Source organism: Vulpes vulpes, chromosome 4, assembly GCF_048418805.1.
Source record: "Vulpes vulpes isolate BD-2025 chromosome 4, VulVul3, whole genome shotgun sequence".
Classification (NCBI taxonomy): Eukaryota; Metazoa; Chordata; class Mammalia; order Carnivora; family Canidae; genus Vulpes; species Vulpes vulpes.
Window position 1 is genome coordinate 46,782,408 of NC_132783.1, and position 72,089 is coordinate 46,854,496.

The following is a 72,089-nucleotide window of genomic DNA, read 5'->3' on the forward strand; positions in this document are numbered from 1 at the left end:
CTACAGGCTTCTCACTGGAAGACTACATTCTGCAACATTACCAAACATATTCTTTTGCTAATAAGCATCCAAAAATTCATTGAATTTCCTCCTCCCTGTTAATGATCCTTACATTGTCTCTGGATTATTATGGGCTTATATCATTAAAATTATATTCTATAATATTAATTATCTCAGGAAATACATGTCCATCTTTTACTCAGTGTGTCACTTTGAATCAAAAAGCCTTTTATCCACTATTAAAATCACTCCAATTTTGTTTCTGTCCATACTTCTCCGTCGTCATTTATTTAGATTCTCAAAAATATTTTACACAGTTGTCTTCTCCTTCCTTATTACTTTTCTCAGAGCATATGGGCCAGGTTTCAGTATTCTCCAATTGCTACATATTTCTGAACTCCGGGCTTTTGTCTTCTCTCTTTCCACCCCCTCCATGGCTGACCCATCCAAGGCTATGGCTTTAAATATATGACCCATGTCCTCAAGACAGGAATTTCTATACATCCTCTAAAGCTCTTCTAAACCCCATTTTATTTGACTACAGGATTTGAGCAGCCCTGGTGGTTCAGCGGCTTGGTGCTGCTTTCAGCTTAGGGTGTGATCCTGGAGACCCGGGCTCAAGTCCCACGTCAGGCTCTCTGCATGGAGCCTGTTTCTCCCTGTGTCTGTGCTTCTCTCTCTCTCTGTATCTCTCGTGAATAAAATCTTAAAAAAAAAAAAAAGAATTTATGTCTTCACACTGATATTCTACTAGTCTTCTGAAACAGAATGTATCTGGAAATAAGGTCTTGATTCCTCCCTCCATTCTCAAACTATCTCTTCATTAGTCTTCTCAAGTTCAAAGAATGTCAGATCACATCCTCAATTATTCAAATAAAATCCCCAAAGTCTTTCTTGACTTCTTCCTTTTATGTACTCCAAACATTTCAGGTTATCAGCAAGTCCTTTTTTTAAGTTTTTAAGTTTTATTTTAAATTCCAATTAGTTAACATATAATGTTATATTAGTTTAGGTATATGAGATAGTGATTCAACACTTCCGTACATTACCAGGTGCTCATCACAAGTGCAGTCTGTAATCTCTTGCACCTATTTCACCCGTTCCTCCACTCGTAACCATGTTTTGCCCTCTGTAGTTACAAATCTGTTTCTTGATTTGTCTCATTATCTTTTTTGCCCTTTGCTCATTTATTTTGTTTCTTAAATTTCACTTGAGTGAAATCATATGATATTTGTCTTTTGCTGATTGACTTACTTTGCTTAGTATTACACTCTAGCTCCATCTATGTCATTGCAAATGACAAGATTTCTTTCTTTTTTATAGCTGAATAATATTCCATAATAAAGATATATATCACATCTTCTTTATCCATTCATCAGTAAATGAACACTTGGGCAGTTTCCATAATTTGGCTGTTGTAGATAATGTTGCTATAAACATCAGGGCTCCTATATTCCTCTGAATTGGTATTTTTGTATTCTTTGGATATATACTTAATAGTGTGATTGCTGTATCATAGAGTAGTTCTATTTTTAACTTTTTTGAGGAACATCCATGCTATTTTCTACAGTGGCTGCACCAATTTGCATTCCTACCAACAGTGCAGGTTTCCCCTTTCTCTACATCCTCTCCAACATGTGTTTCTTACATTGTTGAATTTATCAGCAAGTCCTTAGATAAATATTTTTTATGTGTTCATTTCCTTTTCTCTACATTATAACTCTAATTCAAGACACCATCACCTTGTTTTAAGACTATTTTCATGACTTCTTAATTGGTCTCCCTGCTTCTACCCTAACATCCTAAAACCTAGTCTTCACACAGTTACCATTATAAAACTTATTTCCATTTATGCTCTTTCCCTGCATAAAATGGCCCAGTGGTTTTGCAAATTCATTACAAGCATCAATGGTACAATCTTACATATTTCTTGGACTGCTCCTTCCATGCTTACTATACTCCAGAAACATTTGCTTCCTTCCTTTTCATTTAGTTGCCAAGCTCTCTTCTGCCTCATGGTCTTAGAATTCTCAGGTTTTTCACTGTGGCTTTTTGTATGGCAGGCTCCTCTCCCCATTCAGTTCTCAATCTTAATGTCCCTTCCTCACTTTCCCTTGCTACCCAAATAAATTACTTCATTAGCCCAAGCTTCCTTATTTATACAACGCTCTTATTCCAGAAATGTTTGGTCTAAAATTAACTTACTGGGTGCATAAAACAAGAACAGTGAGCTTTTCAATCCCATTCAGCATTTCCATCGATCTCTTAGAAATGCATGTAACAACATTAGATGTTAAATTTGTATTTGATGCATAAATAAAAAGATGAAAAGACAGATAATATGTTCATATAGAGCTTATTTTTCAGTAGACTAAGAACAAAGGGAAGGTCCAGATAAAGTGCTATGTTAGCCCAGAAACAAGTAATTACATCCAGTATTTGAAGAACATTCATTCATTTAGAAGCACCGCTTCTAAAAATGTGATCCTCAGATGTTACACTATTTATGTTAATAAGGTTCAAGACTGGAAACAGAGCAATATGGTACAATGGCAAGCATTGTGCCTCCTCCTGAAAAGGAGTCTGAGAAACTGGAATTTTCCCTATTTTCCCACTTTCCAATTGTGGCAACTTGGGTTAGTCTTATTATTTACCTGATCTCTGTATTCTTTGTTATAAATTGGGAGAATAATCTCTGTTTAACCAAGTAAGGTTATTATGAAGGTTTACCTGAGCTAATGTATGTATGTATGTATATACCAAAGGATCACAGGTGGATGGGCACCAGAGGGAGAGGCTGGGATTTGCACATCCCTTGGTAGATGATAATGACTTTTTGTATTTAATTTATTTATCAATTTATTTCTGATCATAAGAACAGTGCATCTTTCTTACAAAGAGGAAAGATAAAGTATAGACAAATATGAAGTAAAATGTCATCCATAATATTTAAACAAATTATACAACTAGGAAATTTCTAGTCTTTTTCTGTATGTTTTTATTGTATTTGAGATTATATAATATAAGCAGTTCTGTATCATTTTTCTTCCCTTCACATATATTGATATAGATATTTCAATGGCTGCTTTTTGGCAATAATATTAATGGTCAGTATTATTGGTTTATTGGTTTTTATGTAGTTATGTAATAGCTATGTCACTAGCTAAATGACAAAGACACACTAAATTTATATTTATAGCTCAAGAAATGAAGACTCAATTAATTTCCCGAATAGTAACATATCATATCAGCAAATCATCAACATTTAAAGATAGAAATACCTCTCCCAGAACTGCATATACACCAAAAACAAGGTGAGGTGATCTGAGTGTGAAAGCATTCAGTAGGCCATACTATTTATTATATGGCCTTATTGGACCAGGACTGAAAAGCAAACACCTCTAGATTTTAGTGAATAATTTTAAATGTTACCTATTCAAGTAGTTTAGTCTGCTCTCAGCTTTGCATTAAAGGTATTAACCTGGGTCTCTATCAAGATTTAAGGGGAAAAGGTAGCAAAAAAGTTACATTACCCATATATTGTTGAAGTTTCAACAAATTTAAAAGTATGAAAAAAATCAAGATAAAAATTGACTTATTTTTCTTGAATGTTGTGATAGTATTTAAGCTGACAAAAGATCTTTAGCAAGTGCTATGAAAACACATTTTGAAATAATGAACATGGTAAATGAAAGATATCTGCTCCTACAGAGATGCAAATATTTTCAAAATTGCCTAGAGGGTGGATCCAACACTTATTTCTAAAACATAACAATCATTTCATAATTACAGTGCACCATCTCCTTTTCCTTGCTGTCTTTTCTAATTTTTTCTTTTCTTACTGCCAAAAACCCCAATAGTGCCAGTATATATTAGATGCTATGTCATCTTATTACAAATTTATACTATTGGTTCTTTTGAATTAAAACATTAGAACACATAAACTTTATATATAAATAAAATTTTATATATTTATAGATAAATAAATATGGCTATTTAAAATATGTGTATATTTTATATAGATATAATTTTCTTACATTGAATTGTGGAGAATTTCTGGGATATAGTTAAAATTTAAAAAAATGGAAACCTTAACAATAACTGTTATAATTTTGAAGTTGAGATGATACCAGATAAGAGAAACAGAAGCTAAACTTGTTCATAGATATACAGTCTCATATTCTATGCCTACATCAGCTTTCTCTTCATTGGAAAAACACTAATAGTACATAGGAAAAGAAAAATTCTTAGTGAGCTGAGTTTAAGAGCAGGACTCCTTTATAATAGAGTGGGGTGATTGATACTGAGAAGTGTACCAATTAAATTAACTTATGAGACACTAAATTAAGTTAAATTAATTATGAGTTGTGTCATTATTAAATTATGAATTTAAGCTATTAGAGAATAAACTAATATAGAAACCCCATTACATGAACAGAGTCAATATTAGAGGTTTGAGGAAGGACAGAAATGTGACTTGGGTTCCACAAGAACTCAGTGTTAAACCCTCAAGGTATTGGGTCCAGGATAATGACTTAACTCTAAATCTTGGGAAGAGGGATAAGGCATTGACACACTTTGTGATTTAGGTGGGGTAAACCCCAAAACTGAAATGCACCTGAGACTTTAGGTGGGAAACATAGACACAAATTTAAGAAGCTAGTTCAGATAAAGGCAGAGAGTAATGCAACAATGACAACCACATTGATCATTCTTTCCTTATACTTCAAAGTCCATTCCTGGGACCTACCACTACTGAGATAAACTCAACCAGGCTATCAAAAATGTTGTAATTGGTCACTATATTTTTCTACTGCTAGTAAGTATCTTGAGTCATATAATGAGGTCACAAGATTCCTAAGTTTATTCCTAATAAGAAGGAAACAAAGAATTTATTTCTAATTTCTTTTATTAGGAATCAAACCTTTTTCCTTAATCTCATTGATGGAAATTGAAGGAGACATTTGGTTGACTAACATGGAGTAGAATAATTGTCTGGTTTATAGTCTTGTAGAGTCACAAACATTATAACTCTTTAACAAAGAGTTAAAAATAGGGCTACAATATGATCCAACAATTTCATTTCTTGGTATTTATAAACAAAACAAAACAACAAGGACACCTGTGTGGGTTAAACTAAACTGTTTGACTCTTTAGTTCAGCTCAGGTAATGATGTCAGGGTTGTGAGATCCATCCTTGCATTGGGATCCCTGCTGGGTTTGAAGCCGGATTAGGATTCTCTCTCTCCTTCTCTCTCTTCCCCTCCCCCCTACCTCCCAAAAAGAAAATGAAAACACTAATTCAAAAAGATATATGAATCCCCATTTCATACTTGCATTATTTACAATAACTGAAAATTCCAAGATATGGAAATAACTTTAGTGTCCATCAGTGAATGCATGGATAAAGAAAATGTATTTTATATATAAATATAAATAAACACTCATACACACACAATGAAATATCATTCATCCATAAATTGAAGGAACTCTTGCTCTTTACAACAATATGGATTAATCTAGACTGTACAATCTAACTTATATGTGGAATCTAAAAACAAAACCAGTAAACAAAGAAACAAAATGAACTCACACAGTGAACAGATTGGTGGTTGCCAGAAGTGGGGGGTGCAAGTAGGAAAAACGGGTGAAAGTGATTAAAAGATACATATTTACAAATGTAAAATAAATAAGTCATGGAATGTAATGGACAGTGTAGTGACTATAGTTAATAAAACTGTATTGTATATTTGGGTTTTTTTTTAAAAGATTTTATTTATTTATTTGAGAGAGAAAGATAGAGATAGTGACAGAGATAGAGAGGTAGTAGGAGTGGAAGGAGAAGGAAAAGCAGGCTCCCCACTGAGCAGGGAGCCAGATGCAGGGCTTGATTCCAGGACACTGGGATCATGACCTAAGCTGAAGGCAGACAGTCAACCGACCAAGCCACCCAGATGCCCCAAAAATGTATCATATATTTAAAAATCACAAAGAAAGTACACCTTCAAAGTTCTTATCACAGGAAAAAATTTTAATTATGTATGATGATAGATGTTAACTAGAATTACTGTGGTGATCATTTCACAATATATAAAGATATGGAGTGAATCGTTGTGTTGTATACCTGAGACAAATATAATATATATTAATTATATCTCAATAGAAATGAGTTGTGTGATGTGTAAACATGTATTTCTATCATTTATGCTTTTAAATAAGCTTTTTATTTTAGAACAATTTTAAGTTTACAGAATCATTGTGAAGTAGTCCAACAGTTCCCATATACCCCATATCCAGTTTTCTCTTATTATTAACGTCTTACTTAATATGATGCATTTGTTACATTAACAATCAATTATTGATCCGTTATTTTTTAAAAGATTGTATTTATTTATTCATGAGAGACACACAGAGAGAGGCAGAGACATAGGCAGAGGGAGAAGCAGGCTTCTCACAGGGAGCCGAAAGCGGGACTCGATACCCAGACCCAGCATCATGCCCTGAGCCAAAGAGAGATGCTCAACTGCTGAGCCACCCAGGTGTCCCTGATCCATTATTTTTAATTGAAGTTTTAATTATATTCAGATATTCTTAGTTTTTACCTAATAGCCTTTTTCTATCCCATCCAGGACAGTATCCCATTCAGATACCACATACACTAGTCCTCCGTGTAGATGTGTTCTCTTCTCTCCATGCTGCCAATAAGCCAAATTAAAAGCTGTGAAAAAAAAATTAAAATGTGCTCAAGAATGTGTGTAGACAAAAAAAGGGATTTATTCCCAGGTCAAAGTATCTGTTTCATGAAGCTACCAAACTTTAAAAAAAAGAATGTCACTTTTTATTTTTCTTTGTTACAGAACCCAGAGATTGTAAAAAGAAAAAAAAAAGTTTTTGTTGCATTTTTGATGCTGGCACAAGGTTTTTGTCCACTTTTTTTTTCGTATATCTGTGTACTAAAGAATTCTGTCCATTGTTTACTATGATATTAGTATTACATTTTGAGGTAAACAAAAGAATTTGTATTGCTTGACAAACTGTTAGCTTGTAGATTTAAAAGATTTCTTTTTCTCAATTAACTTAAAGTAATGGACCAATAAACCTATGAAAGATGTTTTCTTTAAAAAAAAAAAAGTCATGTCTCCTTAGGTTCCTCTTGTTTGTGACAATTTCTCAAACATTACTTGAAAATTTTGAAAAACACTGGTCATATTTTTGTAGAACATCCTTACTTTGGGATTTGTTCATTTTTATTATGTTTGGATTGGGGTTACTATTTTTTTTTTTTTTTTTTTTTTTTTTTGGAGAAAGGCCCTCTAGATCACATGCCATTTTCACGATAATACATCCAGGTTAATGCTATCAACATGATATATCACTGTAGATGCTGACTTCGATCACTTGATTGAGGTGATATGTGTCAGATTTATCCACTCTCAAGTTCTTTTTCTTCCATTCCACATTATACTTTTTGGAAGGAAGTTAGTATTTGAAATCTATACTTGAGAAGTAGGGAGTTAAGCTTTACTTAATTGAGGGATGAGTATCTGCATAAATTATTTGGAATTCTTCCACACAGAAAATTTGTCTATTCTCTCCTATCTATTCATTTAATCATTTATTTATTTAGTCATTTATTTATATCACTGTGAACTTATGAATATTTCTTTTATACATTGATTTATAATCCAATATTCATTTATTTTGTTACATTTTTCCAGCTCTGACCATTGAGAGCTCTTTCAGTTGGCTCCTGTATCTCTTTGACACACCACCATTATCCTATCTTTTTTTCCTTAGTGCTTCCTTTCTGGAACTGCAAGATTCATTTTGCAGTTCATCTTGTGTATTTTCTGTATGCCTATCTCTAAGCCATTACCACATGGATAATTCTGTCCTCCTACCCTTGAATATCTGTAACCTCCCACTCCAATGATGAGAAACCTGTTTTATTTATCCACAATTCATTTATTTAATTTTTAATTCTGGTATACATGAGCATCAGTATCAGAATTGTTATCCCTTACCCTGTGGGAAACTAGGAAACAACGTTTACATACGGTTTCTTTTGCCTTTAGTCTTAGAGATATCAACCATTCCCGAACTTACAGAGGTCAGCACTTTCCTTCTTCCGTTCACTTCAGTGAGGTTGGATCAGACATTTATAATATAGTTAGGTTGTTTTGTCACCTTCTATAATCCATCCTAGGATCCAGTGACCTCCTAAATGATTTTATTTTAAAATTGCATATATAAAAATACACTCATTGTGCTGCCAATTTCTATGAGCTTTGACAAATGCATAGTGTCCTGTATCTACCATTACAAAAGCATAACAGTTTCATGCCCTAAAAGGTCTTTTGTGCTTCACCTATTCAACCTCTCTCCATCCCACCCACAAGCTCCTGACAACTACTGATCTTTTTACTATCTCTATAGTTATTTCTTTGACAGAATTTCACATAATTGGTATAAGTCTGTGTCATATTTTTATATTGACTTTTTTCTCTTACAAGTTTGTTTTTAAGGGATGCCTGGGTGGCTCAGGAGTTGAGCGCCTGTCTTTGGCCTGCAGTGTGATCCTGGAGTCCTAGGATCAAGTCCCACATCAGGCTCCCTGCATGGAGCCTGCTTCTCCTTCTGCCTATGTCTTTGCTTCTCTGTGTGTGGCTCTCAAGAATAAATGCATAAAATCTTTAAAGAAAAACAAGTTTGTTCTTAAGACTCATCCATGACTATTTATGGCTTGACAGTCATTGCTTTTTATCACTGCAAAATATTCCATTGTGGACGCACAGTTTATCCATTCACCTTTCGAAGGACACTTTGGTTGCTTCCAGTCTTTGGAGATTATGAATGAAGCTTCTCTAAATATTCACATGTAGAACATAATATTTCATTTCAGTTGGACAAATATAATATGAATAAGGCTGATGGTAAGAGAGACGGCGCTTTAAGGAACTGTTTAGCTTTGCAGAACACAGTCAGATTGTCTGCAAAGTGACTGCCTATGTTTTGCATTCTGAAAAACAAAGATTCAAGAATTCCTGTTGCTCTGCATCCTTGCCAGCAAATGGCATTGATAGGTTTTTGGAATTTAGCCATTCTAATAGATGCGAAGTATTACTCTGTTTTTGTTTTGTTTTCTAATTCCCTGATGAAATATAACATTAAGCATCTTTGTGTATGGTTGCCATTTGCATCTTCCTTGTTGAGGTGTCTATTCAGATTTTTTGTCCATTATTTAATTATTGTTGAGTTTGAGAGTTCTTGTATATTCTGGATACAAATTATTTATCATGTATGTGCGGTTTTTTTCCCAATATTTTCACCCAGTCTGTTACAGTGCCTTTCTTAGAGAAGAATTTAAAAATTTTAATGAGGTCCAACTTATTTGGAATAATGAAGTCCTTACTTTTTTTATTGATTGTGCTTTTGATATTGTATCTAAAAACTCATCGCTAGTTGAAAACAAATCACATCAACTTTCTTCTAGAAGTTTTATAGTTTTGCACATTACATTTAAATCTATAATCCATTTGGAATAATTTTTGTGAAAGACAATGCCTCTGTCTAGGTTCTTCTGATTCCAATGTCTGGGTCCTATCTAGTTCTGATTCCAATGCTTGCTTTGTCTCTTCAGACTTTCATCCTGTCTTTCAACATGCCTTGTAATTTTTTTGTTGTTGTTGAAAGCTGGATGTGTATTAGCTAATAGGTAATGAGATAAATAAGGCTTTATTGTGAGGATTTGTGTTAATCTGGCTAGGAGTTGGGCTGTGATTAATGTTTGCTGTAACCACAGGTGCCAGAAACTTTGTATTCCTCTAGTGGGTTTGTTTGTTTGTTTGTTTGTTTGTTTGTTTGTTTGTTGCCTCCCTGCTTCACTTTGGGCTTCTCTAAGTACTTCTTCCCAGAGAGTCTGATTCCTTTAGCTCTTTCAGCTATAATCCACTGCTATTTTGCTGGAGCCCTGTTGCTATGGTAGTAAAGTTTAGGTGATTAGGAAGCATTCTAATATCTTAAGGTTATGTCTCAGTCTGTAAGTAATGGGTCTGTGTCTCTGGTCTTTAATTTCCACAAGTTTTTCTCTAGTGACATAGTCTCTCCTCCACACACACCCTTTAGGTGAGATAGGAAAGCTAGAGGGGTCTGGGAGAGAAGAATGTCTTTAGTTCCTCTAGGACAAGGATCTGTACTTGTTTTCCTGGAGAATAGAGATGTGTTATAGAGAACTCTGTGGGGATATTTCTGCAATGAGTACTCTTCACTTCTTGCTGCCAGAAACATGAGAGGGTCTCTCCTGAGTGTTCTTCATGAAGACCTGGTGGGATTTCTGGAGGTAAAACCCATGATAATTTTGAGGTTCTATGAGATTGCTGCCCCCAGGAATTCCACAATCTTGTACTACTCTGCATTCAGCAAATTTAAGACAATAGCCTAATATTAGAGTCAGTATATGTATTGATAATTTTCACTTTCTTCTATTTATCAGAAATTTTTGGTCTTCTTTTCTTGGTTTAGATTTATAAATAAACATCCAAACTTGGATAAAGATACTACTATATTTAAACTTGATTCTTTCTCTTATAAAGTAAAAGCATATAGGATATTCTGCTTTGTTTTTTTTTATTTTTTTAAGATTTTATTTATTGATTCATGAGAGACTCAGAGAGAGAGAGGCAAAGATGTAGGCAGAGGGAGAAGCAGGCTCCCCTCAGTAGCCAGATGTGGGACTCTATCTGGGACCCTGGGATCACTCCCTGAGCTGAAGGCAGATGCTCAACCGCTCAGCCACCCAGGCATCCCTGAATTGAGTTTTTAAACTGCAGTTGCATATTATAATACCTAGCACATTTTTAAACTTTCAGGATTAGGGGACATTAACAAAATTATAATTACCTCTATTTCTTACCTTGTTCCTAAGATTACAAAAAAAAAAGCTTTGTCTATAAATATTGTAACTAGGATTTTTTTTTTAACAGACAATATACTCCTATAAAAGAAGCACTATGGAAAACATGACTTTTTCCACTGCCTAGACCAAGATAGTTAATAACCAATATGAGTTTCCCCTGCTATCTGAAAGCAGAGACTTCCTATTAAAACTTTCTTAGGCCAAAGTGGTATAAAACAAAGAAGCATGTTTATGGAAACATTTTTTAGTGTTCCCAGACCTAGAAAATAATCTCTAATAGGGTTTTTCAATACCTTAGGACACATCTTGCTAACAGATGCCCTTTTCCATCTAGGGCATGATCTGAGCCTCCTGCCTTTTGCTGATCCAGCACAGTTCTGATTGCAGAGTTTGTGATGGAGATTGATTAAGGCATAGATTTGTCCATGATAATCATTGGAACAGAACATTCACTTCTTTCTTCTCAATGTGTGTTTATGCGTGTATTTGTGTTTAAACAGCCATACAACAATATAATTGGCATCCAACAATGTGTATTTAAAGTATACAATTTAGGATCACCTGCGTGGCTCAGCTGGTTAAGTGTCTGCTTTCTGCTCAGGCCATGATCCCAGGGTACTAGGACCCATCCCCACCTAGGAGTCTCTGCTCACCAGAGAGCCTATTCTTTCTCTCCTTCTACCTGCTACTCCTCCTGTTTGTGCTTTCTCTCTCTCAGTCAAATAAATAAATAAAATCTTTTTTTAAAAAATAGAGTACACAATTTAACAAGTTCTGACATTTGTATACACCTGAAAGACGATGAACATGATCAAGACAGCAAATATCTATCCCTACTTCAAAGTCTCCTTGTGACTCATTTTACTCCTCACTTCATCCTTCCCCTACTCTCTCAGCCACAAGCAACAGCTCATTTGCTTTCTGTCTCTAGAGATTAGTTTCCACTTTATAGAATTTTATAAAAATAGAAACATACTGTATATGGTTTTTGTTGTTGAGCTTCTTTTATTCAGCATCATTATTTGAAATTTATGTTGTTACATGTATCTATCAGTAGTTCATTCTTTTTATTTCTAAGTAGGAATTCGATGTGTAGATGTATATAACTTGGTTATCTAGATGAACATTTGGATTGTTTTAGGCTTGGGGTATCACAAATAAAGCTGTTCAGAGCTTTCACATAAAATTCTTTTTATGAAAATATGCTTTCATTTATCTTTGTTACTTAGTGAAATGACTAGGTGTGTGGTAATTGTATGTTTGACTTTCTAAGACGTTGCAAAACTATTTTTCAAGTGGTATGTTTTATATACCAATCAGTAATTTATAAGCATTACAGTCGATTCAAATACCTGCAATAGTTCTTGTAGTCAGTCTTTGAATTGTAGACATTCAATCTGTGGAAGGCAGTATTTAATTGTGATATCAGCTTGCATTCCCCTAATGATTAATGATACTAAGAATTTTTTTTCCATGTGTTTATTTTCTCTCTTTGTATTCTCTTTGAACAAGTGTTTAATTGATGGCCAAATTTTTCATTGGGTTGTTTGGGGGTTTTTGTTATTGAATTTCAAAAATCTTTTATATATCTAAATAAAAGTTCCTTATCAGATATATGGTTTGCAATTTTCTGTAGTCTAATCTTTTCTATCTCTTGAAATGTTAATCTTTTAACTATACATTTCTGCCCAGAACTTTTTAAAAACTCACAACTAAAAAGTTCATAGCATCATTTAACAATAAACTTATTTGTCATATCGGAATGATTACAATGTTTCTCTCTGTTGTGATTACATCGTTCATCAGTTATACCTATAATTCAAGTATCTAAATATTCCTAATCCCCTGCAGGTTAATGTTTCTTCTAAAATAAACATGTGGGGATCCCTGGGTGGCGCAGCGGTTTGGCGCCTGCCTTTGGCCCAGGGCGCGATCCTGGAGACCCGGGATCGAATCCCACGTCAGGCTCCCGGTGCATGGAGCCTGCTTCTCCCTCCGCCTGTGTCTCTGCCTCTCTCTCTCTCTCTCTGTGACTATCATAAAAAAAAAAAAAAAAAAAAAAAAAATTAAAAAAAAAAATTTAAAAAAATAAAATAAAATAAACATGTGAAATATAATTTTCATTTAAACTCTTTGAAACACATCAGATACAAATATTTATTGAATGAGTTCTCTGGAAGAGATGCTGCCAATTCCTGGTGTGTTTCTGGAACTATTCAAAATGTTTCATTTCTAACCCATCACCAACATCAACAAAATATTGAAACTTAAATTTAGGGAAAAATATTTTCCCATTGTGTTTAATCACACATACTGCCTTAGAGAATTTTTGATGGAAAGATAATGAATATTATTTATTTATTATTTTTTAAGATTTTATTTATTTATTTGAGAGAAATTGAGAGAGGGAATGAGAGTACAGAAGGAAAGGGAGAAACAGACTTCCTGCTTAGCAGATAAATTGATGCAGTGCTTGATCCCAGGAACCCGAGATCATGAACTGCGCCAAAGGCAGACTCTTAACTGACTGAGCCACCAAGGCACCCCAAGAAAATGAATACTATTAATTAATCATTAATCCCTAATTGTTTAGTCATTTTAATCCTTTTTCAGGGAGCAAAGGCAGACCATATATATTTATAATTACAATTTATAATTATAATTATAAAATAATTATAATTATTTATTCACTTATCTTTATCATTACAGCCCTTAGGAATCATGTTGATTCTCCTTTCTATGGGGAAAAGTAGATTTTTCATAAGTCACAAGATTTATTCAAAGGATGTTTTTTTTCACTAAATATTTTATTTTATTATTTTTTTCACTAAATATTTTAAACAAAATATTAGTTAAATATAGTGAAACACCTACTGAGTGCCAAGGTATACTTCATAATGTTTTTTTTTTTTTTCTAAAACAGTAAAAATCTGATAGAGATAGTTTCAGATTCTGGTTTCTTCTAAATGCATTGATGCTCAATAGTGGTGATACAAATATTTTAAATGTTATTTCCTGGCCTTTTGAAATAAAAACAATGACATTTAGAATGCAGCCAAATAACATTAATCTGACTTCTCTGCCTGCAAGTTATATTAGCAATTTATCTCTAGCAAGGTTTCATAGTTAAGGTGACATCACCAAAATGCCACTCTAGAGAGAGCCAATGACCCTATTCTGATAGAATAAAAACCCAAACAATATAACTGGCTGTATTTCAAATTACACCATGATGTATCCTAAAGGGCTCTCAAAATCCAAAGTGAAAGATTCACGCATCAACTGACTTTCTAGGTTAATTTAAAGTTAGCATCATATCACTGATTTCATTTTTCTTCCACAAATAGCTCTTGAGCATCTACTATATTCCATTCACTGGTTTAACTAATAAATAGTGAAATTCAGTGTTTTCATGGAGCTTGGAATCTATTAAAAATGGCAGATAGTGAAATAAATGAGTCAATTATTAGGAGATATAAAAGTATTAATAGGTATAAAAGGTATATTAGCATAGTAGGTATAAAAGAGTAAACAAAACAGAAAGAAAGATGGTGAATGACAGGGTTAAATGGTTTAAATTTTTCAATAGAGGGTCAGGGAAGGCCCCATTAAGATGACGTTTTTATTGTTTACAAAAAACACTTACTATAACACTACCTTCCAGGCTAAGTGTTTTTCAAATATTAACTCATTTAATCTTCATGATTACTCTATGAAGTAGGTACTATTATTTGTCTCAACTCATAGAAAATGAAACTGAAGGAAAGGTTAACAACTAGCCCAAGATCCACAAAGCTGGAAAGTATCAGAGCCATCTCCTAAGTGCAGGTGGCTTGCCTCTGAGCTCCATGCCCTTCACCATGATGGCTTGCAGCCTTTTATCTTTGAACAAAGACACAAAGAAGCTAAGGGAGGGAAGGGCAGCCGTGTAGGTATATGGAGGAAATGCATTCTAGACATAGAGAAGAGACAAGGGCCAAAAGTTTAAAAAACAGTCTGGAGTTCAGGGTGGCTGGTGTAGCTTGCAGACAAAGGAAGGGTAATAGGGGGCAAGATCTGAGAGGCAGTAGGGCCTTAGATCACATAAACATTTTACTTTAACTCTGAAGGACACTGAGAACTAGGGGAGAGATTTGAGCAGAAATAACATGCTATGTGTCTTATTTTAAGAGGATCACTGTGGCTGCTAGGTCAAGAATAGACTACAGACAGTAGTCTGTCTAATAGACAGTAGAAAAGCAAGACTGGTAGTGAGGAATCCAATCTCAGGCTTTTGCAAAAATAGTGGTGATGAAAGATTATTGTTTCTTGAATCAGGTGAAATAAATAATGGTCATAAATAATGACTAGATTCTGATATATTTTGAGTCTGATTAATAGAATTTCTTGGTGATTAGATACAGGGGTTCAAAAAAACAAAACAAAACAAAACAAAAATCAAAGAGAAAACCAGGATGACATCAAAGATATTGGCATAAATAACCAGAAGGATGAAGTTGCCATTAATTGAGAAGGCAAGGCTATAGGGCAATATGGATGGAGATAACTTTGGACATGGTTAGTCTGTCACCTTTTGATATTTAATGGAGATGTCAATTTGGCAACTGGATTTATGAGTTTGGAGTTCAGAAAAGAGATCCACACTACAGATACAAGTATGGGATCATCACTGAATACTTAGTATCTAAAGGTATGATTTATATGAAATAACTGAAGTAGTAACTATGGAGAAGGGAAAGGAAGGATTCCAGGATTAAGCTAGAGTTAATTTTCATTTAACAGAGAGTAAATGTAACGTGTCTCACATGAAAAGTAGTAACGAAGAAGTAGAGGCTAACCTGTTCTCTTTTTGTAATCCCTTGACATTTACAAATGTAAAAAATACTGATATGTATACATATATGTATATAAATGCAGACACATTTGTATATGTACATATACATGTATATGCATATATGTGTGTATGCACGTCTTATATATATGTATATTTATATATACATATATGTGTTTATATATCTTACTCTGCACAGAAGACTGGACAACTTTAAAAAGAACTTCGTCTGAGTACAGGTTTATATTTTCTCAGAATTCTAGATTCTCAAATTTAATAACATTGAAATCCTTTCCATGTAACATCTATAAATGGTCCTTTTTGAAGTTTCCTTGGATTGTTTGATTGACAAAAGCTGCCTGATGTAGATAAAACGAACCTATAAATGGGCCAATAAAGACATTTGTATTATTAAGAGGAAAAAAGGAAAGAAGGCAGAGGGAGAAGAAAGGACAGCAAAATGGGCAGATGATAGGAGCCACGATTGCCCGATATGGATTTAGAACTTGAATGGCCAAGTTGACAAGGGGCACCCGAAATCCTTGATCACCCATCCCCCAAGCATGTGAATAAGAATCACAACGAAAACCTACTTTCAGAGCTTCTGATACTGAGAAATAGCTAACAGTCTCTGTTACTTAATTGACCCATGAAATTAAAGCTTTGTTAGAGATGATTTTGCAAAGAAACTTGGATTCTGAAGCCCATGAAAAGCAGATGGATTCTGGGAAGGAATTAAGTGTCTGCCAGTAGGGGGGTGATGGGATGTTTCATTAATAAAATGTGAGCAGCAGGAGGATGCTAATGAATAGACACCCCAGAACTTGCATACCAAATTTATTCCATAAAGAAGAACTTGAATATGTTAACAAGCAGAGGTATGTTATAAGAGGAAATGCCAAAGCAGGAAACAAATTCATTACTGTATGGTTTATTTTAAAAATCAGTTTATGCTCCTTTTGATAGATCACTGCATTTTTTCCAACTTGTGATCTAAAGATAAGTGAAAATGTAACTAATTAATATTAGTTAATATGACATATTCCATAGTTAGAATATTTATCCCATCAGGGCATTTATGACACTAGTTATTTCATTTAGATAACACGCTTTCTTTTCAATTTTTTGGATGACAAAGAATATTAAAAATTTAAACTAATTTTACTTATGTTACAAAAGTAATTCAAACATATTTTTAAAAAGTTAAAACTATAAATAAACCGAAAATAACATTAAAACTATCATAATCGGGGATCCCTGGGTGGCGCAGTGGTTTGGCGCCTGCCTTTGGCCCAGGGCACGATCCTGGAGACCCGGGATCGAATCCCACGTTGGGCTCCCGGTGCATGGAGCCTGCTCCTCCCTCTGCCTGTGTCTCTGCCTCTCTCTCTCTCTCTCTCTCTCTCTCTCTCTGTGACTATCATAAATAAATAAAAATTTAAAAAAACAAAACAAAACAAAACAAAACAAAAAAACTATCATAATCCCACCATCCAGAGATTATCCCTGTTAATTCACTCTCCTCCCCAAAATTTTCTTTAAATAAAATACCGATTTACACACATCGCCTGAACTTAGTTTCAGAAGAGTACTTTGAATATTAGGAGACACCCAAGTATGTCAAACAAAATAGGATTAGCAATCAGTGCCATGTCCCCAGTGCAGGGTCTTTTTTCCTTTCAATGTCCTATTTGTTTTTTTCAGTCCATTGAGCCTAAGCCATGTCAAGCAGCAAGGATACTGTAAAAGTAGCTGTTTTGGCATGTCTCAACATTTACTTTTATAATTTTGCATTTACAGTTAGTGAGGTAAAGTATCAGAAGTTTTCAGCATATTCCGCAGTCCTCTGGGGTCTCCAGCTGGTAGGCTGCTCTGCTCTTCTCTGCAAGAGAATCAGCCATGCAGAGCCACTCCTATAATGTATAGTGCAATGCCATATGTGGCCATCCAATTCTTGATTGCCATGCATCCCTTGACATCCTAATGCAGGAAGTAGGAGCTTCCCTGGATGAGTGACATTCAATTATCCAAGAAAGAAATTCTTAAAGGACCACATGATACAAAGATAAATCACCCTGGTTGACAGCTTCATTACAAAACTGACATATGGGGAAGAGATGTAGCCCAGTGGGCTAAAGGTATCCTGTCAGCCACTCCCTAAGCAACCATGCTATGTGGGAAGGCTAGAGCCTTAGCCAGATGATTTGGGCAAGACCCAGGAGTCACATCATAGGAGGATTAAATTTTCCCTGCAATATTAAGGACTGTGCTTCTTACATCAATTATTTGCTAAATAACCCTGAGAAGTTCCTAACAAGTAAATGTAGTAATAATTATTATGATACGGTCTCTGACTAGGCAGCCCACAACTACTCCCTCCAAGTACCCAACTCCCCATCATTAACTTAGAAGATATCTCAGCCTCTCGTTTACTTTTTACACTTCACCTGGCGCAATCTATGTCTGTCTTATTCTTTGTTATCTCTATCAATTAGCACAATGCCTAGTTCTTGGAAGACATGATTAAATATTGGCGAATGAATGAATCCATAAATGAATAAGAGTGCAAGTGACTGAACTACTTACCAGCTGAACACAGACTGCCTGCCCCATGCACTTATCCACAAAATAAAAAGGTGTAACTTGCTTCTCCTCCATACTGATGCCATAGGAAAAAAAAATTCTTTGACTTGCGTTATGCACCCTCCAACCCGGACTATTTCTTTTAAAAAAAAAATATTTGATTTTTTTCATGAGAGACACAGAAAGAGAGAGGGAGAGACACAGGCAGAGGGAGAAGCAGGCTCCATGCAGGGAGCCCAATGTGGGACTCGATCCCAGGACTCCAGGATCATGCCCTGGGCAGAAGGCAGGCGCTCAACTACTGAGCCACCCAGGGAACCCCCAACCTGGACTATTTCTATACTGACATTAGTAAGAAATAGGGTAAGTAAGGCTTTTGTTTTTGTCAAAAGGGATACCAACAACGTTAAAATCACAGGATTATTCTGAAATTTAAGTTAGAAAATGCAAGTAAAACGCTAAATGCTATGCCTCGCACATAATAAGAGTTTTGTAAACAGTTACTATTTGGCTGTTGGCCACTAATGCTAGAGGCTCATGGCCATGAGAATGAGCCTCTTCTAACATCTAGGAGAAAAATATCATCTGGCTGTTGGTAGGAAAGGCGAACATTTTAGGAGTTCCTTGCTTTATGCTCATTCTGACTTATGCATCTACTTCATAAGGACAGGTGGAAAAGGGAAACTCCTCCCGAAATGCTGCCTGCTACTTGTGTAGCCATTGGCCAATTATAAAGTATTAAAATTAAAAAGAGTCTTAATGATACTAAGTTTAGCCTCCCATTTCATGTTTGAATCCTCTCAATAATATCGTCAGCAAAAGGTGTTTAGTTCCCATAGACACTGGTGAAAAGCTGATTCACCAATATATTCAGGAGCCAGGTCCACAGGGAAGAAGAATACGAGGTTGCCTGTATTATATCCTGTTTTTGAAAAAAGCACTGTATATTGAACAATATGAAATTGCACACTGCATGTCACAGTGCATAAACTGCCAGGAGGGCTTCCTTAAGACTTCTGAAATAATCTTATTCTCATTTTGATTCCAGTAATAGGAGACGTAATGAAAATGTCAAAAGAGGTTACTAAACGATTTAGGCACATTTTCAATTCCTGTGTTGCATTTTTAATAGATACATTAAAAAGTGAATACTGTAGGGATTCTCTCTCTCTCTCTCTCTCTCTCTCTCTCAGGGAAAATGAGGTGTACTGGAGATATAGCTTTGATATAAGTAAAGGCTTTAAAGAGACAGCTATTTAATTATGCATTAATATAAATGCTGAATAGGAGATGTTCAAGAATGAAGGGAGCCCCTATTACAGATTATATCCTACCTACGCTATTAATGTCTAAGTCCTATTACTGGTTGTAGGGCTCACCATGACTGGACAGACCAGGAAAATCTAATTAAATCAGCTGGTTTCTTGGGAGATGGGAGGTAAAAAGAAATTGATGCCTGCATAGGAAAAACAGTCATTGAGGTAAAATGAACCAGAGGTTTCTGGTGAAGGATTATGTTACTTTATCACTTGATGTGTCAGAAACCTTGGAGTTAGAACTAATACCCTTACACACAAATACTACCACTAGGTACAAAAGGGGTTTGAAAATGCTACTAGAGCATAGTCTAATTAAAAGAAAGATAGAAATCCTGGACACCTCAAAGGACCCTTGTCAGAAACGCATGCTAACTTCTCTATAAATTGCAAAACCTAAAATAGATTTCACATGGGGCTGTTTTATGTTTTGTAGACTAGAGGACCACAGTGCCAGTTGTACTGTGCTCTTCTTTCCTACTACCATCATATTTATACAGATAAAATTTAGATTAAATATCTAAGTAGCCTTGAAAACAGAAAACAACAGAGAAGTGGAATTCGTAGTGTGCATGATGGAGGCAAAAACTTTGGCCATGGTCTCCACAGATGTTTTCTTTTCTTCCTGGTTCAGGCATATATGCCCTTGACTCAGAGATGATATCGTAAATGGAAATCAGAAGTTGTTAAAGACAATAGGTTTTTCCTTTTATCCTTGGATTCTAAAGTCTTTGAAGAAAGAGCTTAAGTATCTGTAAAAGGATACCTTTAAAGGACACAGTGAGGAGGAGTGAAAGACTTTCAGGAAAGCTGAAAGGTAGTCAGGAAAAAGCAGCAGGGGTCAGGGACTGGGAGGAAGTGGATTTAGAAGCCATTTTGCAGAGAGATGAACAAAATGGCCTTGTGATTAGGGACACTTTATCTATTTTCTAAACACAGCTGAACTCCTGAATTTAGTGTGAAAATGGAAAAGAGAATATTTTGAGAAATATTGAGAATAGAATTTTTGCTAATTTGGTGAGATTATGGGAAGAGTCCATTTTACTTCAGATTTAGAAAAAGAAAGGTAGGAATAGTGGTACTTCTGAGTAGGCCAGCTGGGAGATTCACATCAGCTACAAATTCAGAAACCGCTTCCTACTCTAGGTGCACTTGGAAGCTTGGAAAGACAAGATTTATATAGTAAATTATAGGATCAAGATTGTATGATTCAGACTCTAAAGTATTAAGTCTGAGTAAGTCTGATTTTATAATGAGATTGTTAAATACGTGAATTGTGCATTCAATGCCTTCATGTCCTCTCTATAACCATGCAGCACTCTGTAATTCTTATACTTTTCATTTCTGAGCAGAAATTGATATTCTTCAGAACATCCTTGTGTCTAAGGCTTCCCATTATTCTCTCTCCATTGAGATGTTCTTCAGATTCATTCTCTACTAAATTCATTCTTCAAAGAGTATAGATAAACAATTTGATAAAATCATTTTGAAACATTATTTGTATTCAATATTTGGATTTCAACAACATGTTTCAATGCCCCAGTATAATGAGGGAATTCAGCAAGGTAATCTCAAGCTCTGTGACAGGAAATTGTGAGACATGGCAGGGGGCAGATAGGTAAGGATGTGTGTAATCACCCGGATAAATCCCAGGACTGGGGGTTGAGTTGTCTGGGATCTCATGCCATTGTTTTTCTCAGGGTCACAATTTCCTAATCTAAAAAAAAAAAAAAAATGAAGGCAATCCTTTCTATGTTTCCAATCTACTATTGATTAATTCTGTTTTGTAGGGATGCTTGGGTGGCTTAGCGGTTGTGTGGCTGCCTTTGGTTCAGGTCGTGATCCCCAAATCAGGGATCGAGTCCCATATCAGGCTCCTGCAGAGAGCCTGCTTCTCCCTCTGCCTATGCCTCTGCCTCTCTCTCTCTCTCATGAATAAATAAATAAATCTTTAAAAAATCATTCTATTTTGCTGCTATAACTAAGGTGTCTATATGATGTCTATTTTCTTTTTGTAAACACACACAGACACACACACACACACACATTTTCTCCTCTCTTTCTCAATTTGTCTATCACCAGTATGTTTATTTCCAATTAAATAAGGACAAATATCTATGTACTAAAATGCATGAATAGTCAAATAAAATAAAAATAAATAAACTTTCCATACTCATTTAGGACTATGTGTTTTATGTTAAGAGATCAAAATACTGAACTAGTAATTATATAACTGTCAAAATTATTATTTATTTCTGAAATATTTGTACTAAGAACACTATTTTCATAGTTTTTCAAATTAATTAAATAAGTCTATCACAGTCCTAGGAAATGGTTTTGCAAATAAACATAACCTTATAGGCAAAGTATACTATAGTGCAAATGTGATTAATAAGAAAAAAACTTGCATAGATTGGAGGCTAACAGGTCATGAATCAAAGTGGCAAGAACACTTATTTTATTTTATTACTTAAGTAACTTTTTTTTTATTTTTTAAGGATTTATCTATGTGTTTGAGGCTGGTAGGGACATAGAGAGAGGGAGAAAGTCTCAAGCAGACTCTGTGCTGAGTGCAGAGTTGGACACGACCTGGAGATCACAACCTGAGCTGAAACCAAGGGACCATGCTCAACTGACTATGTCACCCATCCACCCCAAGAACACTTATTTTAAAATAACACAGTGAAGGGGACACCTGTGTGGCTCAGTGGTTGAGCCTCTGCCTTTGGCTCAGGGTGTGATCCCCATCCCGGGATCAAGTCCCACATCAGGTTATCTGCAGGGAGCCTACTTCTCCCTCTGCCTGTGTCTCTGCCTCTGTTTCTGTGTCTCTCATGAATAAATAAATAAAATCTTTAAAAAAATAATAAAAGAAACACAGTGAAGGATGGCATTTGGCAAAAGTGTTAAGTTGGTAAGATCTGTACTTGATATCCTCTTTCTTATTCATGTTTCAGCGTAGATAATTTAATCATCCTGGTCTAGATTGCCCACATTGTTATTGCATTCAATGGATCTTTTGGAAAAGTCTATTTGCCTGGCATCGTGTGATCCAGGTGATGGTGACACTTCTGACTTGGGAGAGGGAACTGAACATGTGCATCTCAGTCTCATTATGTCCATTATTAAGAGAAGCATCACCTCTGGACTGGTAGGTACCTACTGCTGTGTCTGTTTCCACTTGAGAAACACACTTTGGTCAGGAAGCCTAAGTTCTAATGTCTGGAAACATTTTCACTAGGCCTCTCTCACCAGACTTCAAAGACAAGATAGAATGATGACACTTATCACTATTTCAGTAGTGTTTGCCTTCTTTACACACCCAAACTTTCCTTTAGATGAATCTCTCTAAAATCTAGATTAGGGGGGTTGGTACAGGTAATAATTGGGAACCAATTTGGCTCTAGATTCTAGTCATGTTTTCCATTTTAGCACTTGCAGAAATACAGCTGCTATTTAGAGGTATGTGACTCAGTTTATTTTTCAACTAGTTCTCAACTGTAGGGGATAGAGGCAGGGCAAGAGAGAAAGGGTATTTGATTAAATATCAACCTTAAACCCTAACATGGTCAACGATCCATTATTAGCTCATAAATATTTTAGCTGGTAACAATTTTAAGTGTGTTTTCTAAATGATAACTTGTATTATTTTAAAAATTCATTGCAAGTCCATGGTGGTGGTGATAGTTTTTTATTATTAATTAATATGAGCAGTTTCATCTCTTGGCTTTTACATATACTAATTCTAATTTTAAAGACAATCTTATAAGTTGGGAATTATTGTCCTTATGGAAAAACAGGATCAGATAACTATAATTAGGTAATAATTACCTGAGGCAGAATTTTAAACAACGTGCATACTTCAAAGTTCACTCTTTCTTAAACATTTCATTGCTATTAAGAGAGAGAAACCATATATACAAACAGTAGTGTAATCTAGAAATTATTCATATTTAAGAGAAAGGCAAATACTATACCAACTTGACTTCTTTTTTTTTAACGATTTTATTTATTCATGAGAGACAGAGAGAGACAGAGAGAGAGAGAGAGAGAGAGAGAGAGAGAGGCAGAGACACAGGCAGAGGGAGAAGCAGGCTCTATGCAGGGAGCCTGATGTGGAACTCGATCACAGGTCTCCAGGATCAGGCCCTGGGCTGAAGGCTGTGCTAAACCGCTGAGCCACCCGGGATGCCCCCCCAACTTGACTTCTGATATAAATCAGGAATATCTGAAATTGCCTTTAGTCATACTCTTAGGTTTTCCATCAGAGAATTTATCACAATTTACAATTAAATATTTCTATGTTATTTAATATTCATTTCTTCAAATGAACTGTGTGTTCATTATGGACAAGAATAATTTATATTTTCTTCATCATTGTACCCTTTAGCACTCAACTTAGTGTCTGGCTCATATAAAATAATCAATGTTTGTTGAAACTTAAAAAAACCAACCACCAGATAGCACGATTCCCACTTTTAGCTACTACACTCTTCCACTGAAAAAGATCCTACGAATGGACCAATCAAATTTTATCTCCCCAGAATCTGTAATGGATCTATGGAGAAAGAGCAATTTATTTGGACTTGAGACTCTGAGCAGAAAGACAGAAATGGAGAAAAAAAAAATTTAGAATTCGTTTGAATGTGCTCCTCCCTTTTTGTTATTATTAATTTTTTCTTTACACCATTTCCTAATGCCTTTGCATGACCTATACCCCAGCATCCCCAGACTGTTGTGTATTTTCAGAATATGACCACATGAGCAGGTATTGGTGGCTACTTAAGTTTGTTCTTGTGGTTGGAATGTTTACCTCATCATTCTCTGCTGTCAAAATACAGTCTTTCCCCAAAGTGTAGCATTTATATGAAGAATTCATCTGCTCTTTCTAAAGTTTGGATAATTCTTTCTTCCTCTGATCGTATATCAAACATACTTAAATCCACATTTTAGTATTTGTCACAAACTACCTCACATTAGAGTTCACTTCGTACACCCCTCTCCCTAACAGAACTCAGAGCTGCTTTTTTCCCAGGAGCTATATTCTCTCAGTTTCTGGCACTTTATCTTGGTCAAAGAACATAGTCAATTACTGCTTATTAATCTGAACTCTACAGCTTTATTTATAGTGTGGAGATAATGACTAACTTATAAATAGTGGGATGCTTCATAATGCCAGAATCACAAAGCACTGTCAATAGTTGAAATGACAACTTGCTCAATCATCAGCTTGTTTGTTTTGTCAGTTGTTTTTCAAAATATGTGTTCCAGCAGTTATTGTGGAAAAGAAATAACAATGTAGAATGTGCCAAGAATAGGTTCCATCAAGAATGCAGATCTGATGACTACTTAAAAATTGTACCTAATCTTCTACATTATGTATTAGGAACATTATTTTAAATTATTGGGATTTTTAAAGATTTTATTGATTTATTCATGAGAGACACAGAGAGAGAGGCAGAGTCATAGGCAGAGGGAGAAGCAGGGTCCCTGCAGGGTGCCTGATATGGGACTCAATCCCAGGACCCTGGGATTCATGACCTGAGTCGAAGTCAGACGCTCAACCACTGAGCCACCGAGGTGCCTCTGAATTATTGGAATTTTGACTAAAGAGGTAACATACCTCTTGTAAGCATCATAATTCATTTACTTTCTACTATTTTAGTGAACATCCTTCCAATAAATTTATTTCTTTAGGAATAAAGAAAACAGGGTATGTTTCTGGTGTTTGTAACCAAAGTAGCTTAACAGCCATAGTCACTGAAATAGAAAAGAACTGAAGCTTACTGGAAATGACAACAAAGCATAGGGAGGAAAGCCATGGGAAACAATGGTGATTATGAACTCCCTGGCTATTTTCCACCATTCATGGATTTGGTTTTTTTAGGGAGTGGTGGAGAAACCAATGCCTGGTTATTTCTTTCCAAGATAGGTAAATTAGCTATTACCACTTCAGTGTTCTTCATTATGACCTCAATGCCCCATTCTCACACCATTGTGTTGCTCACAACTCCCTTCCATTCATTACGGAATTAGCTGAGTCAGATTCTCCTAGCACCCAATCCTAAATCAGACATCTTGGAATCTATATTAATATTTTAACTAGTTAAATAAAATAATAAACTAGTTAAATAAAGTTTTAACTAAAAACAAAAACACTATTTTCAGAAGTTCCTTGTTATGTAAACATTGGGAAAGTCTGACTCAACACATCTCAAATAACTTATACCATATATTAAGCATTGGCTGAGTGCAACTTTCAAAACAAATTACTGAAGTTGTCATTCATTAAGATAGAATTAGACTTCCTATTAGCTGAGGTATAAGTTATCCTTAATCCAAACACAAAATCCACATCTTCAGTCAAGGAAGACAAAGGAGCGTGCACATGTGTAAATTGAACTAAACATAAGCTTGCATCCAAACTGGCAGGCATTTATTAGTGATCTAACATGGAATACCATATGTGTATTTCTGAAGAACTACAAAACCTTTCGTGTGTAAGAAAAACATTCACCTAGAGAAAGTGGTATAGATGTTTTTTAAGAAGGATAGGAGTTTGCATTTGAAATGCTTATATAAAAGATGTTATTTTCTTAATTATTTCATTTACAATGGTAACTTTTCCAAGTGTTTTTCTCAGAGTGTGGTTTACAAATTCTTGCGGATTCCTGAGGCAATTTCAAGTGCTTGTGATATCAAACTATTTTTATAATAATGCCAAGACGCTATTTGAGTTTTTCATTGGTTGGCATCTACACCAATGGTAAAAGGCAATAGTGGGTAAAACTGTTGTTTCCTTATCTTGAATCAAGGTAGTACCATTGAACTATATTAGTTTAAGCCATGCATTCCCAAGGGTAAAAAATCCATTTTCAGTTAAGGATATTGAAGCATTACAATCATTATTTATATTAAATTACTAATTATATTAAATTTACCGTCTTGACTACTGTATTTTTAAGTGGATATGTACTTTATATATATGTATATATGTATAAATACATATAGATAGATAGATAGATAGATAGATAGACAGATAGATAGATATCTCACACTTCCAAAGACACAGGATTTATAAGATTGTAGTGAAGAATGTGAAGCTCTCTTATACATACTCTCTTGTTCCAATACAGGAGATTTATTTATTTATTTATTTATTTATTTATTTATTTATTTATTTATCTATCTATTCGTTCATCCATTTATCTATTTAATATAGGAGTTTCAAAAAGAAATTAAAGAAGTTAAAATGTGATGCCAGATGAGGAAGGAATGTTCTAATAGACATTGGTTTCAGACGATGGAGGAAGTAAGTTTCTCAACTCTAGTGGTATCCTAAGGATAGATTGGGCAATAGTTTGGAGAGATACTTGGAGAGATACTTGGGTATAAAGTAAACCACACTGCCTAAACTGAGAGCAGATAACCTTTATAGTCATTACCATATTGAATTTCTTAGCCATTTGCTCTCCCCCAAGGTCTGCACATTTGGTCATACACTCAACTGAATAGAAGCTAATGTTCTTAGAATTGATCAAAACTAGGGTATTTTGGGGAGCTCGGTCAAAAATAATTAGAAGGAAAAAAAACAGAACAGGCAAGGAGAAGAGAGGGGGAGAAACAAAAATAAAATGTCATTTACTCTAAGAATCCAGATTTGTGTTTATGGCCATATGACGTCTGAATTGCATCTGGGGTTAAATCCACCAAACTCACAAGGATTGTGAGACTGTGGGAGTGGTTTAGAGTGTCATCCCCTAGCAATTTCAGCTGTGTGGAATCTCTAGCATCTACATTCTGATCTGAGTAAAAGAACTTTCAGCCCAAGATTGAGTTTTCATCTACTTCTGTTCAATGAATATTTATTTACCTGTGAGCCACCCAATTTAGGTCATCATCTGTGGGAAGCTGGGCCTTGGGCTTCCTATTTTCCTTTCTTCTCATAAAAATGTCCTGTTTTTTTTTTTGTTTGTTTGTTTTTTGTTTGTTTGTTTGTTTGTTTGTTTTTAGTATACTCACCCCTTCCTCTTTCTATCTCACCATTCTTCCCTGAAACAGTCCATCTCATGTGAGATGTGCCCTCCTTACATCTGGAAGAAAGAAGCACTCATACCTCTGAAGGCAAAGGAATGCCAAGAAGAATCCTAATATGCTTTGCTAAACCTTCCCATATACTACAATTACCTTTGAATATGAGTAAAGGAAACCTCATTGGAAACAGCTTCAAGAAACCCTGAAGGGGTCGCTCTCAAGCTTGTACCACTCACTGCAGCCTGTGTAAGTAACCAACAGGAAGAAGGAAGGTAAGAATTATTTTGACAAGGGAGGATATTTTCCCCTTGGGGATTTTATCTCTAACTTTTAAGAAAAAGAAGGAAGATTGTTCCCTGCTCCTGCCATAACACTCTAACCAGCACTGGCAGCCCCACAACCTCAAATTCTTGTTTTTCTCCATTGAACTTTGTCAAGAACAACATTCACCATTTTTTTTCTTAAAACCCCATAAAAGCTTACCTTCCCTTTGTCTCCTCAGACTTGTCTATGGTTTGCCATAGTTTGCTTGCTCCAAATAACAATTTTCTGCTATTCCCAAATAAATTCATTTTTTGCTTGTAAAATAACCGACCATTTTATTTTTAGTGTTGACATACCCCCTACTCCTTAACCTGTCATATTCTTCCATAACTGCTCACTCTTCATCAAACCTAGCACAAAAGTACATAGTTCTGTTTTTTGGGTCTTTACTTCCTTCTGAAGTTTCCCATGTCAAATAATCTGTTAATCTGCAATTTCTTTAATAAACTGTCTTTGTCTTTGGCAGTTTGATTTTCAGACCCATCCAGAGACCCTAAGAGGGTTGAGGAAAAATTTTTCCTTCTCTACAAACTCATCACATCTCCCTTTCCCCCACCTCTCCCAAACTCACTCACTCTCCCATATTTTTTATCTCAGGAGTACCACCACTTACCCAACTGCCAAAGCCAGAAATGAGAAAATCATCCTTGACATGGCCCTCTCCCACAATCTCATAGCCAAACATCCAAATCTTGACAAGTTTAACTTCTGAAGATCTCTCAAAATTCTTCTCTTCTCCTGCTCAAAGCTATCATGTTCTGCCCAGATTACAGCAAAAGCTTTCTAACTGGTCTTCCCAAGGTCTTGTGACTGTTTTTCAATACATTCTCCATATCTTGGCTCAGTGATTATCTTTCATGCTGTATGATGAAAGGGAAAGTACACATAAAGCACTTCTGCATACTGAAATACATTGGTTATCTCATGGAAAAGCACACATGCAATTTCAAACTAAAATCTAGCCATCTTTTCTTGGAATAACATTTTCATTTGAAAGAACCCATGAACTATAGCTACTCAAACCTGGAAATTTAACAGAAATATTTTTTGAAAATGAGCCCATGGGATGCCTGAGTGGCTTAGTATTTGATCCTCTGCCTTGGGTCAGGTCATGGTCCTGTTGTCCTAGGATCGAGTCCTGCATGAGGTTCCCCATAGGGAGCCTGCTTCTCCCTCTGTCTATGTCTCTGACTCTCTTTGTGTGCCTTTCATGAATAAATAAATAAAATCTTAAAAAAAAAAGAAAAGAAAATGAGTCATAACTTTACATAGAACAACTGATAGTATTTTTTGGTCAATATTTGTTTTTTCAAATGTTTGCCAAAATTTGAAATTTGGAGTATAAATTATAATTTTGGAGCACTTGTATCCAGGAATGTGAGTTTGACAACTTTCTGATACTAAAGATTTTTCCTATGAGTTGGTGTGATAGTAACAAATGTGATTTTTTGTTGTTGTTGTTGTTATCATAATCCAGTGTGTCAACATTTGCAAGATATGCAGTCTTCCTTAAATGACCTGTAGATGATATTCCAAAATCTGTTCAAAGTGAAAATAAAACAATAGATTTAACACAACAAATTGTTTCTTTCATTTGGTTTCAGGTTTCAGACTGCAACTTACATTTAAGAACTACTACATGTTGAGTTTAGTATAGCAATAGAGTACCCAGTTAATTGGAAAAAGCTAGAAACACACTTTTCCTTTTTCAACTCTCTATTGTGAAAGGCTAGATTTCTTCACATTTTTCAACCCAAATTTCACAACAGACTGAATGCAGAAACAGTTATGAGAATCCAGATGTTTTCTAGTAAGTTAGATATTAAAGATTTTAGATAATTATATATACAGCAAGGCTGCTTTTAATGTTAATTATTTTTTATTTTGGAAAATAGAAATTTCATTTTAGAAAATGTTATTTATATTAACATACAATGCAATTGTTTATTTTATTTTGAACTGAATTAGTATGTAAATAATTTAAAAACCTCTCAGTTTTCATTTTTAATATGATAAATATTGCTAGATATTATCCACATTAAAAACAGTACTTTGGTGCTCTCAATTACTTTTGAGAACATAAAGAAATCCTGGAAATCTAGAAGTTCAAAAACTATTTTCTTATGCATAAAATATAATGCAGTGCTGAGCAAAACTTTATTAATTGATTAATTGATACTGATAACAGCACTTTTTTTTTTCCTGAGGTTGAATAACAAATAATGATTTAGTTATAAGGAAATGAGTTTTTTCTAAATTTTACTTTCCAGTTTTAAAGATAAAACAGTGCTTATGAAAACTTTTTCTACATTTTATTTTCCAATATCAAAGATATGCAACTCTATTTTTTTAAGATTTATTCATTTATTTTAGAGAGAGAGAGAGAGAAAGTACATTGAGAGAGGCAGAGGGAGAAGGAGAGAGAAAATCTCAAGCAGAGTCCCCACTGAGTGCAGGGCTCCACCTGGGGCTAGATCCCATGACTCTGAGATCATGACCTGAGCCGAAACCAAGAATTGGATGGTGAAATGACTGAGCCACACAGGTGCCCCCAAAGGTATGCCTCCTTAATCTACAAATTCTACCTCTAGGAATTTGTCTTAAGAAAAGAATAGAACAAATGTATAAAAGACGTATATTACAAAGTCTTCACTGCAGTGTTTTATAGTGACAAAAACGTGGAAAGAAATAATAAATATCAGTGTATGGTGAATTATTTAAATAAATAGAATATGGTACATCTATACGAAGGTCAATTACAGAGTCACCTAAAGAGTAATACAATTGTAGGTATATTGAAATGTGTGTATTTATGACATATAAACTGAAAAACAGGTATCAGAATCATGTAAAATAAAGATAGTATTGTAAATGTATAATTTTTCTTCTCTTTCACCTCCTATGCCAAAGCTTAGCAATAATAGGGAAATTATAAAATAGAAAGTTAAAAAAATATCACTGGGAGCACCTGGGTGGCTCAGTCAGTTAAATGTCTGCCTTCAGCCGAGATCATTATTCCAAGGTACTGGAATTGAGCCCCACATTGGGGCTACGCCTGCCACTCCCCTGCTTGTGCTCTCTCTTTCTCTCTCTCTAAAATAAATAAATACAATCTTAAAAATAAAATCATTGAGCTCAAAAAGAAGAGAAATATTTGCATATACCAAAACATAAATCTCAAATAGTGAGCAAGCCTGAAGCTCTGGGTTTACTGGGTCCTGGTTCATGTTGAGATAAAGGAAATCAAAGTGTCCTGAGCGAGATAAGAGAACCAAAGCGAGGCTTAGTGCTTGAAACTGAGATCTGTTTAAGGTTCTTCCACTTTAAAATGAGTCAGGAAAATAGAGAAAGAGAGAAAGAGAGAGAGAGAGAAACATCTTCCAGTGGCTGCCTGGGGTACCAAGTAAAATGAAAGGGTATGCCTTGGGGTGGAGGTGCAGGCAGAAGAATAGAAATGATAAAGTTGAGAAAATTGAGTCAATCCTTTTGCTAGGTGACTGGTTTCTCTGATGTCATCCCTGAGTGGAAATATAAAAACTAGTTTTTGAATGACAATCCTGGAAGGTGAAAACTGTAGAACTGCAATCTAAGGCTGATCCAGAGAGAAAGAGAGTAGAGAAAATGGGGGGAGTCACAAGGGGACGACCGTGGGAAGGGGAGATGAGAGAGGAGAAAGAGAAGGCAGAAAGAGAGAGAAAGAAGAGACACAAAGAACATGTCCCAATCAGAATGAGTCACTACATAAAAGTAAACAAATACAAAATAAATAAAACTAATGTTGGAATGATAGTCAATAATAACGGAAAGATTAAGTCATAGCAGGTGTATAAACATTCTTTAAGAATCAGAAATAGAAGAAATGCTGTGTTTAGAAGAATAGAAGAAACCAGAAATACAAAATGCATGCCTTTGGGATTCTATAAGAAATACGTATTAGGAAACCAGTAGTTTTATAATCTTACTTTGGTTATATAAATACAGAAAAACCTGTTTCTTAATTTTATATTATCTAATAAATGTCAGAGTCTATCTTCTATAACTGTTCTTCCTGGTATTTACCCAATGTTTCAAGAGAAAATTTAGCACATGTATACCTTATACAAAAGGATCTATAGTATTATTTGTTAAACACACAGACTCCAAACAACAATGACAAGACAGATACAAGAAACTATCCTAGGAGAACGGATAAATGGTAGCATATTTATACAATGGAACACAGTTAATGTTAGGTTAAATGCAGTAGGTATTACATGCACTTAAAGAAATAAAATCCCAAAATAAAACAGTACAAGACAAAAAGAAAGTTGTATAATGATGCTAATAATATGAAAGCACTGGTGCAAAACATAAAAATATGCAAAATGTCACCACATATCACTTACAGATATGTAATAAACATAAGCAAGCAAGACAGACATCATCTTTAGAATAATGATTAACACTGGGAAGGAAAGGAAAGAAGAAAAACAGGAAAGGCAACATACAGAAGCTTCAGTTATATCTGTTTGGTTTCATTGTTCAAAAAAATCTGAAGGGCACAATTCTATCATTTTTTCTCACAGGTCTTCTGTGTATGTCAAATATTTCACCATAAGATTTAAAAAAATATGTTTAATGCAATTCCATTTCAGGATAGTTTGATAGATAAATATTGTTTATCTTTATTTGCCATTATTTCTATAAAGGACTTATATTAATTGACTAATAAAAGTAATAAAGGAAGGAAATGTAATTGTTTAAAGATATTACAGTCAGAGGCATATTGAAGTTGCCAGCAACCTGACGTGTATGGTGAAATCATAATGATACATAACTTTTACATTCATTTCAAAGATTATTTCTTGGATAAAAGTATGTTAGTAGAATTGTACCAATTTTTGCCAACTAATCACTATTTGTCAAGAATGTAAACAATATTTTTAAAAATTGATGCATAAACTGAGCAAATATCTCAAGCACTAGTAATTGAAAAAATATATATCTTTAAACTTTAAGTGTCAAAATTATTTTCTTTAAAATTTTTCCTCTCAAAATGAATGGTGGAATAGCATAATATCCCGTGTGACATGAATACATTGTTCATCTTAGATAAATTTGCTTTAACGCCACATTTTGCTAAAACATGCAAAGTCCATTTAGGATGAATAATTTTACTCATCAATTGTAAACAATAATTAATGGCTAAGTTGTCACTTTAAAGATTGCTGTGGGATTAGAAATATAACAAAAGTGTAATTTCTTAAATTTACAATCAGTTTTCCTGCCTCAAAGATTAATATAATGCTATCACATATACATTATATTAACAGAAGAATTTTATATGTGTTCAGAAAATCTTCTCTACAATTTTATAAAAAATTTATAGTAGTCACTGTCCATCTTCACATATTCAGTAGCCAGTCATAGTTTGGCTTTAAAGGGCTAGCCAAAACAAACAAAATGATTACAATGATTTCTAGTGTCTGCTAACATCCTATATAAATCCTGAAAATTGCTTTGAAAAGATTAATAGATTGATAGAAATTATGGGTAACACCTTGGTTAAGCTCATTTAATGGGTCCGCAGTACTACTTGACTAAGTGGTAAAACAGCATACTGAACTCAAAAACTCACACCATTCACCATCTGAGTTAACTCATCAGTTTTGCATTTAGGCTTGTCATTGTCTAGGAAAGGCTTTTTGTGTCTTTAAAAAACAAAACCAAACCAAACAAAAAATGGAAGTGAAAAATTGAGATGGAAACTTAGGTTGGGCTTCCTGGCGAGAGTCTTTGAGATATGGACTTGTGTGTAGGTTTATTAGCCATACTTGGGGGATTCCCCTGTGAGAAATTTACTGGACAGGATAGAGCAGAGAGAAAAGCTGATTTGCCACGAGGTTGCAAGTGAGGACTCATCTGACTGCACATGGAGTTCTGAAGCTAAAATGTGCCATCATCTGCTCCCAACTGAAATACATGGTAGAGCCTTTCATATCCTTGCAGCAACCTGTGATTGACTAGGAGCTCTCCTCTAGGAAGGACTGAGCTTGAGGCGAGGTAATGTCCAGATGTTAAGGGCAATCCTTAAGGAGGGACAGGCCTATGCACTGACAGCAGTCACAGGATTACTTTGTCTACAGCAGCCTAGACAAGAAAATAGAAACAAGAGCGCCACATACCCATTATGATGGTACCCTTTACAGGTATTCACAAAGCAAAGTCTATCTGGACTTACAAATTTCTAATACACATATGCTTTCTTCTATATATATTGGAGATATCTGAAATAAAACTCACATTTTTCACACAATACTTGAAGAAAATACTTCAATACTTGAAGACAAGAGGCTCCTGGGTGACTCAGTCAGTTGAGCATCTGCCTTTGGCTCTGGTCATGACTCGAGGTCCTGGGATGGAGTCCAGCATCAGGCTCCCTGCTCAGCAGGAAGCCTGTTTCTCCCTCTTCCTCTGCTGCTCCCCCTGCTTGTGCTCTCTCACCCTCTCTCTCTCTTTCAAATAAATAAATAACACCCTTTTAAAAAAATAATATATTTATATGTAGAGACAAGTAGCCAGCAGGAAAAGTGAGAACTAAATCACAAAATATGAAGGAGACTTTTACAGAAACTTAAAATTAAATTTAAGTTTGAAATTTGCTGCTGCCAAGGTAAGAGGCAAACTGAAATAACATGTCTTCTTGTCATTTAAAAGGAAAAGAATTAGCTTTCAGGGGAAATAAACATTTTCTAGTCTTTAACCTTAGAAATAATGTATCATACATAAAAAGTACTGAATAACAAGGTATTTAATACCTGTAGAAAAGATGGGACATGTCATCATTCAGCTATGACATATATCGGTGAAATTGGAAAACTGTTGAGAAAATGAATTGCAACAAATCATGCTAAGGAGAAGTAAGCCCAAGTACATTGTTTCTTAGTGCTGTAACTTGAATTTACCTAAATAGATGAGTTAGTACCGTGTCTTTTAGATCCATATTGGTGAGAAGCATTTGCCTCAACAGTATTTTGCCTGGAGGTAAATAATAGCTATGGCAAGATTGAGTTCTGGGGCTAATACCTGGCACACACACATCTATGTTGATTGAAAAGATACCAGATGGTCTGGCAGCAAGTTCACATTCTGTTATGGAAATGAAGGAGTTGAATTTTATTTTTGCCCACTTGGAGGATCTTTTGTCCACATGGAGGTGAACAGTAGGGGACCTACAGATAGAATCAATTTTTAAAAAACACCTTATTCCCCATTGACTGAAGATATTTCTTTTATTTTAAAAGTCATCTCAGCTAGATTGATACTGACTGCCCAGTATTCTAACTTAAGAAGAATTTTGATCTAGTCTCTCTATCTGTGGCAAAAATCATAGTGACTTAATAGCAAAATTTGCCATGAATAAGGGAGCAAGGAGGCTATTCCTCTGCCAACCAGGATTTAGTCTCAAGGAGATCTGTACCACTCAGCTTGGGAAGGGTCCAACTGAGGTCATTTTTGGAAGAGCTGAAATCTCAGTTGACTTCTCAAGAACATATGACTGTGAGTAGCACTGCCTCATTTTGAGCTCCTAAGCTGTAAAATATACTTCTAAGGGACCCTTGATGGATTTATTTACTGTAGTTCATAAAGTAAAGTTAGACTATACCAAATGCAAATTTAGTTTTATCCTAGCTGCTAGGACATTGAGAGTCTCTGGGAGTCACTTCCAACTTGTTTGGCTGCTTAAGAAGCTTCTGATTTCTGATAATGCAATTGGTGTCATTTGGAAAGAAGAAAATCTGTGTCTCTCCTTCTTCTAACTGCAGGGGAGTAGTGTATGTGGTTTCCATCAAATTACTTAAAGAAAGACATTCATGTATATTTGCATATGTACTAGAAGAATTACATATATATTCTCATTTCATTCTGGTTATTGTAAACATTTCATCTTAGTGAGAACTTTTCTAAATACCCTCTGCCACATTTAAAATAATAACTCCGTATCACTACCACTGTGCTTCTATATTCTGTCCCTAATTAATTTTTCCAAGTAACACTAATCATCATTTTTAACACAGTGTATAATTTACATATATATTTTGTGTATTGGTTTTTCTCTCCCCATGATAATGTATGCTCTATAATGGCAGGGATTTCAGTCTGTTATGTTCAGTGATACGTAACACAGTAGGGAGACAAATATTTGCTGACTAAATTAATGGATATGCCCAACAGTTTATAGTGACTGCCCATTCTGAGTTTATAATTATACTGATTTATATTGACTTAAAGAATAAATAATGTTTGAATTCATGTAGGAATCACATGATTTGACTAGTACATATAGTTCCTACCAATGTGGAATGTGAGGAGGCTAGTACAGCAGAGAACTTGTGTTTTAAACACTGTAAACTACATGGTCTCACAAACTGGCAGTCTTTGTTAAAACAGATAGAAGACTGATGTCCTAGAATTATCTACATCTCCATTCATTATGGGGATCATTATGTTTCTATTCCTAGATCTAAAAATAAATAGATAGATTGATGCAGTATTTGTTAAAGTGGCCCAGAGTCCACCTACCTCAGAATCACCTGAAGATTGCAGGTTCCTGAACTCCATCCCACATCTACTGAATCAAAACACATATGGATGGTTTAATAGAAGATCAAAACTGGAAAATCTAAGTAATAATGTATATATGCACCTTTGTGCACTCATTCAGTAAATATTGATTGCCTACCATGTGCATTCATACTAGATAAATCATACAGAAATCAGTGGTGATGATGAACACAGAGCTCCAGATAATCATTACATCTGTTAGGGATGCCATATGGTGTGCCACAAAGGGGCCTCAAAGTGACCAACTGTATCTTAAGCTGGGAATGGATAAACAGATATTTGTTTCATTTTTGTTAAATCATTTACAGTTAGAAGTAAAATATATATGCATACATATATATGAAGAAATAAATTTCCAGATAATTTTTATGCAGTCTAAAGTTTGAGAACTTTGGTTTGGTCAATGCAGAGAATTTTCTCTTAAAGGAAAAACATGTTTGGCCTGCCCTTAAGTAGGAAGTTAAGAAAAAAGTTCTTATACTTCTTCCCCTGTTTCAACAATTAACATACTCGTTTGGCAAATACACACATTTATGTAGGCAATTTCAACCTGAAAACATTTATTTTTCCCCTAAAATGGATAGCCCTGGATCTACTATGAAAGTTCATTTATTCATTTATTCCAACAATATTAATAAAGTGCTACAATATTCCAGGCACTGTTTAGGGCAATGAGAGCAATAGGCATTAATGAGACACACAAGTCTTTGAGATAATTTTTAAGTTATATTTATATATAATGCATGGAGACAATTGAGTTATTTATTAAAAAAACACATGGAAGATCATGTCTAAACAAATGTATAAGTTGTATATATTACTGTGCAAGCATTATTCCATACAATAAAGTAGCTTATTTCCTGAAATTATATTTCTTATGTAATTTTATTTGCACAGCCCTATTTCTCCCAAAGATATCTTACAAGTCATATTTTCAAAAGCCACTTCAATCCTCTTTGAAGTAAGACTGCACCTCAAGAGAAATAGAGTTGCTTTTTCAGAGCCATCATAGCATAGAACAAGAAACCAAGGAGATCTTTATTTCAAATAAACACATACTACATTCATTGAAATGGGTGGTGTGCTACACGGAGCATCCTTTTATGGCAACATTTGTCTTGTTGCTGCCAAATGCAAACGACCAGAAGGAACAGCAATGATCCTACAAGGTATACAGCAAGTAGATTTGGAACTTCTTATGTCAATGCATTTAAAGTCTTAACTAGACTTGCTATTAAAAATGTCTAAGCATTATTTCTAGAAAGAATCAATGCCTCCATAAAATATGTGGCAATGCATCTAAATAAATAAAGGGAAAAGAAAGGAGGAAAGAATAAAGTATGTAAAAATCCATTAAAAATAATTTTACTAAAAAAAAAATAATAATTTTACTTAGGTAGCAGCTTTTATGGCATTGGATAGGAAACATGTCCCTTTTGCAAACTTGTCACTAATCAAGACCGCTTACAATGAATCATTTGTTAGGTTTTTGGGTTGTAGCATTACTTATTGTGGGATGTGTGTGCCTTCTATATTCTGTGGCATTGAATTCTGCACACTTTCATGTGTGGATAAACGATAAAGTCTGCATTTTACACGTACAATATAGAATTCTGACGTGGTGTTTATTTACACACTGACTGCAAACACAATTGCTCACAAAATTCAACAGCTTCTAAAATCAATACACAACATCTTTTAAATCTTTTTTGGGGGTAGAGTCATTTACAGCAAAACTGAATAAAGGTCTTTAAATGACTTTTAAAGTTTTTTTGGGGGGTGAACTATTCTTCAGAATAATAAATACATATCTATCTTAGGTACATGTTATGTATATTCTTTATTCATTAATTCCTCCAAAAAGTTCTGAGATGCTTAAAAAAATGGGGAAAAAATGCCAGCATTTTTACTGATGCTTGGAATGGAAAGAACTAATTTTAAATGAGTAAGTAGAGTTGATTTGTAAAAGATTTAGGAATATCTCATCAATTTAAAATAAATATTACTGATTACATACTATACCATGTATATGTATATGGTGTCCTAATCACTTTCACATATGGTATCTCATCTGTCATCACAATAATTCTGTCATATTCTTCCTATATTGATTTTATATATGAAGAAAATAGGGCCAATAACAGAAAGGTTACACAGTTAGCTGACAAACCATTTCATATATAAATGCAAAACTGCGTTCCCTAAAAGCAGTTAGATCTAGAAGGAAGATAATCAGAAAAGTCTAATATACAAATTACTGGAAAAAGGAAATTAATTTTCTTATAAAAGGATTTAATTACTTTGACTAATATAAAATTTTTAAATTCACCAATTAAAATTTTCTAGAATAATCAGCTTGTAGGTTTATATAATACTGGCAAAATATGCCAGAGATATCTCCATGTTAACCTTTTATCCCTAGCAGTTACCTAGAACTCTGGAGTGAGACCATAATCCTGACAGATCAAACGCAGAATAAAAAGAGAAAGTGATACTCTCTACAGAGATTCTCTTATACAGTATGAGTTAAAATCACTAAGACTAGAACAGGTACCATATTGAAGACAACAAACCAATGCTAAGATAAATCATTCAAAAAAACACCTCATTTTTAAGTCATCTTTCCAAAAAGAGTCATTGGTCAAATCAGTCAAGGAAAATCTAAAACCTATTTGCAAAACATAAACCTTTAAGAGTCATCTACCCAATTATTACCATTATTCTGCTGATTAGATGACACTCCTTAATAATCCTCTCACAATAAAATTTTTCAGTTTTTTTATGTATTGTAAACATATTCCATAGTAGATGAAAATTATTATAGCTATTAAGCCCTTCAAAAGCATTATGCAAATTCTTCTTCAACTATAATAGTATTTCACACAGCCAGAAGCAAAGAAATATGGGATTGTTTTAAAGGAAGAACAGGACATTACTGTTATTCCTTTTTTCACAAATAGATAAAAGTAAGATGTGAATGCCATTCCATTTTGTATGCAAGATGAACAGGAGTACAGTCCGTGAACACTCCATAGGGCTGTTCACTTGGCCTTATCACAAACCAAAAGTATGCTTAAGTGTCAACTAACATTAATTCACTGTCTAAATGACTCTAAGACTGTAAAAAAGCATACAAGTGAGTCTTTTGTTCTCAATCACTACTTCCCCTTGACTTTTAATGTAATAATGCACATTGCAAACACCTGATTTTTCATCTGTAATGACCAGATGTTCAGATGAATGTTTTACTATTCTTAGGACTATGAAATGTGTTTCTCTTCCATCTGAAATATCATTATGACATTGCTCTTTCCTAATATTTAGCTATAGGACTACTTATCTAAAAATGGATTTGTGATCTTTGAATGACAACTCAGAGTACACATTATTTCAGATGCTATTGAAATATAAAATGGCTTCAATACAGAAAAAACTATTTACACATTTTTTTCTTTCTTTTATGCTCTCCTGTCTCCTTTTTTTACTCCAACTAAGTTTATATCCTAGAATATGCTTGTTTATTCTGGAGTATGCCATTTTGTTTCTATTTTCTTTTAATCTAGTCCCAACAGAATTGTCAAATAGTTCTTGTAGTCCTCATTCCTAGGAATATTCTCTGAGCACAGTAGGTCACTCTGATAATAAAGACTAATCAAATATTGACTAATCCCCAAGAAGAGGAATGAGACCACCATGACTTGCTCAAGCCATTAGGTTACCTGATGCCCAAAATCAGGGTTCTGATTTTGACATTGAAAAATTTTGGACGTTGAAATGAAATCAGGGCTCTTGCAGCATGCCAGAAAGGGAAAACTATCAAGTAGGCAACCAATTGATGCTACTGGTCAGTATGCCTATCCACAAGATATTCACACTCTCCATTACACCCACACACACACCCCACACACACTTAAAAAGTGGTCTAGATGAGTGTGAAGCAAAAAGCACCAAGAGGGGAAAGACCCTTAAGTCCCAGCAAGATGACAGTCTAGAAAGAAGGCACAGATTACCTTCCTAAGACATTTTCAAAAATTGCAGTCTGTAGTTTGGCATACCCTGGGAAATGATTAATTGGCAATTTGATTCATTTTTGTACCATAGAAGAAATAATTTACCATTAACTCCCTGGTGCTCTGAAGGAGTTAATTTTCATCACATGGATGAGCACTTTATTCCCAGAGAGTATCTTACTCATTCTGAATGATCATGGGAAGAGACTCAATTCAAGGAAATATTGAACGATTTGGAAAGAACATTAAACTGAATTAAACACTCTCTGTGCTCACCCATGTGATGCAAATTAGTTCATTGTATTCCTTCAGTCTATTTCCAAGAAGTACAGGCAATAGGAATATGTACCACCAATTTAATTACACAGTTAACCAGCAATATTTATTAAGCACCTACTGTTTGTAGAGAACTAGCCTTCGAATGGTGACAGTCACAAAAGAAACCTGATATTCATGCAGAAACAAGTCAATTAAAGTCTATTAAACTCTGGCTTTCCCAGTCTGTAAAATTAAAACCAAAACCTTTGATAGGGTAAGCTGCCCCCAAATATGCCACCCTGCCCTGTTACTTTAATTTAAAATTATTTTAGAAACAGCCAGCACAAGAAGGATACTCTGACCATCTTTTATCCCATTGAAAGCAGGGAATAAATTCCCCACCCAAAGGGTGATTTCCCTGCATCTTATTGCAAGAGTTAGGGAATTCAGGGCCAAGAAGGTTGTATAAACAAATTTTGTTATTTCTTCATTAATTTGCTATCCCAAGCCAAACCCTTTTGCCATTTCTTCACAAGTAATTGTTTCTTTGCTTAAAAAGTTTAAAAGCTGACTGATATGATTACTTCAGGGTATCTTATATTTCTAATGAGCTTCTGAATGTGTGAAATTGAAATCTGTTCTTCTTCTGCTCATGTGTTTTATGTCAATTCAAGTACTAGGCCAGCCAAAGATCCTAGAAGGGGAGAAGAGAAAAAAATTTCCTTCCTACACCTTACATGTATATATCTCACAGAAGAGCTACTAGACAGGGCATGCAGTAAAGAAAGAAGCAAATAGCTACTTTGCCATCACTTGTACACCTAATTCAGTAAATTTTTGAAAGTTCTTTTTCTTTTTAACACTTTTAGCATCCTAGTTCACCCCAGCCTACTTCATTCTTTTGAAAGCTGGATACTATGCATTTTAAAACTTATAATAAAGTTGATAATTATCATTTCCATATATAATATAATATACTTATTCTGTTTTTTCATATAGCAACACCTTAAATGTTAAGATTTCTTAATAATATTTTATTTTAAATTTTGTGAAAGAAGGCATAAGCAAATGAAAAGTAAAAAAGGTTGATATGGCAAAAACTATGTACATTAAAGATATTTTCTTTCTATATAGATAAATGCATCAAATACAGTATTGTAGAAAAGCATTCAATATTTTAAGTAGAATAATATCAATTTCACTCACAATTTTATAAAAAATAACCAAATATCAATTTATGACCTATATGGAGAAAATATATTTCCATTGGTCAAGTCAACTATCTTTGATTCAATTATTGCCACTCTTTGGCAACAAGAGGTGATAAATTCTATGTAAAAGAAAATTTTATTTACTTTTCAGGTTAAATCAACAGAACAAAGCTATTTCATATAGCATCCTCCCATACTGTAAGACTGCTGAATGCTCTACAATAAGCCATTGCCTGATGCCATTAGACATTCCTGGGAATTGGCACAGACCCATTTGCATTCTACAGAGTAAAGTACTGAGGAAGAATTTATGGAGATTGAAATGTGAGCTAAATTGAGAGCATAATTCCGAGCAGATGATTTCAGTTAATTAAAACTAGTAGTACAGGTTCCATATAAATGGGTGCTGGTAATTTCCAAAATATATGAGGACATCTCCTGAACTATACATTTTATCACAGCCTAATAAGCTGTGATAAAATGCTTTAACTACTCTGAGGATTTATGGAACCAACTGTGTTTATCAGACTGATGTTCAGTCAACTCTGACTTACTAAAAGAGGGCCCAATTTGGTTTACCCATGCTTTTACTTTATCCCCTTTCTACCCCTAAGCTCATTCTATCTGTCATCAGAGGAACAGGAAGTCATTCAATTGTCTTCAATGTTTTTGGTGAAATTTGCCTTGGGTGAGTGGGAGCCTAACAAATATTACAACTAAAACTAAGCTAGAGAATATGTTCATGTTTCATTCTAAGACATAGACAAGAAACGAATATTCATCTCCAAAACTCAATGGAAAATGAAATAACACCAATAAAATTGTGTAGTTTTTGGCTGGATTCTTGATTTGGTATCCATCTTAACTAGTTAGCTATATCAAGACATCACTAAGAATAGCCATTTTGTATGTTGCAACATCTGCTAGATAATAAGTTTTTTCAGATTGAAATAATTTCCTTTGTTTTCTAGTATAAAACTTATTAGAGTATCAACTAGTAATACGAGTATAATGCCCTTGGTGATGGATATCCTCTTCCATATATCCCTGTCATTAAATGGGATCATACAGTATCCTAATTGATGTTTAACTTTATTCATAAAACTCCTATCAGTTGGTGCCAAATTATATTCAGTACTAAAGAATATGGATTACAGAGTTGATTTCTGAAACTTCCAATACTCCACTAATATAGAAAATATGAGACCTCACATTTTATTTAATTATTGCCTTTTAAGGAAAAATTCACTGCCATGAAGGCCTCTCTGTGTCCCATCTCCATGCTGAAATCCAGTAATAAACATTCAGGTTGCTTCTCAATCTTTATAAGGTACCAAAGTTTCCACAAATATATATGGTACCCCACACAGAGTCTTTATTTTCTAAGATCTTCCAAGGAAATGCCTTTTTGCATGGATTGTATATAATTTGGCCTTTATAAAGCAAGCACTAATAGAAGTTTCTTATAATATGGTAATTATAATAATAATTACTAATTAAACCACATTATGTAATAATAAATATAATTTACCAAGCTAAGCACTAAGCATGTTGGGCATATAAAAGTTTATTTAATTATCAAACCATACTACAAGGCTAATATTAATATATAGTATATATTAAACTTTTACTCAATGTCAGGATACCAGGATCTGGACTTTTATTATTTATTTATTTATTTATTTATTTATTTATTTAAATATTTTATTTATTTATTCATGAGAGACACAGAGAGAGAGACAGACAGACAGAGACACAGGCAGAAGGAGAAGCAGGCTCCATGCAGAGAGCCCAACGTGGGCCTCGATCCCTGGTCTCCAGGATCACACCCTGGGCTGAAGGTGGCGCTAAACCGCTGAGCCACCAGGGCTGCCAGGATCTGGACCTTTAAAAAAATATTAACTTACCTATTTTTTAATAAGCTAACATTTAAGTTGAATTAAGTATTCTTCACTTCCTCTTTGCAAATGAGAAAATTGAAGCTTATGAAGTTATGTGCATTGCACTGCTAGTTGATCTAGAGTCTGAAGCATTTTCACTTGGTGTTGACAATTTAAGGTAACACACGGGATAGCCATACTCTTGAATGAGTGGTCTATTTTATGCAAACCTGTTTCCTTTACTTCAGTGATCAAAGTAGTGACATCAATAGCTGATCTCCACTGGTATCTCATTCTTGTTCTCAAAGCATGATATTCTCAAGTGTCCAGACATCTCCAACAAAGTGAATGTGACACAAGGTGGACGCAAGGTTAAGGAATACTGATGGAACATCAGTTGACAACAGACAGTCCCTAACATTAGTTACTTAGTGAGGGAATCCAAAAGGGCTCCTCAGTCTCTATCTGAATAAGCAGAATTTTCATAACAATAGTACCAATCTGTGTTCTGGGTGACTCTTGGCTATACCCATTTCTTTTATCTTAAGTATGGGTCTCTTCTTGACTGAATCATCTTCCCTAAGATTGGTGTATTCAAATGTGTGAGGAAAAGACGTAGTACTTCTCAGCATTAATGACTGGCTAGATTTTATTAATGATATAAAGTTTAGTAGGATTAGAAATGAAATAAAATGAAATATTTGCTTAATGAATTCTAGTTTCAGTGTAAAACTAAATAATTAACTGTCTTCTAAGCCTTCCTTCCACTTTTCCAAATTTAAAAAAGAATAAATTCTTACATAAGAAATTTGTTATGATGGAGTGGTCATAAATGTGGATTCTTCACTCAAAAAAATTATTATTTTGGTTCTATTATTTATTAATTATATGAATTTGGGCAATTCTCTTAACTTATTCCTGTACCAATTTTTACATCTATAATGTAGAGGAAAGAATATTATTTTATGTCAATAGGATTTCTGAGATGATTAAATATGTTAAAACAAAAGAATTTAGAGCTGCCCTGGCACATATAAAAGGCTTTATAAATATTAGCTAAATAATAGTAATGTTATTATCAATACAGATTGACTTTCTCCTCAGGTACTACTGATTAGTTAAAGTTACAAGGTGTGCTAGTAAGAAATTCAAGCCCTTGGTCCTACAGCCTCAAGGAACTGACAATGTATCTGAGTTTCAAATGAATCTTCCCCCCACTGAGCTTCAAATGTGACGTGAGGCCCTGGCTGACACCTTCATTACCACATCATAAGACCCCAAACAAGGGACCTAGGTTAGCCATGCTCAAATTCTAGATTCACAAGAAATATGAAATAATAAATGTGCCAACATTTAGACAACTCAGCTTGTTACACAGCAAAAAAAAGCTAATTACAGGCAGTGAAGAAGTGCAGATAACTATGAGATTTCTAGTTCAAGAGTCTACATTTTTAACCATGTTAAAGTTGAGATATTATTTCACATAGAGAAGTTAATGATCTTGGAACTAAACAAGAACCATTTGACTTAGCAGTAGTGGTAGGTAATCTTATAGAGTGGGCCTTGAACCAGATTCAGTTGGTCAAAGTGCAACAGAGTTTAAGAACTGGTGATGGAAGATATATAGAAATGGCTATTCTAATATATATATATATATATATATATATATATATATATATATTTCCCCAAAGAGGGGAAAAATAAGTAGGTAGCCTGGAGAAGAGTTAGAGTTGAAGGTATCTTAATTCATGGTGAAGTAAGAAACAGGAGCACATAACTTTGGTAAAGAAAGAAAAGAGGAAAAGGATTTGCCTATGTTTAATGGAGAGGAATACATCTACATAGAGGCGCAGATTCAGAACAAGGCAAAAGAAAAGGCAGATAACTTCCACATCTGAAAAATGGGGTAAAACCAGTACTAAAATCATAGAGGTACAGAAGGATTGAAATCAGATTATAAATATAAAGCTTTCAGCACAGCATCTAGCCTGCAATAAATAGAAAAAAAGTTTCAACTACTACGAATTGCATGATCTTTAGAAACACCAAGAGAGGGCAGCCCGGGTGGCTCAGCAGTTTAGTGCCTGCCTTCAGCCCAGGGCATGGTCCTGGAGACCCAGGATTGAATCCCAGGTCAGGCTCCCTGCATGGAGCCTGCTGTTTCGTCTGTGTGTCTCTACCTCTCTCTCTCTTTCTGTGTGTGTCTCTCATGAATAAATAAATAAAATCTTAAAAAATAAAAACACAAAGAGAGAATTGAGGGAACAAGGCTTGGAGGTGGCAAAAGAAAAGTATGGTATATAGATTGATTTTTTTTTCACAGAAGAAAGAACTGCTAGGTGAATAAAGAACCTGACGTTGGGAGCCATTATAGCTAACCTGGACATAGGGGAATTGGGGAAAGCTTGTCTGCAGTTGAAATCTCTGAGAGTGCTCAATAATGAAGGCATGGATTGGGTCACATATGTGGAGGGTGAAGGCCACGTTCTTCTCGGCTCCTCCAGGTGATAACCTTCCTGTGCCTCACCTTAACTCTAATCTTTGTTTCATAAATGGAGACCCAGCCCCCTGGAGTAGCTTGATGAATCGGTTTCACATTCTATTTTGAAATCCATGAAAAAATTATCTTGAATTCAGATGCAAGACAGGTTATCCTTCTCATCAGAAATTGTTTTTAACGATGGAACTGAGGAATCGAAAGCTCCTTGTCTTAAATTCTGAATCTTTGGTTTGTGTTAGCAACCTCTCATACACATCTAGGCTGAAGTGTTAATCTTGTATTGAACTCTGGGTTGGTTAATGTGCTTTTCTCATCATGTTACCTTCACACTCGGCTCCAATTTACAAATCTCACCAGTGGAGGCAATTTTGCTATCTTTTCACAGGGTGACAGGATCCTGGTTCAATGATGAAGTGTGAAAAACTTGCCACTAAAATACTATATGTGATATGTGATATTAGAGGTTTTATTTCTCAAATTACTAATGTAGTTTTGAGATGTTGGAAAGGTCTTGAAGAAAATGAACAGTCATGTGCATCTCCCACATTTCCAAACTATATTAAGACACTGAAGGAACATAGCTGGATTGGACATATGTTTAATTACAGACAGGTGTTATATCGTATTTACCTTTTCTACTCTATAGAGATAATTATACCTATATTAGATAAACATGGCAAGCAATCTAATGAATGTAGAATGGTAAGTATTTCAATACTTCAGAATAAGTGAAATAATATGGTAATGATACTAAATATTTTTTCTTAGCAAATATGGACATTTAAAAAATATATAGAGCAATTAACGGTACTAGTATTATATAAGCTCAGACTTCTTAAAAATAAATACCCCAATAATCTATGCCTCCGAAGCTGTCTATCCTTTTATTCTATTAAAAGAGATGAAAATGAGTTCATTCTGAAAGGATATGGATAAGATAAACAGGTGGTTTTAGCATCAAGCTAAAGAAGCTCAAGCTTCAGGGCCCCTAACTTCCCTGGGTCTCTGGTAGTTGTGATTATTTGTGGAGAGTTCTAAGTGGGGAAGAGACATCAATCAGGATACCTTCTTATGAAAATTATTCTGATAAATTTCCTAAAAAACTTGGTAGAAAATAAAAGGACCTGCATCTACAAGCCTCTAATAGTGTGTTGTGATTTGATTTTTATTTTAAATAGATATACACTTTGTGCGTAATTATGTATTTTCATTCTCTTTCTTTAAGAGGAAGCATCAAACATCTGCATACTTCAGACTCCACCATAACCTGGATAACCCTTAGACAAAACATAATTCCAAGGAAACATTATATGTAGAGTTAGATTTTTAGTACAGGTAGCTGATGCCTATCGAACCCATAAGTAACTAGAACTATAATTTTTGGTTTTAGTCTAAGTAGAGGTCAAAGGCACAGAAAGAGGAGGAAAGAGAAAAAGAAGGGAGAAAAGGATGTAGTCTGTCTCCTTCCTACTCTAGGAGAAATTTTAGGCACAATTTTGAAATAGGAACATATTGGTTTGGAAATTTCCTGGTTCTGCATTCCCCAAAGCTATATAAATCCTGAATATTTGCCCCATTGAAGAGTGCTTGATTTTCTAATAGCATCTCTAGACAGGTCTCTAGACCAGGTGAAGTTAAACTTTCACCTAATGGATGTGACCAATCTCTGATGTTTGGAGATAGACACCTAAATGAACAAAATCACTTCAATAAGTGCAAGGACCAATGACTCCTTTTTCCTTCCAAAGTGTATCTTCACGTTGGAAAGAGGATCTCTTGTCAAGGAAAAAACTAGAATGCATTTCTGTGATGTGGAAATCCGCAGGCAGCATGGTGGTGGTGATGGTAATTGGTGGAGATTCTTGGGGCAGAAGGAATACCCAGGCAGGACAGCATTGCCTGGTCAGTGTCTCTAAATTCCTTCTTCTTTCTAGAGCTTCATAGCTGCTTCCTCTTCTAAATATACAGATTAGCTAATGCTGCAAGTTTGGAAGTGACAGCCATTTTTCTATAAAAATTTTAAGTCAGGTTCTTCCAACATACACTTTAGTGCATTCTAAGGCAGTCTGTTCATACATGGCATCGTTCTGTTGCCTAATCCACCTATAGGTTAAAATCCCCAGATGATATCCATGGTCATTTCCCTGAGTTTTGTCTATGAGAGCAGAGTAAATAAAAGTCAAAATCTAAGTTTGGGTCCAATTCTTTTAGACAGAACCACACACTGAAGAGAGAGCTAAGTCATGTTTTTGTTTTATCCCTCCCCCCCCCACCCCCCCCCCCCCCCCGGTTAGTGTTATACGTTTGTGGAACAGCAAGGGATCTTATACACTAAAAGAAAGAAAGAAAAAAAATGACCATGAAGAAAGGGAATGGTTGCAGAAACTGCATGAATTTTTGGTTCATATTTTCCTGGTCCACATGATAATATCTTAACTTTCTTTCCCTAAACTTTTGGATTTTTTACTCTTTTATGATTAAGAATGGAGGGGTCCCTGGGTGGCTCAGCAGTTTAGTGCCTGCCTTCGGCCCAGGATGTGATCCTGAAGTCCCACATTGGGCTCCCTGCATGGAGCCTGTTTCTCCCTCTGCCTGTGTCTATGCCCCCCCCTTCTCTGTCTTTCATGAATAAATGAATAAAATCTTTCTAAAAAAATTTTTTAAAAAGAGTGAAGGAGCCACTTTTATCTATTGTCTCATTGCTTTGTCAACAACAGCAAAAAATCCCTACCCATGAACTGACAAACAACATTAAACCATTCAAACTCAGGCACCTTTCTTACCCAAACTGGGGCCAGCTAGGAAGCCAAAAGAGGTACATTCCAATAACAAGAAACTACAGATGTGATTTTCCTTTGTTCATAAAGTTAAATTGCAGCAAACTGAATTTACCTTACTTTCCATTTCCTCATACAAGTTGTCATCAGACTAGAGACAAAGTGAAAATACTTAGTTTATGTAATCAAATTAAACCTAATAGGAGCTTTGTTTAATTATCTAAGAGCAGGATCCGCCAGAGCTTGGTTTTGAGAAAATGATGGATCCAGGGAAAGCACTCAAATCAGTACTAACCTGCTAGCTGCCGTTTTCTTTGTGTGCATATTAATTGTAAAGGGGAAATTTTATGTATCATTTAGATGGATCCTTTATAATTCCAGCCTTCTTTACATGGAGTACAAAATGTATGCTCAGTTTTTCCAGTAACACTTGGGGAAATGCCTTGTAAATGGGTGTATAAATTTGCTTAATTAATCAAACAAAAGGAAAAGCTTTTAGAGACTAAAATCATGACGGGAACTTAAAAGAAGGAAATTAAAAAGATAAAGCTTATTACTGCCTAGTAATTTCAATTTATGCTGTAAATAAAATAGGTTTAAAAGCAAAGCCAGTGCAAATATGCCTCTACAGCAGGTTCTCCAGTATAATTGGCTGTGGCCCAAGAATTACCAATGGGCTCTAAGTCAATATTGTTTTTTGAGTGTCCTTGGACTATTGAATTTATTAAGTGGTTTATCTGTAGTAAAGACATTCTCTAGGTAACCTTGCCTATACCCCTCATGTCATCTTTGAGCGAGGTGCAAGAGTTGAATTCTGATAAACAAGGGTTTTCATATTAATCATGGAAACTACACTACTCTACAGTTAAAACTAATTTAAAAATGGTGATTTGAGAGTTATTGTAAACTATATTTATAAATGGATACTCAAATGTTTATTCTCTATTTCTAAGAAATTTGGGCAAACTCATAGGGAAACAAACTTTAAAGCTCTCAGCCTGGGGTGCCTGGGTGGCTCAGTCAGTTAGGCATCTGCCTTCAGCTCAGGTCATGATCCCAGGGTCTGGGATTGAACCCCACCTGGGGCTCCCTGCTCAGTGGGGAGCCAGCCTCTTGCTCTCCCATTTCCCCTGCTTGTACTCTCTCTCTCTCTCTTCTCTGTCTCCCTTTCTGTCAAATAAAAACATAAAATCTTTTTTTTAAAAAAAGACCTCAGCCCATAACAAACGGACCATGCGAACCTACAGTTTTGATGGTTGATAGTAATGCTTTAGAGGTAAGTGTCTTCAGAGTCTGGTCTGTAAGTCAATGACTTGTGTTTTATTTGGACCCTTTTTAACAAATGCGGAAGTTTGGATCCCACTTCAGGACTGCTGAATCAAAATCTACATTTAAAAAAGATCCTAGTGAGAATCACTGTTGTCACTAATGTAGGTATGCAAAGATAGTGAATGGTCTTTCTTATTCCCAAGAGGATTTGTATTTGTATTTCTACTTGGCCATATCTATTGGTTCATGATTTTATACCAGCATATGTGCCAATGTATTTTTTTTACATTGTACAATATATTTCTCCTTTCTTCTAATAGTTTGTAATAATAATTCAAAATAATTCATAATAGGTAAATAAGTTCAGAAGTTCTTTGAACCATGGAAATATATAATTCAAAATTGGGTCTCAATTTGAGTAAAGCATGAACTCAAATATTACAGAAGTTTTAAGAGCATAGGATGAGGTAACTACTTGCCATTTTTGTGTATTTTCCCTCCAATTAAAAAGAAAACAAAAAGATTTTTTCACCATCTGCAAGTTTCTCTATAGTTTATAATTTACAAACTATTTTACAGTAGAAAATAATTTTATGTACAATGCTTATTATGTACAATATTTGATTCAGTGATTTAATTATTCCACTACAATTCTAATCTAGGTGTGTGTCATAACTGTTGTATAAGCAAAAAATTGGGGATATGATATAAAAAATTAGCATTTATTGGAGCCCTTCCTATATTTCAGGAATTCTTCTAAGTATTTTATATGTATTAATTCATTTAATATACACAGTAACCCTATAAAATATGTACTATTGTTAGACCCATTCACATTTGTGGAAACCGAAGCACAGAAATGCTAAGTAACTTTCATAATCACACAGCAAGCCTGTAATGTTACTGAAATATAAATTTAAATAGTCTTCCTACAGAGACTACACTCAATTTAAACCTTATACACCCTAAACAACCTAAATGCCTGATAGTAGGCAAATGGTTTATGTAAACTGTCAGTCAAAATGTTAGGCAACCATTTAAAATTAAATCTGGCCAGGAAAGGTGAGTTTTCTACTTAGAATCTTGCAAGCCCCAAGTCTGTTAGCCATGCTGCATTCTTATCCAGAGGATATGGGGAAGGGGATTCTTATGAGTTGTTAGTAAGATCCACTTGCTTGCATTTGTAAGATTTTGTTTTCTTGTTGGTTACCCCTAGACATTTCTCTCAGCTTCTGGATGTTGTTCTTGATCTTTACCACAGAGCCCACATCTTCAAAGCCAGCCACAGTATGGAATCTTTCTCTTGCTTCTAATCTCTCTGACTTGTCCTTTTGCCTATAGTGGACAAAACTACTCTGCTTTGAAAGGCTCAGGTGATAATTATGGGAATTATGTCACATCATATTTAAGGGTTCCACCCACACTCAGAGAATTTCACGAGAACCAGGGACAGTGGAAGGTCACCTTAAAATTTTACCCATCGCACCTTTTCAGTTTTTGTTTTTTCAAATTTCTATAATGAGGAATATTTTATTTCTTTTTTTAAAAATGAAGAATATTTTTAATCAAAAATTATTTATAAAATTGTTTTGGATTCCTTTTACAGTAAATGTATGTAATCAAAGTAGAATTAAAATTTATATTGTGAACTAAAAACCAATGATTTTTTTCTTATTTAGAAAGGAACTTAAATAAATAAGATTGCCTCTATCTCATCCATCCATTAATTTAAAGGCATCTCAGTGAATTGCTATTAGGTTGCCATGCCAAAGCCTAAGAAAACAGGCTTTCTACTCTCACATGTAGGGAGTTTAAATGCTGCTTGTGGGGAGGGGGTGCAGAACAGAAAAAGCTGCTATTTCTGTCAAGTTACTGAATGTTTCATCTGATTGCTAGAGTCACAAGCAAAATAGCTGGAGGGTAGACAGGTATATTGCTCTTTTAAAAACAGATGGTGGAACTCAGGAGAGATTTTGAGAGGGAAGGAAAACAGAAACTCAATAGAGTAACAGATTTCTATTAAATGAGCCATATTATATAGAATAGTAGGTATAAAATCACCAATGAAATCTTTGATCTTCTATTACATTTCTAAAAGTTATATGGTATTTATTAATAAAATGTTTACCCTATGGCATTTTTTGTCAATTTCTAAATCAAATTTTGAAAATCGATTTTTTATAAAATACTTTTACTATTATATTCACACATAAAAATGATAGCATGTAACTATTTTTTAGAGATACTTGATTTATTACCTGAACTAATCTATCATAATTGAGGCTATTGATTGCCTGGTAAATGCAAATATATTTTTTAAATTAAATCACTGCCTTTATGTTGATGTAACATTTAGTTTTGTAGTAAAATACATCATTGGAAAAGCAAAGTTGGAGACTATAGTCCTAATTCTATCAAGGAAGGTTGCTTATTGTTATGTTGGAAAGAGATATTAAATTTCCTTCAGAATTTACCTGCAATAGGTATTGTAAAATGATGAGATCAGAGATAAATATTAACGTGGCATATACCCTAACCATAAGAAATGAAATGTCTCGTGGCAATACATTTCAAAGAAAACATTTATTTATTGACAAGGTCTTGCCCTCTGTAGATAAAGATAATGCTACTGGTCAACTTGAAAACGATTTTACAGGAATGGGGAAACAGTCACAATATCTGCCATAATCCTCCTTGCAACAATTGTGTAGTTTTAGGTACGTAGTCTACAATCATGGAAAATAATAAAATAAATTAATCATGATGATCAAACACATGGTCCTGGCCTCATAGATTTTTATCTGTGACCTAAGCTTGTCATTATTCATGTGTGATAGTTTTATTTTCATTTAATATTACCATCAGTTGATTAGACAAAACCAAATTTTAACCAATTCAGAAGCCAGTTAAATGCATAGAGATAGAAGGCTTTACTGGCATTTTGGAAAGAGCACCATTCTCTGCTATAGACTCTCAGATTTTTGAAGGCAGAGACCATGTCTGGCTTATTCATATCTATAAACTGCCAGGACATAGCACAGAGCTTTGCATATAGTACCAAGCACTCTATGTTTATTTAATTAATTTTAGGTCATCTCAGAAAATTGTGAGAGTAATTAGTACATGGCATCATTGTGGAATATCTGAAGTACAAAACATTTGAGAAGCAATTTGTCTTATTTCCCTATCTTTAGAGAGTCCTAGGTTTAAAAATCTGATAACAAGGGTGCCTGGGTGGCTGTCAGTTTAGCATCTGCCGTCAGCTCAGGTCATGATATCAGGGTCCCGGGATCAAGGCCCACATTTGGCTCCCTGCTCAGTGGGGTGTCTGCTTCTCCTTCTCCCTCTGTCTCTCTCTGCCTCTCTGTCAAATAAATAAAAAATCTTTCTAAAAATCCTATAAGAGAAGAAAATTGACATGTAAAAATAACCACTAGTTCTATATAATGCGACTGAACAAAATATAGTTAATAGTTGATTCAGTTGAATGAGTTAAATTTGATTCTGCATTGTAACTGTTCAAATAAGACTATGATTTAAATCAACTAGTATTTCTGTAAAATTAATTCATTAATTAAAATCTCCATCTTGCTTCCCTTCAAGTATCAAAGTTTAGCAGTATATTTTACACAGGCTGTTTCTTTATTAGTAGTAGTAGCATTATTCCTAGAAAAGGAATACAATTTAATTTTAATTAAATATTCAATACAAATAAAACATATGAACTTTAAAGTTTTAAGATAAAGTTAAAGAGACAAAAGACTTAGATAAAGCAAATGATTTACTCCTATCAGAGGTCATAAAATATTATCTGAATACATGGGAAGACCGTATATCTCTCATATAAAAAGATTTTTGCCATATATATGTCAACTCTCCAAAAGATGATATTTCTGTAGACCCAACTGGAATCTCAAAAGTGATGTTAGGAGGGAATTGGCATTTAGCACTGTTCTTCTACAACTGTAATGTATTTATTATTTTAAATAAATACTACTTGAGACTAATGAAGTAATTTTGAGAGAAGAATCAGGAGAAAGAAACCTTGTTTACATGATGTCAGAATATAGTATAAAGACACTCTAACCAAATACAGAGGATTTGGGCATACATGAAACAAATGGTTCTGACACAAAATCGCTGTCCATCTAAAAGAATATAAAACCGAATGCCTACCTTATGCCATACCTATTGGTTTCTTAAGGGCAAGCAAAACATAATATTAATTTTCAGTGTAATTATTTTCCTTGTATTTGCCTTAGTGCTATGCACACATATAGTATCTGCTTAACAAATACATGTTGTATAAATTATAAAATCAAAAATGACTTAGAATCTTTTAAGAATTTAATTTGTATAAAATCAGAACAGTAATAAAATGACAATAATGGTAATGTTAGCAACTAACACCTCCAGGAGACTATCTTTTACCAGGTACAATTACCTTACTTATTCCTCATAGTAATCCCATGAGGTAGATTCTGAAACTCTCTCCATTTTGTTAAAGAGGCAATTTGCAAGAAAGAAGTGATCAAGTAAAGTGCCCAAGGTCATGTGTACAGGAAAAAGTGGAGCCGGATTTGGATACAGACAGTCTGACTCCAGGAGCTTCATCTCAAACAATAAAATGTGTGTATATGAAAATGAATATTCACTCTCTCACTTTTTATGACTGTGTTACTGTCAGAAATTATTTTAAATGTACATGAGTGAAAGACCTATAGAAAAGATGATGGAAAAATGTCTAGTGAAGACAAACAAGGACACTGGTTAAAACTTTTGCAAGGATTTCTTGAGTGAGAATTATTTTACCTACTTATTACATTCCTTATTATTCCATTTATTTTGTTATTTTACTTATCATTTTAATGCTACTGAAATAATTCATTTGATGCAAATAAGACATTTTCAGTGAGACATGTCAATTTTACTATTAAATATTACTCTTTCATATAGAGACACATTTTAAGTGGTCCGCGGTAATGCATTCTTTACCCAAATTTTAAGAGAAAAGTCATAAAGTATTTATAACAGCATACAACAAGAGCTGACTTGGAAAAGATGTTTAGCAACCAACAAAATACTTTTGAATAAACGTATTCTCAAAGGATATATACACCATTTTTATATCTATAAGATATGCTATTTATGTATTATGTATATGATTTATGTATTTATTTTAGGTAGTACAGAGGAAAAAAAGGATTTCTAGTCTTTTATAAAAAAAGAAGCCCTCAGGGTGCCCGGTTGGCTCAATGGGTTAAGGGACTGACTTGGTGTCAACTCAAGTCATAATCTCAGGGTCCTGGGGTGGAGCACTGCATCAGGCTCTGTGCTCAGTGTGGAGTTTGCTTAAGACTCTCATTCCTGGGACGCCTGGGTGGCTCAGCGATTAAGCGTCTGCCTTCAGCCCAGGGTGTGATCCTGGAGACGCAGGATCAAGTCCCACATCAGGCTCCCTGCATGGAGCCTGCTTCTCCCTCTGCTTCTGCCTGTGTCTCTGCGTCTCTCGTAAATAAGTACATAAGTAAATATATATACTCCTAGGAAAAATTGTTGCTTGTGCTCATAGCAACAACTTGCTATCAAAACCAGGTTAAAATCCATTCACTTGATTGACAACAACTTCCAAGCCGAGTAATTCCATTCTGCAATTCAGCTCTACAGACACAAAGCAGGCATTCCATAAAACATCATTGTGAAGCCAGTTAATAACAGCCTCAAACAGTTTTCAACCCACTACTGCCCCTAAACTCCAACAATCCTTGAGCTCCATAATTCACTGGAAACATTATTTATGTGATCCAAAGTCACCTTTGCTCAAACAGACTGTGCCTGACCAGCATATCTCACTCTCCTCGGTGAGGCCAATACTAGCCTTGTCTTTTTTGTTGAGATGATTGTGCTCTCTTGCTCTTGTTCTCTCTCTCTTTTTTGAGGATCACATGGATGTTATTATTTGCTTCAACTGATAATTTTGCTTCAAATATCAAACAATTTAGAAAACACTAGAGTCAAAGGAAGTCCATTAGACCTACTGATAGTTTTATTCTTTCTTTTATTCATTCTTCCTGATGGTCCAAGATTCCTTCTGTTATCATTTAATTCCCTCTAGTAATTTTTTCGAGTGGATTTGGTGGTGACACATTTTCTTAGTTTTCCTCTGTCACAAAATGTCTTGATTTCCTGTGCATTTCTGAGTGATATTTTTCCTGATTATTCAAAGACTTTTGATTGGAATAATCCAGTTAGTGTCTAAAAATTTTCTGTTTTCCAGCATGCCTTCTTTCTGTTATTTTGACTGGAGATAAAAAATATTTTTGGCAATTTTGTCTGTCCCCATTGGTGTCTGTGGGTTACTAGCCTTTCTGGGGCCAGTCTGAGATATGTGAGGTAAAGAGAAATTCCAGGGCACTCACTGCCATGTCTTTCCTCAGGCCCAGGGGAGTGGGGATTTCTGTCAGATTTCCCATCACCTGTCTGAACCATTTTATCTTGTCTTGTATATAATGTCCAGGAGTTTCATCTGTATTTAGTAGGAGGAATAAGGAAAAATATATCCTCTCTACTTTTCCAGAAGAAGAAGTCTGATTTGTAGTGGTTTCAATTTGAATGTTCCTAAGACTAATAGTGTTGAGCATCTTTTTCTCTACTCATTTGCCATCCATAAATGTTTTTTGATGAAGTAAACTGTTAAAATATTTTGCTTATATTTTTAACTTTTGGTATTGTATTTTGAGAATTCCTTATGTATCCTGGCAGCAAGTCTTCTATGAGATGTATGATTTGTAAATATTTCCTCTGAAGGCCATGATTTATCTTTCCTTTCTCTTCAAAGAGTAGAAATTATCTTGATGAATAATAAGAACATTAATTTGTTTTTTATGGATCATTTTTGGTGTTCTTTCTTTACTAGTTTTTATTTCAATTCAATTAATTAGCATATAATGTACTATTGGTTTCAGAGGTGGAGCTCAGTGATTCATCAGTCTTGTATAACATCCAATGCTCATTATTCACATGTCCTCCTTAATGTCCATCACCCAGTTACCCCATCCCCCTACCCTTCTCTCCTCCAGCAACCCTCAGTTTGTTTCCTATGATTAAGCATCTCTTATGGATTGTCTCCCTCTCCTATTTTGTCTTGTTTTATTTTTCTCTCCTTTCCCTTATGCTCCTCTGTTTTGTTTCTTAAATCCCACATATGAGGGAAATCAGATGATAATTGTCTTTCCTTGGTTGACTTATTTTGCTTAGCATAGTACCTTCTAGATCCATCCACGTAGTTGCAAATGACAATATTTCTCTTTTGATGGCTGAGTAATATTCCATTACATACATACATTTTCCATTATATATATATATGTACATATATTTATGTTTATATATATGTAAATATATTTATCAAATCTTCTTCATCCATTCATCTGTCAAAGGACATCTGGGCTCTCTCCATAGTTTGACTATTTTGAACATTACTGTTGTAAACATTGAGGTGCATGTGCCCCTTCAAATCACTACATTTGTATCTTTGGGGTAAATATCTAGTACAGTTGCTGGGTCATAGAGTAGGTCTATTTTCACCTTTTGAGAAAACTCCACACTGTTTTCCAGAGTGGCTACAACAACTTCCATTCCCACCAATAGTGTAAGAGGGTTACCCCTTCACATCCTCACCAACATCAGTTGTTTCCTGACTTACTAAATTCAACCATTTTGACTGGTATGAGGTGACATCTCATTATGGTTTTGATTTGTATCTCCCTAATCCCAAACGATGATGAGCATTTTTTTCTCATGTGTTTGTTGGTCATTTGTATGTCTTCTTTGAAGAAATGTCTGTTCATGCCTTCTGCCCATTTCTTGATTGGGTTTTTTGTTCTTTGGGTGTTGAGTTTGATAAGTTCTTTATAGATTTGGGACACTAGCCCCTTATCTGATAAGGCATTTGCAAATATCTTCTCCCATTTTGTTGGTTGTCATTTGGTTTTATTGACTGAGATGATTGATCTCATGAGCCTTTAATAGAATCCCACAACAAAAGGTCTTTTAATATTATTTTTAAATAATTAACAATCAATATGGATATGGAGATCTTAGTGAATATAATTGACACTTAGTTTTTAGATTTGGGCTTGTAAAATAAACAGAGCAGGGTGGAAACAGTGATTAGGAAAGAGAGAAGACTTTAAAGTCAGATATATGTAGATTTTGTCCTGGATCCATAATGTGTGACAGCTGTGTAACATCACTGGATCTTTAAAGTATCAGTTTTCTCACCTGTAGAATGGGGTCAATAATAAAATAGCCTCATCGGAATTTTGAAAAAAACAAATGAGATAGTTTGTCTAAAACACAAAGATTAGTCCCTAGCACACTGCAAATGTCCAAAATGCCATTTTTTTGTTACTGTATTTCTGATTCATTATGTTTTCAGATTTAATCCAGGTTTAACAAGGTTTAATTTTAGATGCATTTAACTGTAGCAAAATAAAGTTTTAAAAGAGATATGGATAGTTTAAATCTTTTAGAATACAAAATTTTGATAACATTCTGCCTTTTCTTTTTTCAATTTAAGAAAGTAATATGTTGATAGAGAATAACTGTTAACAATCAGATGTAGCAGAAGTGCAAAATAATCTCAAGGTAGAGGTAATTTTTTTTCTAGTAATTGATTTTCAACAACCAAAAATCAATAACCAAAAATATTCAAAGATGGCCTTACATTTTCATTACATTCTTCATATCTCCAAAAGCCCTTTTGTGTCTTGGAGTGTGCGTAATCCTTTCTCATTTCCCTACCAATGATGTTGCTTTCTCTCCAGGGGACTTCAAATATATAGGCTTTTGCTTTGTTTTGTTTTAATTTTAAATATATCTTCTACAACTAATAAAAATGAAACCCAAACATGTTGAACATAAGTGAAATAAATGCAATGAGATTGTCAGAATAAATTTGTCTAGGTGAAAATTGCATAAGACAATGGATTTCTGGGACTCCGGGGGAGGTTGTGTGTAGGGGAGTAGAGGGCATGAGGGCATGGTACCTATCACAAAATAGGCGTTCAGTAAATAGCTGTTGAATGAATGAATACATGAATTTATATGAACTACTGAATCAGGAAAGCCTTGACACCACGAGCCCTCATAGATTTCTTGTTGATTCGCTGCCAAGGCTCCTTGACACAGACCTTTCTTTTGGAGACGTATTTTTTGAATCATTTCTTTCCCTTACCTCTTTTCCTTTCTATTCTTATTAGTACAAAACCTAGTGACATGGATCCACTTATATTGAATCATCTGATTTTACTAGCTGACTATCAAGGACACATAGAAACTCTTAAGGCTTTATGACTTCAAGTTGTTTTCTACAAATAAGAAAGTAGCTCACATTTTCCTAGTACTTAATGGATATTCAGTGTGAGTGATATGTTTATTGGGTTAATAATCAGAGATAAATGAAATTACTTATATTATTAGAAAGGCTATTCTATCCATTTAAGAAATTTTTGGACATAGAATCAGACAATTTGTTTTTCCAGCTAACTTTTGCAATGAATTAGTTAACAGAATAATTCATTCGTATTCTTAAATTCAGTATCTTTAACAGTATTTTCCACTGAGAATATATGAGATGGCCCAAGTAAGTGCAGAAATAAAATAAGTAAACTTTTTTAAAAATAATTTTTCAAAAAAAATAATTTTTCTATTAAAACTAAAGAAGAAAATTTAGAGTAAAGGAGTGATAACATTTTACAGTTCAGAGAGCCCAAGGACCTGATCTAGATGCTGTCTAGAATGATTCCTTATAGCTCACTCATTTTTAATGTTGTTATTTTATTCCCGTTAGCAACACAAATATTATTTTAATATTATATTATTTTATAAAACACTTAAAACTCATGGAAATTATGGACAAAACATTATAATTTTACCTCAGAGTGAAAACCTTAAATGGCAAACATCTGGTCATAGTAATTTCATGTGATTATAGATTCTTTAAAGGACTAAGTGTGTTCCTTAAAGACTGGATATCATAAATCGTTTTTTTTGTCAGTACATCTGATAATATGAAAAAAATTACATTATAACCTTAGCATTAGTCTTTACAGAATTATGTTGGAGAAATTATTTTGAAAATGAAGACGTTACTATGTATGTTAATGCTTTAAGTATTTTCCACTGAACTTACACATATTAATTCACAAATATCTGACAATTCTTTTAAATTGGACAAATATTATAGCTAAAAATTACTTGACCCAAAAAATTTTGTAGATGAGATGAACACTATTATAATGCCTAGAACCTTAGATAAACAACTGGGTTCTAAATATGAGGTCAGTATACAGTAGCTTAGAATATCAATACACTGTTACATATCTGTTAACTAGCAAATTTACTGGAGTTCTTCACCTGATAATCACATTGTGTATAACCTCAAGAATATTTTATTTCAGAGACTAGAAAATACAAATTATCAAGAGAAGGGGTAGTGGAAGAAAGAAGAATGGGGAAAATGTAAGAGGAGAAAGAAAGAATGTTACATTAATTGATTTTAACTGTTAATTTTATTTTTTTAAGATTTTATTTATTCATGAGAGACAGAGAGAGAGAGAGGCAGAGACACAGGCAGAGGGAGAAGCAGGCTCCATGCAGGGAGCCCGATGTGGGACTGGATCCCCAGACTCCAGGATCACGCCCTGGGCCAAAGGCAGGCGCTAAACCGGCTGAGCCACCCAGGCTGCCCAACTGTTAATTTTAAAAGACATTTACCTGGGGCACCTGAATGACTCAGTGGTTGAGCTCAGGTCTAGATCCTGGAGTCCTGGGATCAAGACTGCATCAGACTCCCCACACAGAGCCTGCTTCTCCCTCTGTCTATGTCTCTGCCTCTCTCTCTGGGTGTCTCATGAATAAACAAATAAGTAAAAAGATAAAAGGCATTTAACAGTCCAGAACTGACAACAGCTGAATGGTATAGGTAGCTGTCATCTCTTACAGATATTTTTTTGGACAATTGAATATTTCAAGACTTCTTTTCTTTAACTTAAATATAGTTTGGTAACAACTTTAGATTTTTGTATGTGTGTGGAGAGTTTTTCCTGCTTTTAGTTCATTAATTAAATGAACTGTGGATTTTCTCTTTCATCAAAAATTACAATGGAATAAATGGAGTGCTAAAAGGATAGTACCACATTCTTTGTCATTTGCATTTAGATCCTGAGAAGATTAACTACGCTCCTTTAAGTGCTCAGAATTACAAGGCAGGTTCCAGTTAATACCTAATGGAGGAAAGAGGGACAAGAATTCAGGGCAAGTGAAGAAATGTGATGACTCACTGAGATTAATAGAACGCGATGTGGAATAGTGACTTACACATCTAACAGAAAGAAGGGATATCAAAAAAATATTTCTACAAAATCCCATGTTAGGAGACTGTAGCTCAACACACACACACACACACACACACACACACACACACACACGAGGAAGTTCATAAGCTCCCTGCCTTCTCAGATAAGGCTAGATATGTAAAGGGAAGTAATGTCTTTGTATAAATATTATTTCTAAGTATATAGAAGTTTAGTTTTCTTTGAAAACATTCTTAAGTATTGCACCTGAAATAAAGTAGAAGGAACTTTGAGTTATATTAAGTTTTATCAGGAATGTCATAACAGGGAGGAGAGAAAGCCACACAGAATCTTTATGACTATAAATATGCTTGAAAATTCTGTACACTGCATCACTGTCTGAAGACATCCTTGCTCCCACACTTTCTTTTTTTTAAGATTTTATTTATTTATTCATGAGAGACACACAGAGAGAGAGGCAGAGACACAGGCAGAGGGAGAAACAGGCCCCATGCAGGGAGCCCGACGTAGGACTCGATCCCGGGACACCAGGATCATGCCCTGGGCCCAAGGCAGGTGCTAAACCACTGAGCCACCCAGGGATCCCGCTCCCATACTTTAATAACTTTACATTATTTTATAGCTCAGGCCATTGTGTGGTGTGTGATTTGCTACAAAGGCACAGGATGGTGAGCAATTAAATAGTGCTCTGTCTTCTGTGTGTGTTTGTGTTCTTTAAATGTGATATCAAGGGGCACCTGGGTGGCTCAGCGGTTGAACGTCTGCCTTTGGTTCAGGTTGTGGTTCCAGGGCCCTGGGATGGAATCCTGCATCAGGCTCCCTGAGCCTGCTTCTCCCTCTGCCTGTGTCTCTGCCTCTCTCTATGTATCTCATGAATAAATAAATTAAAATCTTTTAAAAAATAAATAAAAAATAAATTTGATGGCAAAATGTACATGGTAATCCAAACTTAAATATTTGCCAGGTGATACATATGGTATTAGGCTCAGAATAGGATGGAAGACAGGCAGTATTTCTATTTTGCGTGCTCTCATGTCCTAGATAATAACTATAACAACAATAATCATTACTGGATTATATTTTATAATGTAAGTGGTGGCTCTCTGATAATAATGAGTAGCATAACTGGCAAACTTGTCTACCTTTACTGAAAGACCGAAACAAGAAAAGAATAAGTTAATCCAAGAAACATTATACCTTTGAATTCATAGAAGTGAATTTATAAGGATTTTAATTTCAAATATAAAAAATTGAATAAAAAGTACCATAGATGTTCCATAGTCTCACCCATTTCCTCACTCCTCTGATGTCATTGAAAGTTACCATTTCATTTTTTGGTCAATCTGATGAGAATACATGGTATTTAGTTGTTTTAAATCCCTTACCCTGACTACTAGTGAGGAGAACCAACTATGTAACTTGTTGAGCCCAGTACAAAATGAAAATGCAGGGCCTTGGCCCAGATCCAGAAAGGGGTCTCCCCTTCTCCCAGCCCAGCCCTGCAACCAGCAGCAGTGGAGGATTTCCAAGGGATTAAAGCCTTTGCCCCTGGATACACTTGGGTACAGGTGAGTAACTCTCTGAACAGGTAGTAAAGTCATCTAGGGTCACCTGGGGCATGTGCCTGAGCCATCTCTTTTGGTGCCCTCTTTGGACGACTGCCTTCACGGGGCATCAGTAAGATGGAGGCCTTCCTCAGCCATACACGGTGCTTTCTTTCCCCTCAGGAAGGAGAAGAAGCCATCCCAGAAGGAAGGATGCAGGAAGGTGGGAAGAGGCTAGATCTCACATAAGCCAAAACACATGCTCCAAATGTCCCCTCAGAGTTCATTTTCAAAGCCCCAATTCAAAAATAAAATTACTAAGAATTCTAAGATGATGGCCGCAGAGAACTAGACCCCAAGCAAAGGGGCCCGTTCAATGTTGGAACCTGTGTTCAGGCTCATCTGCCTATGAAACAACCTGCTTAAAAACAAAAACAAACAAACAAACAAACAAACAAACAAACAAACAAAAAACAACCTGCTAGTGAGAGTGAACATCTATTCACAAATTTGTTGGGCTTTTATATTTCTTTTTGTCTAAATTTCCTGAGTATATTGGATGAACTATGAATTCTACTGGATTTATTTCTTGATTAACCTGACTTATATTTTGAGATATTACTATGTGATTTTCATTCAACTATAGTATTTTCTTGAGTAATTTTCTCAGAATGTATATATCCTTTATAATTGTCTCAGAGAGTATATAATCCATCTGTGAGTGTGTGTTTATGTGTGAATGTATGTGTATGTGTAAGTAACTACTGACTGGCTTACTTTCCTCTCTTGTCTTTCTTTGTTTTAAATTTTCTTTTATTTTCTTTATCCTTTTCTTGGTGAAGAAGTAAAGAAGTCAGTATAGTGAATAAGTTCTTGGCTCAGAGAACTGTGCAGTCTTCTATACTTCATGATGCAGATGAGATCCATGATACAAAATTGACTTTCACTCCCAAGAAGTTCATATATTTTTTCAGTTTATCCTGGATGTGGAGAAAATATCACCAGGCTAGCTATGGGTGTGTTATCTTTTTTTCATTAATCACACTTGGTACTCATTGGGCATGACTAGAAACTCAACTCTTTTTCAGCCAATAGTGAGTAACTATTCGTAGTTTGTGTTTTTTCTAATGGCTTTTTTTGTTGCCTTCCAAATACCTATTGTTCAAATAGACTCCCTGGATTTATTCCCCATTTGTTTTGTTGCTCTCACTCTTGATTTCCAATTCTTCACACGGTTCTTTTGTGTTCTGGGGGAATTTTGCCATTTGATTTCCCAAACCATTAATTCTACTTTCAGCATTCTATTTCCCACTTTTTCTATAGAATATTTTAATGTAAAAATCGCAATTCAAGCAATTTCTTAAAATCCCTATTCTAAGATTGTCGTTCTGTAATATCTCTATTTCCTTAACAATTCAATTCTGTAAAATATATATACTCTGAAAAAAATCTTCGTTGAATAAGATGAAGAATGTATCTTTTGAAAGAAGTTTCTGAAATCAAATCTTAGTTTTGTCAATAACTAACATTTTACCTTTTATTCTTAGACCAATAGCTTTAACTCTCAAACCTCAACTTTAGGAAATTTTTCAGAGAATCAAACGAAGACACTGAGAAGCAAAGCCTAGCTCATAGTAGGCACTTAATCAATGGGATTAGTTGCATTAAATAAACTGAAAACTCCCTAAGAAAATGTGTTTTACATAAATATCCTTTAGCTAAGAACAATCTTGTGTATTGAATATCAGTCACTATTATCAATCACAGTATCTCAACTTAAAAAAAATTAATGCATCTAATTCAGATATTTTTTACCAATTTATAATATTAAGAGCCACGCATGAACTCATGAAAACTTTTATCATAGCCATCCTTTTCTATTTAGGCTCCAGCTTATTATCACATAAGCCACCCAATATAAAGAAGAAATACAAGGTGGCTAAAACCTTACTTTGAAATATTTTTTCAAAAGTTTTCATTCTTCATCTTATTTTTAAATGAAAAGAGTAGGACCTTGATTCGTTTTGTTATTCATTTGTAATATTGGTTTTATTTCTGGCTAATTTTAAGAAGCAAAGGAAGCCAGACAAAGTCAGAATCCTTACAATCTAGTGACAGTTGTAGCACCAGCCACCACACAGCAGCTCCTTGATGATCTGCTATCCATTTAAACATTTCCAGAATTGGAATTCACTTACAATCGATGCATGCAACTAACGTAAAACTTTCTCCTCTCATTCCCAATCCTCTGAAAAGATGTTATTAATCAAAGATGGAGCTTTACAACTAACTGTTGTACAAGAGGGACTCTTATGACCTTGTAAGTCATGAGTAAATTACTATTTAGTTGTACCCTTAATAATTTTTGTGTTTGCTTCTTTGTCTAAAAAAATGAAGATAAAAAAATCTGGCCCCTTCTACCTAACAGATTTGTTTCAAGGCAGATGATGCATTTTGAAAGTATTCTATACTTATAAGACGTGCTTCTTACTAAAATCATTATATGCCATTACCTCTGACACCACAGCCAAAGATGCTCCAACTGCTGTGGCTCTGGTGCCTGCCATTGGGAGAGGACTATAAAGAGCAGCAGCCACTAGTGGTTTTCACTTTCTCATTAGGTCTGACGTTTTTGAAGTGTGACTCTGCTGCCAGGGAGTTGTCCATGGCACAAAACATGGCAAGTCTAGACTTCATGGATTTATAGAAAGCATGTCCCCAACCAATATATCAGAAGAAATATGTGATAGATTGTAATGACAAGACAGGAGTTTTGAGATGGAGGCAGAAGGTAGAATGTTTCCTTATGTGGCAGCGCAGTGGGATAAAATATGTGTCCCATGTTTGAGACTTAAATAGAACATTCACTATTATAAAATAATCATATTTCCAATTTTTTCTTCACTTTGCCTGGAAGAGATGAATGACTCAGCTGTCAGTACAGCTTGCGATTTTAAAGTTGAAATGAGGTTAAAATCTGTGCTTGGCATTCTTAAAAAGCTTTCTCAGTGAAGCGCTGGCTAGGAGAGAAATAGCCATGGATTTTCCACATATTCCTTGCACCACTGGCAAATTGTTCGATCAGCAAAGAACTTGAGATTTATTTTTCATTACTGCTAAATAATCTCAAATTTTTAAACACTTAAATGAACAACTAGAATTGTAACTAAGAATACTGACTTTGAAAAAAAGAGCCTACATTCCAATGTTTTTCGGTATGTTAAGGAATAGGAGTACTGCTGTCACCCTGCAGTAAACCTTTTAAAAGCAACATGTTTTAAACAATGATTAGATTAGCGCCGTGTGCTACAGACACAATATACTCTCAAGCAGAGGCCATAACAGACAACCCAACAGCTTAAATACATGTTTCCAAGTTTGATGTTGTGAAAGCTTCTATTTCCATTAGAACGACAATCAAGGTGTATAGTGAGGATGAGAAAATGTCACAAAATAAAGTGGATCAAAAAGTATGATAGACAGTAGGCAAGACATACAAGGAGTTTAAAGGACAGTAAAATTAATGAGACTCTTGACAACAAGATTTCATGCATACAGAAGAAACATTTTATAGTAAAGAAAATCGAGTGCCAAAGAACCTGGGCTGAACCCTGCTCTGGGGGAAAAAGTAGGAGAAAAGGAACTTTAATCAGAGTTGTCACATTGGGGGACAATCAGAGAGCAGAAATGATTAATAAAGTTTGTCCTAGCTGCATGGCAGGGCATAGAGTTCATTAGTTTACATTGGCACTGAGATGAATAGATTGCTCAATTTTGGAGATAGAACTATTGATACCTTTTATACATACACCATTCCATTATGGTGAATGTGACTTCAAGGAAAATATAAATTTTTATGAAGATACAAATCTATCCAGAAATTTTGAAAAAAATCATTGCCCATTACTAGTCCTTAAGTAATTTCATTTTTTTGTTCCATTTGGGTAAATGTTTGCAAATCTCCAATTTACTTCCTCTCCCTTTAGATAAGGAATACCACTTTTTATGCTATATGAAATCTGACAAAATTCTTTGCCATGAAATAATCTGGTTTCTCTGAAGAATAGGTTATAATAATGTTTCACGTATTACCCCTGATATAAAGTTATTTTTCTTCAACTGTATTATCATAGACATTTCTGTAAGTACCTCAGTTTTGATTCTCATTTTATTTCTTCTTAAAACATATTTCTCGGGGATCCCTGGGTGGCTCAGCGGTTTAGCACCTGCCTTTGGCCCCGTGGCATGAGCCTGGAGTCCCGGGATCCAGTCCCGCGTCGGGCTCCCAGCAAGGAGCCTGCTTCTCCCTCCTCCTTTGTCTCTGCCTCTCTCTCTCTGTGTGTGTGTGTCTGTCATGAATAAATGAATAAATAAATCTTTAAAAAAATAAAAATAATAAAACATATTTCTCCTCCCCTTGGGCATTTTGTTGGAGATCGTGTAAATTAAATTTTCAATGGACCATAAATCTTCCAGATAATGTCTTCAAGATTGGGAAGATTTGCTGAGTAATAATAAAGAGATCTGATCTTAAGTGCATTTTGCGTAAGATGCTACATCATTGGTTCTGTTCTCTCTCTCCATCTTCTAAAGAAAGCACCATCAAAAACCACTTAAGCTTTCCAGGACTTCCTTTGTATTTACTTAGCCTTTGGTTAAAGGAGACTTATTTAATGCTTCTTACAAAGCCTCTCCCATCCGTGAATCCCTGCTTTCTAGTTCAGGTCTTTTTACTAAACACTGATGCTTCTATCAATGTTGGCTGCGGAAACCCAGGGAAGACCACTTGTTGACAGTACCTAACAGAATAATTTTGATGAATTTCTGTGAATAAAAGAAGAGCAAGAAGGGGTAGTAAAGGTACAAGATGGAGAGGAATAAGCTTAGAATTAAGACAATACATAGGGCCCAGAAAGTTTTGCAGAAAAGAGGAGAAAGTCCCTCACCAGCGAGTTCTCCAATGCCAGTCACAATGCTTTATTCTTCCAGCAAATTGCCTTGACACAAGTTTCCAAATGAATGAAATAAACTTGACACGAAGAAATTCAGTAAGAAAAAGAGGCAGAATTGTGATACTCCTTTTTAAAAGATTTTATTTATTTATTCATGAGAGACACAAAGAGACAGGCAGACACAGGCAGAGAGAGAAGCAGGCTCCTTTCTGAGAGCCGGATGTGGGATTCCATCCCTGGACACCAGATCACGTCCTGAGCCAAAGACTGGCCCTCAACGCCTGAGCCACCCAGGCATCCCAAATCGTGATACTCTTAACTAAATATGGGATCCATCAATGTTTGGGGTTAGGGTATGCAAAGATGGTCATTGAAATGTTTCCTAGGAGCAATTACGTAGAATGTCCTAACCCAGCCCTCCCATAAATTAAGTAATCTGCAAAGTCTACTAAAATAACATGTTTTATGTCCATGTGTGCTTTTCACCTCCCTAAGACCTAAAGAATCATATTTTTACTTCTTCGTATCTGTTAAAGTTTCCAAAGTATTAATAAACACCTTATTAATACTTCTTTGTTTGATTTGTTGGTAATAAAGCACACTCAAAAGAGCTCCAGTAGAATGAAGACAGGAGGGAAGACCTTACTTCTCCAAAGGAGTCTCTTCCCAGCACCTAGAGAGAGTAAGCTCTGGACTTCCAAATGTCATATAATTGACAGCACTGGTGATGGCGGAATTATTGCTATATGCTGCTTTTCAACTCTATATACGGATTGTTGATTAATTAATACAAAAAACCTTTGAATTTATGCATTTTTCTTCTATTATACTATTACACTTCTATTATATTAAAGAATTACTATCCCAATTTTCTGGAAAGAAGAAAACAATTAGAAAAATTTTATTTGTTTTAATTCAATAATATTTCAGGCATTCAATTCAAATGAGACCTAGGTCAGGTTAGATGTTCTGGGAAATGCACTAACAAATAATTGCATTTTCTACAGTTTTTCATTCAAAAATCTATTCAATTATGCAAAGCAGTAATCTTTCTTCTTTTCCATAAATATAAAATATCTTTGGATTTTATCCTGCTTTTTCACCTATCTGCTTCATACCAGTTTCTTCTTTCTGCTTCTGTTTCTTTATTTATAAGATGATGCTATGACGATATGATGAGAGTTGCTACCTCATAGAGTTTCTGAGGAGCATAAAATTAAAATTAATGAAAAGTGCATAAAACAGTGACTGTCAATTACTAAATACTATATAAATGTTTGCTCTTACTAGTATCATTGTTACATTAGACTTAAATTTTAAGCAAAAAGAGGATATTGGCATGCATGTCAGAAAAGACCTCATGGTCATTATAGTATATTAATAATGATCATCCTAAGAACTAATAGTAAAAACAGAATTTTTTAAAGTAGGATTGTTGGAAGGGCATTGTAATTTACAAAAATGAAGCAATAATATTTTTATCTCTAAGTGTAGTTATTTGGGCTATTTTTAAAAAATACCTAAAATATCTCATCCCAGTGATTTGTGCTTCCCCTCTTTTATTTGAAATATAACATATTATTACTTTCTGATGGAAAAGGGAATGTTGTATCAGAGATTGTCCTGGAGCAATACATGGCAATATTATGTTTAGAACCTGTGTTGGGAATTTAATTATAAAAGTATATTAAAAACCATTCTGACTAGAAAGTAATGTCCATATAATATCCCTGCCCCCATTTACAATATTTTATTATCAGCACATATAAAATCCTTCACAAGCTGATCTCAGATAATTAGCCACCCCAATCTCTGTTTACTTCCTCTGCACAATCTCCTTCCAGACACTTTTCTCTTCTTTCCATTCCTCAAACACACCAATTCTTGCAGTTTCCTGAATGGAATAGCTTCTTCCATCTTCGCTTGGGTAATTCCTACTAATTCCTTGAAACAGAACTTAAAAATCATCTCTTTTGTGATAGCTCTGTGAATTTCTTTCGATAAAGTTAATTGCTCTGCTCAATCTGCTTTGCAGAACTCAAGCAAGTTCCTATCTTCAAAGGAGATTGGATAGAGCCCTTTCCATTAGCATGTGTGTACATGGATATGCATGTAAGTGTGTATTAGGACACCATGACATATCTGTGCAATTCTTTCAGTCTTCCTAAATCACTTACAATAATACAAAATAGTCTACCCCTCCTCTGGCTCCTTGTTCTAACTGGAGGTCCTTCTTTCTGCACAAATCCTGTGGCTGACTGCTGCTTCTCATTCAGGTAACTGCTCAAATGTCACTTCAAAAAAAAAAAAAAGAAAGACTTTTCTGACAAGGTGAATAATTTTACTTTTCATGCTCCTCACCCCAAACATTCTCTAGTTCTTCTCTATCACCCTGCATTTTTATTTCTTTCATATCATCTCATTATTTTTTTCTCCTTGGCAGAGCGAAGGTATTATTAAATACAGAAAGGGAATACATTTCTAGGAGTGAAATTGATAGATCAGAGTATATATATTAAGACCTTTGGTGCATTTTGCCAAGTTCCTATCCAGAGTTACTTTATTGCTACTGCTATCATTATATAGTATGTATAATTTTAATACAGATCTATAATTACGCCATTCATTGTAACTATCACTTCTGTTCTTACAATATACCAATCACTGTGTTAAGTGCCATAATACATTAGGCGTATCTTTACATGTATTTAAGTCTAATTATTTGCACTTCCATGGGTAGTAAGAGAGTGCCAATTTTAACATTCTTTTACGATTATTTTTAAATTTTTTCATCACTAAAAATTATATTTTACTTTCTGAATTTGAATTTCTTCATTGGCAAGTATAGTAGAATATGTTTTCATATCTTAGTTGTTATTCGTATTGCTTTTTTTGTGAGCTCAGTGTATTAATTTGCTAGGGCTGACATAGCAAAATACTATAAACTGTGTAGCTTAAACAACAGAAATTTATCATCTTGCAGTTCTGGAAGCCGGAAGTCCAAGGTCATTATATCAATAGGGTCATATTCCCTCTGAAGGCAACAGGGAAGGATTGATTCCAAATCTTTCCTTTAGCTTCTGCTTAGTTCTTGAGTTTGTGGCATCATAGGTCCAATCTGTACTTGGTATTCACCCAGTGTCTTCACATTATCTTCCTTCCACACATGGATCTCTGTGTCCAAATATTCCTTTTTTGTAAGTACATTAATTAATTGGATGAGGGCTCACTCTAAAAATCTCATCTTAACTTGATTATCTCTGCGAGGACCCTATTTTCAAATAAGGTCACATTCTGAGGTATTGGGTGAAAGGGCTACAAAGCATAAATTTTTGAGTGGCACAATGCAACCTATGATATCCAGTTCATTATCTTTGCTAATTTTTCCTTTGATAAAGTCAAATAGTTTCATGAATCTTAAGAAAAGTAGAAATAGGGACACCTGGGTGACTCAGCGGTTGAGCGCCTGCTTTTGGCTCAGGATGTGATCCCAGATTCCCAGGTTCCAGTCCCACATCGGGCTCCTTTCATGGAGTCTGCATCTCCCTCTGCCTGTGTCTCTGCCCCTCTCTGTGTCTCTCATGAATAAATAAATAAAATATTTTAAAAAGAAAAGTATAAATATTAGCTTGGACTATATGTCTGACATATTTTTGGTTTGTGTTTATCTTTCCGTTTTGTTTATGCACTACTGATGTACTAAATT